The sequence below is a fragment of the Octopus sinensis genome, linkage group LG2 (assembly GCF_006345805.1).
Source record: "Octopus sinensis linkage group LG2, ASM634580v1, whole genome shotgun sequence".
Lineage (NCBI taxonomy): Eukaryota > Metazoa > Mollusca > Cephalopoda > Octopoda > Octopodidae > Octopus > Octopus sinensis.
In genome coordinates this window covers 178,201,386-178,265,457 of record NC_042998.1, presented here as the reverse complement: position 1 = coordinate 178,265,457, position 64,072 = coordinate 178,201,386, and the positions used below count along the sequence as shown (strand labels likewise).

Below are 64,072 nucleotides of genomic sequence, written 5' to 3'. Positions count from 1 at the left end.
TTGACTATCTGTTCGAATATATTTCTTCTGGCTTTACCTGATGGTTCCCTGCTATTTTGCCTGAATTACGAAGAGCTGTAGCCCCACCGAATCTCTAACTCGTACACCTATTACAACAGCAATGAAAAAGAGACCTACTACATTCTTATAGTAAAAATTAGGAAATTCAATAATTCAATGCTTCACAGTGACAAATTCCAGGTCATCAGCGTCACTCGGGCTTATCACAGATTTCGCACAAGACGCATGCCTGCTCGAAGAATTTCACATATTCCCGCCTTATTTTTAGCCCTAAATGGCTTTTTTTTTTTTTACATCTAGCACTATGTCTTTGACCATTTCTAACTTGAGGGTTACAATAAAGCAATCCTGCAAAACACTACTGATCTTTGCACACAGACTCACAAAGTAAGAGCAATCAAATAACAAAAGCTTTGTGCACAACAAACATCAGCAATCTGACTGTCACCTGTACTCTTGGCAAGAGATGCCAGTTAGTGTTTCTTACACCTACTAGGCTCGTCCGTATTAGCCCGAGTTGCTGGATAAATTTTCGTTTCTTTAAGAATATTGTAGAACGGAAAGTTTTTATAGATTGGATTTTAGATATTAATCTCTATAGAAATTTATTCCTTGAAGAAAACATTGAATTTGACTTGCTTTTAACTTATACGATTAGAGATAACAACTCGGGTGGTGACTTCTGAGCCAGAGTCAGAAGCATGTGAACGATGCTACGAATAATATTTTTTTACACGGCGCACCTCTAAGACACCGCTAGACGCTGAACAAAAATAAATGAACTGCGATCAGGTTCAATAAAATGAGCCCGAGTTATTGGCTGCAATTACATACTTGAAGTCAGTGTTAGTAGAAATTAAATCAGCTTGCAAATACACGCTCACTTTATTAAATTTATACTCGGGCTAATCCCGAACAGCCCGAGTGCCGGAGTTATATGTATATATGTATATATATATATATATATATATATTATATATATATATATATATATATATATATATAGGTACAGGATGTCACCAACTATGTAAACAACACAAAGTACGAAAACAAACGAGTTAAATACGCAAACAACAAAAGAAAAAAATGGAAAATAGGACAAGAACGACCCTTCATCAGTTTTCGGCTGTCTATCTACTCCTCATTTCGAGCATTTAACGACAATATGTCTTCGAAGACAGTTGTTCCCATAAATTCCAAAATAAAATTTTGGATTTCTCGAGGATGAAAGTTGGGAACAAAAATAGGACAGTGGAGACATACAAGGAAACCGAGCAAAAACAAACATGGAGGGTCGTTAGACCAGAACGAGAGGAAAATAGTGAACTCTGAGAGAAATATCTTCTTTGAAAAGAGAAAAGATAGAAGTGAAAGATAGAAGACATCCAGTCCTTAGAACGTCGTGCAGGAAAAGAAAGATGATCATATGAGGAAAAGAGAGATGTTCACGTGAGGAAAAGAAAGATGGACGATGGTCACGTGTGAGCAACGAGAGAGAGAAAACGAGAAAGTGGGGAGAGAGAGACAGATAGAAAACGGTGAAGGGGAGTGTTCCCAACTTTGACCCTCGATAAATCCAAAATTATATTTTGGAATTTATGGGAGCAACTGTCTTCGAAGACTCATATTGTCGTTGAATGTTCGAAATGAGGAGTAGATAGACAGTCGACAACTGAGGAAGGCTGTTCTTTGTGTTACTTGTCCTGTTTACAATTTTCTTCAAGCAAGATCAGAAAAAATAAAATAAAATGTTTACTTACAAACCTGGTCATAAAATTCCTAAAAGAATTCCTTAGAAAGACGAAAACATATGACGCCGAACAAAAGCAACAGCAGTAACAACCATAATAACGACAAGAACAACAGTGTGTGAGTTTGTACGAGTGAGTATATGTGTATATATACACACGTATTCTTATAATACATACGTGCGTGCGTATGTGTGTGTGTACGTATGCATATATGAGAATGCTCTTGTTCTTGTTTAAATGATGTACTAGACAGCACTCTCCAGTGAATAGGGATCCCTAGGGATCTATTCTGTGTACCATTTACCAGTTACCAGCTTCCTTGATACCAATGCCCAGATTTTTTTGCGGTGGTGGTGGTAATGGTGGTGATGGTGGTTGTGGTAGTGATGGTGTTTATGTGTGTGTGTGTGTGTGGTGTGTGTGTGTGTGTGTGTGTGTGTGTTTGCGTGCGTGTGTGTATGTGTGTGTGTGTGTGTGATGGGGAGGTGTTAGGATTGTGGCCTGGGTGCCAAGAGGGCGGCAGTCCCAAAATGTTTGGGAACCACTGATTACTTGTTCGAAATTTAAATTATCTATATATTAGATTTTGTCACTCTTCATAATATCCAGCGTGTAAAATATCAAAAAAATCCCGTAATATAAATAACAAGAAAAAAAAAACAACTGTCTCTCATAAACTGATGTATCTCATTGAAGAAAGACCAGTTAACAGATTAATTACATTCTTAAAATAGATTGTTCCTCATCTTTCAAATGTAGTTCGCAAGACATCTGAAGCCTGTACAGAAAGTAAGTAGACATAATCTAAAGTCAACATTGTAATAAACAATCCGGTTTATTCTTCACAAGACTATTAAAACGATGTTAACAACTCATTGTGAGAGAACATTGAGATAAATAGAAAATCAAATCAAAGGAATCGCTTGATTGTATACTCTTTTACTCTTTTACTCTTTTACTTGTTTCAGTCATTTGACTGCGGCCATGCTGGAGCACCGCCTTTAGTCGAGCAACTCGACCCCGGCACTTATTCTTTGAAAGCCCAGTACTTATTCTATTGGTCTGTTTTGCCGAACCGCTAAGTGACGGGGACATAAACACACCAGCATCGGTTGTCAAGCAATGCTAGGGGGACAAACACGGACACACAAACACACGCACATATATATATATATATACATATATACGACGGGCTTCTTTCAGTTTCCGTCTACCAAATCCACTCACAAGGCTTTGGTCGGCCCAAGGCTATAGTAGAAGACACTTGCCCAAGGTGCCATGCAGTGGGACTGAACCCGGAACCATGTGGTTGGTAAACAAGCTACTTACCACACAGCCACTCCTGCGCCTATATATATGCATAAAAAGTTGATAAAATATAACCTGTATTGGACAGCGAGTATATAAGAGATTTCGAACTAATGGGGTAGCCTCAACGCAGTCTCTTGACCCACTAAATATAGTAGCCAAAATCCCCCTCTTGCCACGCCTTACCGTCTTAAGTAAAAACAAGTAAACTGGAAAGTGTAGTCTTTGATTTGCAAAAAGATAGATTGGTCAAAGTTGGAATACCTTTAATTACAGGTCTTCATGATACAGTAATAGGCAGTGACTCTCATGACTTCTCATCTTAACGGATTGGAAGTGTTATCATGTACATTGTTTTGTCTTGGTGTAAAAGATGGGCTACAGCAAATATTCTGCTCAATACCACTGATTTGCTTGTCAGTTGTTTGATCCTATCCAGTTGAATATTTCCCTTAGTGGCTAACGATAGCAACATTTTTCTTTCATAGCTAATTCAATAAAATTATGAAGGTTACTTTGATTGCTATGCGTAAAATGCAAAATGTTTTATTTTTTTGTAGATTAGGTAGGCATAATTCACCCCTGCTTTCCAATCTCAGTATTTAAGCTACGCATAGTACTGGTAGAGTACACGTGCTGCGTACATTTCTACAACAATTTCCTTACGTACTATAAAGGCAGAAATAGATCTGCCTTCATCTCAGTCGCGCGTTTGTGTTTCGCTTAATTGTTGTGTATTTTACTACATAAATTTCGCAAACTACCTACTCTGAATAATTACTGACGGCACGTGCCTGATACACACACAAAGTTATGCATTACATTTATAATATCACAATAAAATAACAAATAAATGTATAACTAGAAAACGAACCTTTAACCATATTTTTTAGAAAGAAATATTGTGTTGCATATTTAAATCCACCAGTAACTATTCAACGTGTGCAATATTTAAATTAACTCATTTTCTTATTTGTAGAAGTTTAATAAAAAGTTTTTACTGAACTGGTGGATAACGAAAAATTGAAAGTGAAGGTAAGTGGTATAAATCTATATTCTTTAAAACCGTTGCACGTTATTTTTTGTCGGATTCAATCTAAAATAGAAATCTTCACGTATAATAATTTGCCATTTTGTAATTGTAGGTCGTTCTGTATGTAATGTTGTCAATATTGTATTTTATTCTTTTCTACTCTAGGCATAAGGCCCCAAATTTTTTGGGAGGAGGGGGGGGGGCAGTCGATTACATCGACCCAGTACGCAACTGGTACTTAATTAATCGACCCCGATAGGATGAAAGGCAAAGTCGACCTCGGCGGAATTTGAACTCGGAACGTAAAGACAGACTAAATACTGCTAAACATTTCGCCCGGCCTGCCAAAGTTTCCGCTAGCTCGCCGCCTTAGTATTGTATTTTGTTAAGGAAAATAATCGGAAAATTCTTGTAATAATTATATCCTGGGGCTGTATATGTTGACAGATTTTTTTTTTAATATATGTTCATAAATTAATGGTGACCTAGTTCAACGACAATTTTTTTTTCTCTCTGCTAAAACGGCTTTGTTATCAAATTTTTATTTCCAAAGCGTCAGTATCACGGATAAAGCTGACCTAGAATTTGTATTGATTTTGACAAATATTCGTATTCATATGATTGGTTTAAAGGCCCATCTTATGCCTATATATCTAAACCTTCAATACTATCAGCGTATATATAGAGGAAAATAGTTTTGTAAAATGAATCGTGTTTCACAGTTTTGCCGACTACATAATTATTGTTGCTACACTGGTCCATCTTAACATAAATGCGTATTAAATATAGTTAGTCCAATTCGATTTGGGGATTAAAATTTTATTCGTTAGCAGAATTTAATGTCATTTTCTTATTCGAATAAATATTTGGGCATCGTTTTTTAATTTATTTTTTGTTTTCAGCCTCAGACTTACCATCATTGTTCGACAATTTCCGTAAAGTTTTAATTTAATTTTATTTTCATGTTTTGTTGAACGTGAATATGGAAGATAACTTGCGTGTGTGCGAGACGAAATACGTAAAAAAATGAAACCCACGACACCACGCCCGCACATCTTCATTCACACACAGAGAAAGACTAATCACACGCATATCCATTATTTTTCATATACACGTACATGCATAAATACATGCATACAAAGAAAAAATGTGCCATGTTTCGTTTTCCGCCCACTTGAAAGCGAATGTAAGGTTCAACAGGACATGAAAGTAAATACTTTACGGAAATTGCCGAAGAATGATGGCAAGTCTGGATTACCAATATTTGAAATTGTAAACTTATTCAGTTGCTGTCACAGATTTTGAAATTATGCGAAAATTTGGTGTATGTAATTTTTGACGCTGAATCCAATTTTGTAATTCATTAATTTCAGAAAATTTTTTAGAAAAATGGTACGAATATTTAAAGTTGGTTTCTACCCGAATCAGAAAACAGGATTTGGAAGCTAGCTTTTTTTAGGTGCTAGCAGTCTATCACAGAATAAAAACAAATATGAATCTTTATTAAACAATATGAAAGCAAAATATTACGGCAAATGTTGTAATAAGCTTTAATGAATAGTCATGTGAGACGGTCGGATCGACATGTAAATGATTTAAAAAGGAAAAAATTCCCTAACAAAATTTTTTGTGAAACAAATAAATGTACGTTGGGGCTAGTGTTTGACTCGTAAAGAAATTACATCGGCTAAAAGAACATACTCTTGATGGTGTTTCGGGCACTAGACTACAGCTTAACTTCTTACTATGTAAAAATATGTCTGGCTTTCGATGGGCCAAAATAACTTAACTTTTTAGTTATCAATATATGGCAAAACTGAATTTCATTTTCATAAAATAGCTTACAAAACTTAATCCGTACACCAAATTTGAAAACTGGAACAAAATATTTAATATAGAAAACTGTGAGCAACAGAAAAGATCAGAAATTGCTCGTATTAAGTTATCACAAAATATTCTATACGCCAATAACTGCAAAGAACCTCCTAACAGCTAGTGTAAACAATGTGCTGTGCGTGTCCCACTTTTTTGTTTTTTAAATAAATGTTCGCTCGTGCATAAAACATTCCGATTTAAGTCTTTAGGTTAGGTTTCTGTTACTGTATAGGAAATGGTCTTTTCTAGTTCTGACATTCGTAAGATGAGACGATGTTAATATAGAAATTTATCTTTAGTATACTTTTTGTTGTATTGGAAAATATTTCCTCTTTAGAGTTATTAAAGCTACTGTTAAACTCAATTTTTGGTTCATGCATGTGCTTTTAGCTCGATATCAAATTTCTCTGAACCATCATGGAAATGGCTTTCTTAAAATGTCACCTCCTTCCACAGTAGTATGAGAATCGGGGTTTGAAATGTTTATAAACAAATTTCAGTCTCATTTCTATTTCATTCACAAATAATTTTAAATGTACAAATTAACATTATTCTTATAGGTCTCTAATTGCTATTTTGTATTTTAGAACTACATTGAACGATTAGTTTCTGCGTCTGTAAAGTTTTCGCTCATTATTTAATCTATAATTTTTGATGTCTATATGGATGTTTGTCAAAATCTGTGGAGTAACGTGTTCAATTTTGATCAGTTTTTTGACGTACCCCAAATCAATACCTTCCTGTTCGAATAATGTAAAAAATGTTTAATAACTCGTTCCTTTGATCTGTATAATACAAATATATTCATTTAAACGCCAACAATTTCTCATTTTAGCTCTGATTTTCTTTTAATGACATTGTTCTTTTTTTTGACAGGTTTATTTTAAATATGCATTGTGCCGAAATCGCCACAGGTTCTACGATTAAAAGATACTATAAAGACTCGGAATATGGTCGACCATTTGATGCGTATCTAAGTACCTTATACATTGATGGCTTCCTCTGTGATGTCGAACTGAAGGTTGGTTTTACTGTTGTCCCGGCTCACCGCATTATTTTGGCGTCTGCAAGCGATTATTTCAAAAGCCAATTTGAAAAGGAAACCATTGACTCTTTGGATTTAACACCACTTATTGAAGATTCGAACATATTGTGCCTGATTCTCAGGTATATATACAAGGGCGAGGTAACTTTGTCATATAAGATTGTTTACCAGCTGCTAAAAGTTCTTGATCAGATCGATCTAAATCCTTTGAAAGTTCATTGTGCTCAATTTCTGATGGCGGGGCTCCGACCAGTTAATGGATTTCAAATCTGGGAACTGGCTTGGCGTCACAACTTACATCAACTTGCGACTGTATGCTTAATTTTTTGTTGTGAAACGCTCTGTAATATGGTTTTACAGAATGGCAGCATAAAAGAATTATCTGCAGAATTTTTAAAGTTTGTTCTCGAAAAGGAAGAGATAACGATTAATCTTATCACGGTACATGTAGTAAAACTTATCATTCTATGGCTTTCTTACAACCCATTTGAACGCCTTTTAGAAGCAAAACATTTACTAGAAACATTTTTACAAGAAACCCCACTTCTTCGACGAGAATATGAGAACGTTATTTTATTTGTGAATTCGTATGAAAATTTAGAAATTATTACAGCAGACATCATCCCATTATTGCAGCAACATATATTCATAACCTCTGACAATGGCCAAAAACAAATTGTAGATACCGATTATAGTTTTACTCAGTCTGATAACATAGACAATGCTGCATGTTGTGAGGGAAATTTGCTTCAGGTTTCTGCTTGTGTTCAGAGAATATTTAGAAATTGTAATCCTCAACATCGAGCCAGACTCGAGTCGAAGATACACTTGATCAAATCAAATAGTACAAGTAGGTGTCAATGTCCCCAAACTCCTCTGTATACAACTATAGATGGAAATCGCCTTAAAGTTAAATCTGAAATTATTCTACGCCAATTAGCAGATTCTTATGAAAATTTCGCTCCAAACTGGAGTTTTCTTGTACAAGAATCTAATCACCATACAATTTCACTATACTGTTCTTATAGCCATACATGGCACAATACATATTTTCCTTTATCTATTCATGATCCCATTGGTTTCGTTGGTAATTTCCTTGCATGTAAACGCGAAGGCAATGTAATAATATTATATAATCTAGAAATGTTTAGCTGGATGGTTTTACCTGCACCTTGTCCGTTGACTGATCGCAACACTGACGATATTCCATGTTTGGGTAATGTCCAACCTGCTTTTTTCACGTATTCAGGGATACTATATTCGGTGTGTGCTGTAACTAGTCGAAACCATGACAAATTAAGTTTTATTTTGAAAAAATGGGACACTACCGAAAGTGTTTGGATATATATAACTTCCGTGTATCCAAACGAACCTGTTGGTGATATCATATCAGTATCACTAAGTGTCAAAACCTCACCAGACTTGAATGTTTTTCTTATGGCGACGGTGACAGCACTGTACAATAGAACGAAAAGATCTGATACGCCTAAGAGTGAAAGTGCTGCGGCTAAGAATTCGTTTGGTTTCTCTACGAAACTTGACTTTGTAACTTGTGGTCGCAATGAAACTGAAACAAAAGTTATTATGAAACCAAATGAAATATTTTATGTATTTAAAATTAATATGGAAACTTTGGTACATGAAGAGGTTGGAGTGCGTTTTAGTGAGCCAACGTATCTCGATCAGGTTCCGATATTAATTCTAGGAGATCGTATTCTTTTTATTTTAGATTCTATTGCAAAGCTTCACGAGAACTTTCAATATTCTTACTACTTTCGTAAACCGTACTACATAAATGGATTGGTGCTGGACTTAAAAGACAAAAATGCTTGGAGTGGAGTGGCACTCGGCATACCACTACCTCCGTTCTGTGATTTACCAATAAAGAAACTAGGCAAAGTGTGTTTTTCTACGACTATTTCATTTTCCAAGAATTTCGTGTTGATAGGCATGCATAGGGCTCCCCACATCTTTCAGATTGCTGTCTATGATGTCTTCCATTTACAAGTAAATATTCTCAGTCCTATACCACTTCCAGCAATCAGAAAATTGTTACTATTTTCTATCGATATCCATCAGCCCTTAAATATGACACAAAATAATCTTGCCAAAGAAGTTGATCTGTTGTCATATCACTTTAAAGACTGGCAATTGAAAGACTGGTGTGGATTTGTAGAATGATATAAAAACGTCGCAGTTTACAACTGTTCTGACGATTAGCAAAGATCTTTTTTTTTTATATCAATACATAATAAAAATTTTTAAATTTACATCGATTTAGTGTCTATTTTCAACTAGATATTTTATGAATAATTTATCGAAGCTTGTCAACAAATTTCTTATTCAAACTTCAGTAATACTATGATCATTAAATTTTACATATGTAAGTCATTCTTGTTATATATATATATATATATATATATCCCAAATATTGACTAATTTTTATTTAGACTATCCAAAATAGGCTGCTATCATATGGAGAGCTATATTCTAATGGCGACTATCTATGATTAACTTTCGCCCTTAACACTTTAAACTGTTACTTTCCAACACAAGATCCCCAATCATTACTTAGTAGCTTCCACATATATAGTTGCCAAAACGGGATGATGTGTGACGTGAGTTGGGTTGTGAACTTATGGCTGGTGTTAGATACGAGAGAGAAAGCAATACTGCGTAGCATCCTACTCATTTTAAATTACTCAGTGGATGTAATATTTTCCTTCTTCATCCAGTATATTGACTCTTTGCATATTTAGTTTTAGTGACTTCTTTGAACAATTCAGAAGCTCTTGTTGCTTATTGCAGAGTAATTTTGAAGAGAACTTGTCCATTTCATTTTCGAATGTCCACCTTTATTTTTATTGCTTCTAAATATTTGGATAATTTTCTCAGGATGACCGTCTGAAGGTGGATCATAGGAAGATTCTTATTTCCAATGGAGTTAATACTAAATCTCTTTATTGATGAAATTTGAAGTTTTTATTTAATATCACATGCAGTTCATGTATAACAGATTCGTTCAGCTGTGATAGAAGCAGTTGACAAATTCATTAGATACACTACAGTTCATGTTTTTAATTACCCGTCAACAATAATTAAGAACATATCCCCTGTGAATGGGTCAGCAACAATTGTATGTACTCTAATTCATGAACTGGATATTCTCAGAACTATTTTAACTCTAAATGCATAGTTCGCAAATCTTGCATATCAGTTTCTGGGTTCAACAGCTATATAAAGCTTCAAGTGTTTTTTTTTGTAAAGCTTAGTATTTGATCTAACGAAGTCCTTAAACTCTAACACACTATCAATTTTGGAGGGACAGCAACCTGACTTTTCTTCAGCGTCGCGCGCCAATTTGACAATTCAATTATTCTCGCTTATTAAAGTACAAACTTTAATTCTGGAATAGCATTAATTTTTTTTCTCTCGACTATCTATAGTCAATTTCTATATTCTACTCGTAATAGGATATTTTCAGGTTTCTAAATTTGGACCATAGTTATAGTGACATTAACTAAATAAATTAGAGTACACGCGCGCGCGCACACACTCTTTTGAACTTGAAAACCCCTCCGCCCGTGCCTTTAGATAACTAACTAACTAACACAGCATTAAAGCCGGCTTACCTAATATAGTATTCTAGTTTGTAAGTATAGAGAGCTAGAAATAACGTTTAAAGTGCTGCTCTGGCAGCAGCAAAAGAAGGAAGCGACTGTTGCAAACAGTACCAAGGGGTGATTGGTAGAATCGTTAACACGCCGGGCGAAATGAGTAGCCGTATTCCGTTACGTTCTGAGTTCAAATTCCACCGAGGTCGACTTTGCCTTTCAACCTTTCGGGGTAGATAAATTAAGTACCAGTTACGCAGTGGGGTCGATATAATCGACTTGACTTAATCCGTTTGTCTGTCCTTGTTCGTCCTCTTGTGGGTAGTAAAGAAATAGGTATGCAATAAAAGCAAATAACCATACCATCGTTTTTTTTTCTCACTTTTTTTTCTGCAAAAACATGTTCAGTTCCTTTTTTTTTTGAGATGGGAGTAATTATTCTTAAAGCGGCAAGCTGGCAGAATCGTTGGCACGCTGGGCAAAATGTTTAGCAGCATTTCTTCGTTCTTATGTTCTGAGTTCAAATTCCGCTAAGGTCGACTTTGCCTTTCGTCCTTTCGAGGTCGATGAAATAAGTACCAGTTGAGCACAGGGGTCGATATAATCGACTAGCTTCCTCTTCCAATCCCTATATACTATAGGCACAAGGCTTGAAATTTAGGAGAGGGACTAATCGATTACATCGACCCAGTGCTCAACTGGTACTTATTTCATCGACCCCAAAAGGATGAAAGACAAAGTCGACCTCGGCGGAATTTGAACACAGAACGTAGCGACGGGTGAATTACCGTTAAGTATTTCGTCTGGCGTGCCAGTTCGCCGCCTTCAAAACATTTCTACTTAAATATACAATGCCTGAAATTTTGTGGGAGGAGACTATTCAATTACATCGACTCCAGTGTTTTACTGGTGCTTAATTTGACCTCTAAAGGATGAATGGTATTGTCGACCTCGGCTGAATTTGAACTCTGGACGGAAGTAATTAAAGTTTATCTCGCTGGTATTCATAAGCACTTATTGAAGCCAATTATAAAGAAATTTGTTCTTAGTCTGAAGCAGGCAACCGTTATTGTACCCACCCTCTTTTTATATTCCCATAATCGAAAGTCATATTACAGGAAAGGTTAAGATTAGCTTTTAGAGTAACTTCGATGTAAAACACAGCTAATTATAACTATGCGTTAATATATAAGGCAGCGAACAGTCTGAATCGTTAGCACGCCGGGCAAAATGCTTACCAGCATTTCATGTCTTTACTTTCTGAGTTCAAATTCCACCGCAGTCGTCTTTACCTTTCATCCTTCTGGGGTTCAATAAAATAAATACCAGTCTTCACCTAGAGTCGATACAATCGACTTACCTCTATTCTGAAAATGCTGTTCTTGGGCCAATATTTGAAACCAATATGAATATATGTAGCCGGAAAATCTTCCCTTCGATCACTCTCATAGGGATCGAAGGGGGTAGGGTCTTTTTCGGTCAAATTTTCTAGAAATTTTGATTCGTAATAATGTCAGACACGAGAATCTCAGCATGTTAAAACCTAAAATTGAACAAGGAATCTATTCGATCTCCCGTCTAAGGCACCTTTAACAGAAGCATTTCGGCCATCTGTTAATGACCTCATAACATGTAGAAATATATACATTCATTAAAACGAGAATATATGTATATAATTTATAGAGAAAGAAGATAAACGTTGGTCTATTGATTTCCTTTAGCGATACACTATACAACGCCCCCGAGAAATGAGAATCGAAAAGATTTTAATGCTTTGGTACTTGTTTCAATAACACAACCTAACAATTATTTTGTTCTCAGAACGATTTTTCTTTTTAAAGGATTTGAATTTTTTGTTTTTGTTTTGAGATGCTGAATCCGAAAATGGAATCCATTCTGTACCATCCCGTCAAGAGTTCAAGATACCGCCCAGTTTTCCTCATTTTCAGAAAAATGCTTGTTTACCTGTGAAATACGAATGTTTGATTTATATAGTATCTTATTAAGAGTCAAGGAAAATATTGGGAGATCAAAGAATGGCGACTGCAAACATATCCAAAGTTTTTTTCAAATGTGTTTAAGAGCCTTTAGTTCAACCAGGAAAAAAATCTACCTCCATTCCATATCAAATTTGACATTATGAAGCAGTTTGTTAAATGTCAAGATAGATGAACCATGTTTTCACTATATCTGCGGCACATTTCCCTAAGTATGGAAGGTAAAAATTCTTTAAAATGTTTCAGCCCGAAGGCTGTGGCCATGCTGGGGCACCACCGTTGAATGAACTACACTAGTATGTGAAACGACCTCTGATATGTGGCACTTGGTCAACAAGGGAGTTCGATGCCGCCGCCTGCGCCTGTGTCTCCTGCCCAGAGGTAGGTTCATCTGGGACCCCCGACAAGAAGAGATCCAGTTTAGGTTTAAAGAAACCCATATCCACACCATGCAAGTCTCTCAGGCATTTAGGGAGGCTGTTGCAGTATCTGGTCCTGTATTTTGATGGTGATGTTGGAATCTTTGGCACCATGCAGTGGGGCCCGTTCTGCGGTTGGGTAAACTTTGAATGCCAAATCCTCTAGGATTTTCCAGATGTATATCACTGCATATCTCTCCCGCCTCCGCTCCAGGGAGAAGAGTTTTAATACTTTCACTCTTTCCCAGTAGCTGATATGTTGCATTGAGACGATCTTCTTAGTATTGCTCAGAGTTCTGCTGTTAGCTTTACATTGTGTGGTGACCATAGTTGGGAGCAGTATCCTACAGATCCACTATGATTTTTTTTATTGTCTCAATGAATTAAGATTTTAAGGAAGATCTTTATGAAGGACTTGGATAAATTAAAATTTATTTCTAAAAGCTCAAAACTACCTTTCTTGGTACCGCTCTTATACCAACTGCTTCATATGTTCAATATATTCGACTGAGGAATAACTCTACATTTATCTTTAACCTTAAGGCTGTGAGGATGATATAAATGTTGGAGCTATCTCTGCTTACTGTTTCTTAATATTAAGATTTTATAGGAAGCTTTTTCTACATATTCCTTGGATACTATGTCGATCAAATTTTTATAACTCACTTTGCAGCGTATGTGGAACCCTGCTGTTTATTATATTTTAATACCAGTTAAGCCATCTAAGACCTGTTCTGTAGTCAAAGATGCCAAGATGTAACTCAAGTCAACACAAGCTAAGAAAGTAAAGTCATTGACCTGCAATCAGAATTCCACGAGTTGTCAGTAATAATCCAATTAGAGACTAAACAAGTCAAGAGTAGTGAACAGTTTAGGGTATGTATATTCATAAATGCGTCTTAACATTTCCACAGGTTTCTCTACCTTCGAAACGAAAGACGGCTGGGCGCAGCTACTTGGACGCAGATTTAGCGCAGCTGACTGGACATTCAACCTGTTTAGTGACATATTTTGGTGCGCAAAAATATTCGCATACACATAAAGATAGGTGGTAGAGAGAACAAGACTAAATTTATTCATTACGCGTGAATAAATACTAACGTAAAAGCGGTGTTATTGTATGGGGCTGAGGCATGGCGAACAACAGTTAAGTCAAATGAGCAAATACAATCATTCATCAACAGTTGCTTGCGTAGTATACTTAAAATTAGATGGCCTGAACACATAAGCAATATAGAGCTATGGCAAAGAACAAATCAAGTTTCGATTAGGGAGCAAATATTTAAGAAAAAGTGGAAGTGGATTGGTAGCACAATTAGAAAAGACACACCAAATGTAGCGAAAAGTGCTTTACAGTGGGATCCGGGTGAATATAGAAAGATAGGTAGGTCTAAGAACTCGTGGTGTAGATCAACACAAAAGGAACTAGAAGCGGGGGGGGGGGCATTCATGGCACAATATAAGTACAGAAGCAAAAACTTATGCGACATGGAATTCAATTATAAGTGGCCTATACTCCGAGTTGGAGGGTTGAAGGCAGAAAAAAAAAACACGCGTTACTGGCACAAACATCTCCCTCTCTCCTCATACCGAGGAATATATTCACGTATGTGTGGGTATATATTTCATTCAAACGTCATATGTTAAGTGTCTCTTAGCTCACAAGCCTGATCACAACTATTAGCTCTATAATAGCTTCCGTAATTAATTTAAACCACTGAATTCCTAAAAGTAAATGACCTTTTTCTTTTAAACTGAAAATATGCAGTAATATCTAAAGGTTTCTAAACTGAGTTTCAACAATTTAATATAACGCGACCAAGTGAAAATTTAGCGCTAACATTGTTCACTATATTATCTCCACCTGCAGTACAGAAATTCACGTTTAGCTTATTCTACATCCAGTCTCGTTCCAAGAAACCATGTCGGGTATCATTGGCCACATACAACTACAGGTTACCAGTCCAGCCTCAAAACCGCACCAACACCATTTGTTCTCTATATTGCCTTGTAACAATGTTAAAGAATTTCAGTGGCACATTTTAAAATATACTAAGTCATGTATAAATAGTAACTGAACATCCAGTTTTCACTCCCATGAGTTAATTGATATGGTTCACCTTAAGAATTATAATTCTAAGAGTGTTCTTGCTACTGTTTCTACAATATTAAGTTGTTTTTTTTTTTGCCCCTTTAAGGGTAATTAACATAACCTGGTGAGGTCTAGTTAGTTACTGTAACGTTAAGGATTGAACGTGGCGAAAGGTTCTCGTAAGAACTACCGAGACCAGCTTATTTTTTAAGGATGATAAAGTATCAGGCCTGTGGGAGGGGGGGGGGGGGGCGATACCTTTTTATCTCTTTTCGAAAGAAATCTACTTCAAATCTGGAAAGCGATAGACTTCACTAGGTCTTAAAAAGACACTATATAACGTCACACAAACGACTTCAAGTAATTTATTTACTATGGCATTAATATCATTTGTAAAACTGAATAGTTAAAATTTTATGTAGTCTTTTACCGGTTATAGGACTACGGCTAGTGCATCTCCATGGGTTTATTCGAACATAACGACCCCCAATAATTAGTTTTATACTTATTTTATTAGTACGTATTTGTCTCGCTATCATATGGTTTCTGTTCAAATTCCAGTCAATGAAATAACTCAAAACTAGGGAAGAAATCTGCGAAGGGTTCTACGCAATGGAACCGAAAATGGTTACGAAGCGATAGAACAGGTACTATACTTGTCATTGGGACTGTGGGTTCAAGTCTAGCCATGTGAACTTTTCTGATATGGTAAAAAAAAAAAAAAGGAAAAATGTAATACAGTGTATTAAGCTTTCATAAAAATTTAAGTCATACAGCAGCAGAAGAATACAGATCTTCGATTTCGTTCCATGCGATTTACTTTTTGACAAAGTGAAAAATAGATGTAACTCAGGAAGTGTTGATAAATGTATAAAGAATATAGCTTTCAGTGATGTTGTCTAAGATTGCATCCAATACTCCGTATATAGATGTTTACTGAATTTGAAGAGTTTCTTTAGAAACAAAAGAAATACATGTCACTGCTCTCTATAACAATAATTTTTAAAAAATTACTGGAATCTCCTTAGCTTCTAGTTCATAATAACTATGCCATCTTTTCCAGAGAAGTATGTTACTCTTATTCCGAGAGTGGTAGGCTTTTCAAGGAGGTATTGAGAAGAAATCAAGCACAACATTAAGATAACACGTATAATGCTCTCTGATTGAACCATAATCTACTGTATTCGTCTTGTAAAGAAATTCAATCTGGTAAGCTGTAACAGGTGACTAAAAGTCTTTTAGAAATTCAAACTGTCCGTTCTTCAAAACATTGAATAGTCATGGCTCCTCTATCAAATGATTAGAAGATAAATAATACCATGATTAAATTCATTTTATGTATAGCATAGTCTTGGAAGTAGCTTCCAAGGCAGCGTATGCGTGCGCAAGTAAAAATATTTAGTGTTCGCTTATGAATTGATACTAAAATAAAACCAACTTAACTACCGTAGGCTGTGGCTTTCTCAGTTCGGTCAATAATTCCATACCAGTTTCTCAATTGCCAGTGAGAGAAGTGATAAGGTATCAGGTCGACGTCTTTAGCATATTCATTTGTTATCTTGTTTATAGGCTGATGATTATCAACTGCAGTCATCATCATAGTCCCGACTGCTGGAAGTGGCGCAGGGCTGAGAACAGTAATTTGTAAGCGTGCTATATCATAAATAGCAATTTGATATACGTGTGGAGTTCGATGTAGTCCTAGTAACATGAATTTTTTAAAAAATGAAATATGTGCGGTAGAATAAATTTTTCTGTCAATTCTCCTAACTGGCATGTCATAGAAGGGGGGTAGAGGCAATAACAACTTAACTCTCCTCCAAAGATTCATTTCATGATACAGTACCAGGGTATCTATGGGGAACTGCGAACGTGTCTTAAAAGACATTTCAAAGTTTTCTTGAACTGTTTCATACACATCAAGGATAAAGATTATACGATCTTCTAGGATGATTGATGGGACATTCTCAAGATGTGCTGGTTCACTGAAACGATATCCAAGCTCTTCGCATATCAAAGACTTCATATTAATTTTGTATACATAAAATATTTCATTCGGTTCCATGCTAACTTTTATATTGGACTCATTTAAAGCAAATTTTTTCAACTCTCCGGATAATTTCATCCTACGTATTGTAGCTGATGCCATAAGATAGACGTACGTACCTGTTGATGTTTTGACTCCAAGTGATACCGACATAACAGAACCTTCATGCCTATTTGGACGCAAAGATATTTTACAATTCCACGTATCTTCCTCAAGGTTCCATTCATTAACAATTATTCTAAAACCTTTCTTTTTTCGATGTCGGAGAGCACAAACTGAATATAACGACCCAGAGCAAGTGAAGACAATTGCTTGCGAATTAGTTAAACATGAAATGTATTCCTCCTCAGCAGCTATCGCTAGAGGAGGTGGCTGTAAAATTCTCCAATTCATCAATTTTAGATTATATATCAATATTCCAGAACGCTCGTGCCTACAGACAAGCTCGCCATTTAGAAAACCGACTGTATTTTTTATAGATTTAGGCATATTAGAACTATACCAATTTTCACTATTTGAACAATATAATGCCATTACTTGGTTATCTGACTCTTGAATAATAATACTCCAGTTTGGATCAGAAGTTTTTCGGATATCTAACGGCTGTTGTTGCAACGCTTCAGATAGCAGATTTTCTTCGAGTAAAGAATCTTGAGTGCATCGGTATTCTATTGTAAACTTTGATTTAATCATAGACTGCGTCGCCCCAATGTTTAAGGAGCATGTCAACGGATTTACATAATTTATACAACAAGCGCTTTCTCCAAAATACACATCTTGAATCGAAAATGTGCGTTTATTACTTGCAGCCTGATCTTCGCAAAAAACCTCATCTGCTTCTTGGCTTTGTGATTCAGCAAACTTTTCAGCAACAATTTCTTCACTCGGTTCAAGATCTTTTGAAATGCTGTATAAGTTTTCTTGCATTACGGAACTAATAGAATCATTAACTAGCTTTTTTAAATCTTCGTCATAAGGGAACAAAAATGTTTCAATATCAAGTACTTGTTCTTCATAAAGTGGTCTATTCCAAAGAATTTTTTTTACTATACTTTTCACATTTGGGTAGCGATCAGAGGACTCATGAGATAACCAGTTAATCAGAAGTTTCATAAAAACAGCCGAGTTAAAATCGATGGTGAGGTCGCAGTCGATAATAAATTCTATAAATTCTATAGACAAATATTTTATATATTTACTCCGCAGAACTTGATTACAGAGCGTTTCACGACAAAGAACAAAGCATACAGCCGCAAGTTCATGCAAACTGTGACGCCAAGCTAATTCCCAGGTTGGAAATACGAAAATAGGTCGCAGTCGATCGAACAGAAACTGTTCACAATGCTTTCTTAAATATCTGATATCAATATGACTGAGGGCATTAAGTAACATAAAAGCAGAACTGTGAGTTAATGTTACCTCTCCATCGTAGATATACTTAACCATAATCTTTAGAATATCAGCATCTTCAATTTGCGAAGTCAGATCTAGAGTGTTATCCATTAGTGCTTTATTTTCAAACAGTTTCTTGAAGTATTTACTAATAGATGCCAAGATAATGCGATGTACTGGAATAACAGTTTCCTCAACCTTCAAGTAAACATCACAGAGGAAGCCCGCTTTCAATAGCGTAGATAGATACGTAGTATATGGGCTGCTGGTTCTCAAATTCCTATACCATCTTCTTAACGATGCATTCTCGGGATTATCAGGACAGTCCATATTTTTAACTGAAGATGTCTGAAAATAAATGCTAAGATAGTTTAATATGCTTTGCTACAGATGAGGTAAAACACAAAGTTTAGTTTCAGTAAACACAGTATTTTAACATTAAAGAGAAGTTTTTGGAAGCATTCACATTTGATTAGTTTCAGTTTGAAAAAAAAGTGTGTGTACAGAGGGTTATATGCTAGTTATCTACGGAAAAATTTATTAAAGAATGATCACAATCTCCACAGTATTAGGAAACAAGAATATACTTTATCGTCCACAAGGTAAAGGAAAAAAAAGTAATTGAAGTGATTTCTATAACAGACAGATATATCAGGATATACATCGACGGGTTAAAAAATGACGTTCATGGTTACATTGTTATATTGATTTAGAAAATTCCCTCGAAGTTCAGAAATTTTTTCCATGTTGATTTAATGTCAGAAAAAGAAATATTACACACAAAAATCATTTTCTGTAAGCATAAAAATAGATATAAACTCACCCTTGATTGAATTAGTGTTACCGCAGCTACAATATTAAAACGAATTCTGATTTCGTGTCCTCTAAGTCGTAATATACTTTCGTAACGTAACGCCGCTGAATAGAACCAATTTAAATAAATAAGTATATTGTGATTGGTTACTTTTTTAATGGTTCATCTTAATATATTGCGATTTATTAATATGCTAAGATCAAAAGTTCGTTTTCTACATATTCCTTCGCTTACTTTATGATTTTTTTTTGATCAGATACAAATCCAATTTCTAAAAGAGAGAGAAAACAGTCGACTAAGTCTCTATAATAAACTGATTTCATTTATTACTACATATTTATAGGCATTTCCTATAAGGTGCATTGTCTCAGTGGTTAGGACAGCGGACTCGCGGTCATAGGATCGCAGTTTCGGTTCTCAGACCGGGCGTTGTGAGTGTTTATTGAGCGAAAACACCTAAAGCTCCACGAGGCTCCAGCAGAGGGTGACAGCGAACCCCGCTGTACTCTTTCACCACAACCTTCACTGTTTCTTCCTGTTTCTGTTGCACCTGTATTTCAAAGGACCAGCCTTGTCACACTCTGTGTCACGCTGAATCTCCCCGAGAACTACGTTAAAGGTACACGTGTCTGCGGAGTGCTCAGTCACTTACACGTTAATTTCACGAGCAGGCTGTTACGTTGATCGGATCAACTGGAACCCTCGTCGTCGTAACCGACGGAGTGCCACGACATATTTATAACGAAAGGGTATAAGTCGATTAAATCGATTGTTAATACATTACTATTATTTATTTTGTTTATCCAATCCAGAGAGGTTTACACGTATCGGAACATAACTAAATACTATAAGGTCCAGTTTCAGTGATTTTGGCAACTACCATCTTTAACCCAATTTTTATGAAACAAGTATTTTGTTAATCGACTTTTTGAGGGATTAACGACAAACTAAATCCGTTATTTGAGTCCAGAGTCGGATGTGAATGAATATTGTAAGAAGTTCTGAAATGTCTTTAACTCATTGCCTCAGACTTTTTACTTTGTTTCTATAATGGAATTTCTCCAGGCCTTTTAACTGAAAATATAGTGAACAAGCTTCAAACCGTATTGTATATTGATTTCTCTTGACTTGACACAAATCCAATTTTGTATAAGCGTTGTGTAGAGTGGCCTCAATCTATTTAGTATATATCTGCTGCTTAGTTTATCTATTTCAAATTGATGAAAAGCAAATTTTATTCTGAAGTAATTTATTCATTTACTATAAAGTGTTTCCTTCGACGCTATTTGAAATACATCAAACCACCTGCTCTTTATATTACGAAACTATATGTGTGCAAAAGACAGATGGACTGCTAAATGTCATGAAAGAATTTGGATAATTATTGTTGTATTTCCAGTGGAAAATGGATGTAAAGTGATATGATCATTGGATATATATAAATTAATGTGTGTGTGTGTGTGTGTGGGAACGTATACAAACATATATGGGTAGATTTCCGTAGGTTTCGACAATGAAAATTTAGTTATGTTTTCTGATCAACTAATTACCTGTTTATCCAATTAGAGAGTAAGGAGATGTATTGGGTTGTCCGGAAAGTTCGTGCCGATTTATAGTAGCTTACATTTCAACTTATTTTAGAATATGGTTGAGTCCATAAAATAGGATTTGACAACAGCTCCATTTAGAGCACAGTTTAAGCTATCTTTTCGTGGAAGAAGGCTTATGTTCCTATAACCTGTGTTAATTCTGTAATCCTTTAAAATGGAAAATAAGAATGTTCATTTTTGGCACTTGATGCTTTTTTTTTCCGTAAAGGGAAAAATGCTTCACAAGCAACCAAAGAAATATGCGCAGTTTATGGTGATGTTTCGTTATCCGAAAGAACTCTACAGAAGTGGTTCGCAAGGTTCCGACCTGGAGATTGTAGCCTTATTGATAAAGAGCGATCAGGAAGACCATCCACTTCAGATGATGAACAAATCAAGTCATTAACTGAGAATAACCCACATTGCACAACCCGAGAATTGGCAGAAAGCCTCAACCTATCAAAATCCGTCGTTCATGAGCACCTGGTAAAGCTTGAGTACACAATTCGCTTAGATGTTTGGGTACCTCATGAGTTGAGTGAGAAGAACCTTTTGGATCACATTTCCATCTGTGATTCGCTTTATAAACGGAATGAAAACGCGCTTTTTTTTAAAGCAAATTGTGACAAGGGATGAGAAATGGATTATCTCTCGAAATGTTCAGAGAAAGCGATCCTGGAGTAAGCGACATGAGCCACCCCAAAAGCGGGTCTTCACCCTAAAAAAGTCTTGCTTTGTGTCTGGTGGGATTGGAAAGGAATTCTGTACTATGAGCTTCTTCCAAGTAACCAGACAATTAATTCTGAGAAATACTGCACACAACTGGACGAGTTAAAAGCAGCAATTCAAGAGAAACGTCCAGAATTGGCCAACAGGAAGGGTGTTGTTTTCCAACATGATAATGCAAAACCGCACGTTTCTTTGGGAACCAGACAAAAATTGCTGCAGATCGGCTGGGATGTGTTTCCCCACCCTCCATATTCACCAGGCATTGCTCCTTCGGATTTCCACTTATTCAGGTCTCTGCAGAATAGTCTTAATGGTAAAAAATTTCAATTCCTTGGATGATGTAAAAAGATACCTTGATGAATTCTTTGCCATGAAACCACCTCAATTCTGGGAGAGGGTATTTTCAAGTTAAAGGAATGATGGAGATGCATTGTGCAACAAAGTGGTTCATATTTGGTTGATTAAAAATGTAATGGCAAGTATTTATTGACCTTTTTCTTTCCTTTAAAAATCGGCACGAACTCTCCGGACAACCCAATATATTCAAGATAGACGTGCACTCTTAACACACTTCTAAGCTAGGATCAGCGCGATACATTGTGTAACAATGATATACTTTTGAATTACTTGTTCAATCTCTCCGACGTGTTTTTGTATAGTTTCTGCCTACCAAAATACACTCGTAAGATATGGACCGATCTAAAGCCATAGAAAATAGCATTTGAATCAAAATATGACGCAGTGGGATCAAACCCGGTACCACATTGCCGCAAAACAAACTTCGTAACCATTTAGTCATACATTTATTGAGACAAGTATTGTTGTTATTGCGATATTTACGTTGCTGTTTGTGCGTTCTCTTATTGGCTTGTTGTTTGGTGTAATTTTATGCGCTCCGGCATTTCAGTGTTATCTCCGACTGCAGTTCTATTAGGCCGAGTAAAAAGTAAGCAACCTTTTCAAACATGAAATTCATCACGATGTATTTCATCAATGCAGAAATTTTATTCATCAATGTAAGTACCATTACAATCAACACACTTTTGCTAACGTATTACATGTTTGTTTATTCGATAACAGAAAAGTCTGGAGCTCTTGAGCTGATGAACTCTTTGAACACACTTTCAGCATCGGTTTGATTTTTGAACCCTTTCTCTCACAAGAAACCGCAAAGGTGCTTGATAAAGTGGTAGTCAGTACGAGAGAGTTCTGGGGAATAAGCGGGTGAGGAAGAACTTCGTAGCCAAGTTCCCTCAACTTCTGGAACGTCATTAGTGAAACATGTGGTCGAGCATTGTCATGAAGAATGATTGGTCCTCTTCTGTTCCCCAGCCTGGGACGAAGGAGTACCAATTTTTAGTTCATTTTGGCAATTTCATAGCAATATGCTTTTGCAATAATGTTTTTTCCGGGTTTTTAATAAGTTATAGTGGATGAGTCCAGCAGTACACCACCAAACAGTCACCATAATCTTCGTTTTGAAGAGCTCGGGTTTAGAGAAGGTTTTCGATACTTCATTTTGGTTCAACCACTGCGAAGAAACGCTTTTTATTATTGCACAGAATCCACTTTTCATCGCAAGTTACAATACGGTGGAGAAATGGATCGGTCTGGTTACGAAGAAGCGACGAGCAAATTTCATATCTGCGCATTTTCCGATTTTCATATAAATTGTGTGGTACCCATTTGTCGAGCTTTTTTGATTTTCCGATCGTATGCAAATGGTTGCTGGCGGTTTTCTGGCTAACACGAAGCTCTTTTGCCAGTTCTCGAGTGGTTTTACGCGGATCTTTCTCAACGACGGTCTTTAATTGACCGTCATCGATGGCAGATGGGCGCCCACTACGCTCACGATCTTCAAGGCTCAGCTCTACACTGCGAAATTGTTTAAATCATTTTCGAGCTGACTACTCACTGATCGTTTCCTCACCAAACGTTTGATTGCTTTTTTTATTACCTATTACAGGCGCACATAGAGGGGACAATACAATATGATCTGGGCGTCATATACAACAGATGGTATAAAAATTTATAATGACAAAATGAAAAAAAAAATCGAATGGGACACAAAAGACAATAACATACAATGAAAGACAATACGGAGTTTAAAAGACAGGTATGCTCCGACCCCACGAGCCCTGTCTTCTCAACCGACACCTTTGGTAACCTCTATGACGTGCTCACGCAGGGCCTTTCACTCCCACCATACGTGTTACACGCTTCCATCTTTTTTTGAACATGCACCTCCTTTCTTGCCCCACCTTCTTTTTCAAGTGAAAAGTGAAAACATTCACCAAAGTAAGGCCGGACACAAAGCTGTCTGTCACAGTACCTTTCATTCTCGACTTGCATATCACCTCTCTCGCAATTGCTACTACAACGAGAAAACAATTCTTACCTTCTTCCGTAAGGAAATCCGGTGGGTTAATTTTTAGAATTGACTCAGACGACAGCTGTACTCTTCTCCCATCTGACAACAGGTGTTCTGCATAAGTCCACACTTTTGATATACCCGGACACTAAACAATAGCGTGCGGAACCGTTTCCACATCCCGCCAGTACCATGGACAGGCCGACAGCCCAGGGTGGGCATGTCTGGTGAGCTTATCCCGAATGGGTAGGATTCCTCGGTAATACTGCCAGGCCAAAGACTTTTGGAAGTTTTCCAATGTTTTCGGCCCGAATGTTCTTCGGAACAATCTGTCTAACTGATTGTCATCGAGACCCAGGGTCCTTTCCAGGGCATCATCATTTCCTGCCTCTACCAACCTACTATAGTAAGCCGCGGTGGTACCGAAACCGCAGGCTTTACTCGAGTTGCGGAACTCTGTGTACCAGGTACCCAACCTCAATCTTCGACGAAACCAGTTTTATCTACCACCAAAACTAGTAAAGCTAGGGAAGAACCATTTAGCGAGCGGAGACCACACCCGTTCACCATCCAGGTAGAGCCAGAGATGCCTCAACCTCAGCACATGCTTGCACATCAACAGCCAAGGCATCCCTACCCACCCTTTAACGGCTTTTGACAGCAAATAGAACGTCTAACAAGTGGAGTGGATAGTAAATGGAGGCTAGGGTTGCTAACAAAATACAGTAAGACTTTATACTTTTTCTTTTATTCCCTTGCCAAAGATACAGTAAAGTGGTCTCAGGTTTGCGAAGAAGGCTTACAGTGATAAAAATCAGCTGAAACGAAAAAAAAAAGTTTGCCATGCGTGTTTCTGTTAATCCGAACGACTCTCAGGAAGAGTTGCAGTCAGCTCAGTCAATAGAACAACATCGGTTTATTAAACAGCTGCACTGAGGATGAGGGTTTTCGGTTAATTTATTTTATAGTTAATGCGGTTAAGTTTGCTTTGCAACTACGTGGTTTCGGGTTTTGTGCGTTTGTGCGTTCTTATTTTTCTAAACTTTATCAATACTTTTAGATGCTATCAATGCTAAATTTTTCCCCATCTTAACAAATCGCAATCATGGCTGTATGGTTAAGCAACCACGTTCCTTCGAGTTCAGTCCAGCTGCATGACACAATGGGCAATGTCTTTCACTAGTACGATTGTCCTTATAGACATAAGAAACAACAGCATTTTGTTAGGACAACTTGTATTTCTATTAACATGCTTACTATTACGACAGTACTACAGATTACATTGATGAACATGGTACCAAACAATATATCCATGCTATGGATCTATCTCTTTTCGGTGGACAAGAGTAGGCAATTACAAATTTATAGCTTTACAATTCCATTGTATAGTAGAACTACTTTCCAGCCTCTTCGCAATGAATCAATGAAGAAGCACAAGTCAGATACTACACGAATCTGAGACAAGTTTCTCCAAGAGTTCATTAATGCCATTGCAAATAATGCAATAACAATAGCCTAATGATTTAAAGCATGTTACCAAATTAAAATTTAACATTTTGGTCATGTAAATTGCTTTTCTTTAGTTCCAAGAAGCACTATGTTCCCTTTAGACAGCGATAAATATCTAACATGATTATTCAAACATTCTTGGTTAAATAATCTTAGCTCCAAATTTTCTTCAAATATGTATTCAAGATCTACAGAAAGCCCAACATTTCAACCAATTGAATCTCATCACTCTCTGTTCCCTCATATATCGAAGCTAGTCTATCATTTGGAGGAAAGGAAATAAACATTATTTCATCACGTTTGACTGATTCACTGGCTGAATGCAAGTTTGGATAGCTAGTCTTGTGTTTGTTCTTAACAGAAAATCCATTTATGTTAACATTACAAAGTTATTTTGTTGTGTCTGGAGAGAGTCATTCTGTTTTTATGCCTTATTAATTAACACACTCACCGGTTCAGTTTTAACAGATAGATTTACAAGTCTTACATCAAACTTTTATTGAAAATTTTCAGCATGTCTCTATCTCTGCATACTTCAAATCTCTCCTTAGCGTTGCGAAACACATTTTGAAGCATAACTCCTGCATTGCTAACCGAATGTGTTCTTTAAGCTCAGCTAAACTATTGCTCCATCTTGGGGAAGATTGCTGCTAAATTGAAAAAAGCTGTCATGGACAAATAAAAGGGATCCAACAAGAATGAAAATAAAATTATAAACAAAATTCAAAATTTATACACTTTTAACATATTAAACATGATAAACATAAATAAAAGCGAGTTTTAAAAAATGCACCCAATTTCACTCAAATCATTAGTATTTCTGGGACACCTATTTACTCGTCCGACTAAACGCGATGGGGAACACAGGTGTGTGGGGGGGTTGACTAATTCCAGGTGGCGAGCGTAGCTTCCGGAAGTGGTCACGCGGTTAAACTCAAATGGCTGTGAGTCACAACAGAAGTTCGTTATTTTATTTTTTGTATGAACATTTTACATTATATAGTTCAGATATGGATGGCAGAAAGCAGACATGCTGCCGGGCCATGCTGCATTGCGCAGGACTTGGAACGTGAAAAATCAACAGCGCACTTCTGGAGAATGGATGAATGGGTTTGTTGTGCCTTTACCCAGCTGCACAGACACGCACATGGCCCGGTGGTGCGCAGGGTGGTAACATGAAGCATCGACAGGGCACCAACAAAAATGTTCTTCTCATTTCCTCTGCCAAACTGGACAAAAACGTTTTCATGAAATATACGCTACTTATAATGCATAAGTGGAGGCGCAATGGCCCAGTGGTTAAGGCAGCGGACTCTCGGTCGTAGGATCGCGGTTTCGATTCCCAGACCGTGTGTTGTGAGTGTTTATTGAACGAAAACACCTAAAGCTCCACGAGGCTCCGGCAGGGAGTGGTGGCGATCCCTGCTGTACTCTTTCGCCACAACTTTCTCTCTCTCTTTCTTCTGTTGGCCTGCTCGCTTAACCAACAGAGTGGCGTCATATGAAGGCTAAAACAATGCGAAGCGCATTGTGATCAGCGATGTGTAGCAACATCTGATAGCCCGGTCGGTCACAGTGATCACGGTAATAATGCATAAGTAGTGTCAATATTTTATCGTCGGAAAATGGTCTAAAATAAAGGTAACACCCACTGCAATATATTCAAATCTGATTAATCTGCATTTCTTTGGTGGTGGAGGCATAGTCGGTGTCGGAAATTCTTTTAGTCAACAGTAATTCGATGTTTGTTGCAAATTTGTAAATTGATTCCATCGACTGATGATACAAGCCTCCGTTTTTAGGGAGCAAATCTTACATTTCAGGTGATTATGTATGTATGTATGTATGTATGTATGTATGTATGTATGTATGTATGTATGTATGTATGTATGTACGTATGTATGTATGCATGCGTGCATGTATAGAGCTAAATCAGTCATAAATTATGATAATATATATACTGGCAAATGGTTTTAGCCAAACCGCCGGCCGTTTAAGTAGTCACTACCAATGATGCCTACGAAATAAGCCAAAATAGTATAGACTGGTGATTTTAGAGACGGTCATGGGATGGTTACCTCCCCTATCAGTATATATATATTGCACTCTTCTGACAGTGTTAAGAGTTTTTAACTCGTACTAGCGATGTAGCTGCTTCGACACCCTCAGTTACATTTAGCAACGAAAAGTTTTTCCTTTATGATATTACATTGCGCCTAGCTATTTATATTAATTTACACACACACACACACACACACACCACACACACACACACACACACACACACACACCACACACACACACACACACACACATGTATATGTCATACTTAACGTGGATATACTGTAAAAAAAGCTACAACACTGTAGTATTTGTCACGAGAAAGCTTTTCGTATAGACTTGTAGTGCTAAAAAGAGCAAAAGTGAATCAGCAGCACTCGGAAAGTGTCCAGCAGGTGTGGTGAAATTGTTAAATATGGGATTTCTGCGTATTTACACGTTATCGCTGGCCTCTTGTTTAAATTTCGTTTCTACTGAATTAGAAAACAGTGAAGTGCTGAGATCGTCTATTAATACCGAGTTATGTCAGCTGTTCTCGCCAATTCACTTGACGACCAAAACCTGTCCCATATAACATTTTCTACATTTTCTGATATAACAAATAATGGATCTTATTGGAGTAATCTCCTTTTTCTGTCCGTTTAAATTTAAAGACCTCTATAGGAAGTTTTAGTTTACTACTTTTATCAAGAATTTCAGTTAATCAAAGTTTTTGAACTCATTATATCCTCACTATATTACATATGGAGAACCTTACACATATAATATACCTTATAGCATTAAGTCTACTGTCTCATCCATATCCACTGCTGTAAGTAATAATGAATAATGAATACGTAAATAGATCCACAGGCTATTTTCCTCGAGGTATGCTGAAAATGAAATGAAGAAAATAAAAACTAAAACTTTCCCCTTCAAGCAATGTCCTTTCTACCGAACAGTTTAAACGTGTATTTAAATATTTCCAATGCAATGCACGTAGCAAGGCGAATTACCATCGTAATCTTTTCTGGAAATCATAACTGAAGATTACTTCAATTTGCATTGGTTGAATGTGAAGAGAGATGCATCCGTTTACAAATTAAGCTGGAACATTCACCGTAAGCAAGTTAGCAGGACGAAAGTACGTATTCACGACTGATATTGTTCTTATATGGCACTTCTAACAATCTTTCAATCTTTCTTGTTACAATGGATTATATGACTCAACCAAATGCTGTTCAAGCAATCTAGCTGCATATTATATTAGAGTGGCTTAGAGAAGCTTGATAAAATCTTTGATAATGGATATTTTCTGCTGTAACTAAAATCATTTCACAAATTCTAGTCAATCAAACCATATTTTGATTCACTGTTTTAGACATTTTGCTTTAGGTGTGTTACAAGTGTCATTGGGGGAGATATTGAAGTAACACTTCCTATATGTCATTGATTTAACATCAATAGATCTAAGTCCTTATTGAACCCCAGATTATGAATAATGAAGCATTTGATGTTTGACTATATTACTTGCTTTTGAAGTAATTAAATATTTTACTAACTTACATTAAACAAATAACTTGCCGCTTAAAACACTATAACATCTTTAACATTTTTTGTTGTGTCTTGACCTTGGAACGAGAGGGGAAAAGTTACTGAAAAGGTCTCGAACAGTGACGAAAGGACTTTGACTTGCAAACAATGAATTGATTGTTTAATCAGCACGTGATGCAAACTATCGATTAATTAGTTGTATAGATATTTAACCATTTGACCAACAACAAAGAAGTGGAATTGAACAAGTGCGTGCGTAATGATTCTCCCAAAACACAACAAGATTTGTTCTAACAAACGAATTCACATCATGAATCTTGCAAACCAAATACAAAGCTCTTTAACATCTTAACATCTTTAATATTACATCTTAAAACTTACACATTGAGTGTTTAATGATTTAAGAACTAAAAATATGAAAAACCACTTCCTAAGATATTTGCGACAGTAATAATGAAAAAGACTGCTTACTCATATGGTTTCCCTGTCTGGTGGGTTATATATACATTACTTTTAGTGCAACTTTCGTTGTCGATATATCGACGCTTTTCAACCAGTAAAGAGATGATTTTGTGAAGTAAATTGACGACTTTGATAACTCCAGCAAATATTTTTGCGCATTTCTCATTCTTTATAGGAGAGTCGAAAAAAATCAGTTAAAATTTTTTCAAGTACAAGTATGTTATATTTTGATATATTTTGATATTTACAATTAATTCATCAAATCAATATAGCAATCACTGACCAAATGTTCTCAGAGAATATAGATATTTTATTAAAAATAAGAAACAAAGAATCAGATTATTTAGTTTGGCAATATTGTATTAACCGAAAGCCTAAACTCATTCAAAAGATTATAGAAGCGAATTATTAAAATCTCTTTTATAGGGAATTTTTCAGGGATTCTGAAATTAGTATGGAAAATGGGAGAGTGAGACTACAGTTCAAAGTTTGATATTCATCCTGATTGATTGCAACATAGTGGATCCCGCTAAAGGCAACCAGCTGTCAGGCGGTGATATTAAATAGGATCTATCCAATCACTAACGTAGACTAGGAAGTTGGTTTCCGCATAGTTTCCGTCTATCAAATTTCACTCACAAGGCTTGACTCAATCTGAAGCTATGGTAAAAGATACTTGACCAAGGAACAACGCAGCAGGACTGAGCCTAGCCTCACATGTTTATGAAACGAACTTCTTAATCTCACGATCGTGCTGCACGCAAAAGGTTGAAAAGATAAACCTGTGGGAGAAACTAGCATCACTTGAGACGTAAACCTTTATTATCTCTTGCCCATATTTTACAACTTAACGACAAAGCTAAACACTCTCTATTTCCTATGATTTTCTGTCCTTTCTCTTTTATGTTTCTTGTATTTTACTCAATTCTTTGTTTCATTTTTTTCGCATTATTTCGAATAATAATGACCCCCGCCTATATTATGTCCCTAAAATAACTATAACCAACAAAAGCACTTGCATCTTTAGAGCCTTTACAGAACACATATTTGAATGTCTCTCAACCGCATTTGTTTAAGCTAAAACCAACTTCTCTCCCTAAATTCTATATTTGGACAATTATCTATGATACGACACATACACATCCACACACGCATATATAACGTTTATTTCAATGTAGTTTTAACGACAAACTTTATATCAGTTTTATTGTTCCCTTTTATGAAGCAAAGATTAGATATTCTATTACTTTTACTTGAAAAAATAAATGCGCCCTTTTAAAGCCTAGCCAGGCTCATGGGCCCGTTTTCCCGGTTTCTATGGTCTATGTGTTCCCCAGCTGGACGGGACGTCAGTCCATCGCAGCGTTACTCATTTTTGCCAGCTGAGTGGACTGGAGCAACGAGAAATGGAAGTGTTTTGCTCAAGAACACAATGCGTCGCCCGGTCCAGGAATCGAAACCACAATCTTACGATCATGACACCCTAACCACAAAGCCACGCGCCTCCACTTTACTTTTACTTAGCTATTTCGAAATTTCTTCTTCCTTTGTCAACTTCCTCCTCATATACTACCATCTTTGCTTTAGTTATTACTTGTGTATTTGTTTTGTTTTTACTAAGCTTCAACTCAACACCCACCAAAGACACCCATGAACAAAAGATGAGCATCCGTGTTTTCTTCAAACGTAATGCATCTAAGGCTAGAATCTCAAATGTATTCTTTTTATTAGGCGACAACGTATAATGTAAGGGAGATTTTGATGTTGTTTCTAGAAGTTAGTGCGAATACTTCAAGGATCTCTGGTTCGAGTTTGTTAATCTTCTTGTGGCGTTGCTGCCATTAATGTAGATGTCAATGTTACTATGCTGTGGTCACTACAGCTACTGTCGTTATCGCTTTTGTTGAGATGATTACTTTTGTAATAGGATACATAAAAGATTGTTGTCTGTTTGTCAGATTGTTATTATTTTCTAAAACCGTAGTGAATTGTAAAGCAGATGTGTAAAGAGAGAGGAAGGAGGAGTGATAGAAAGAAGTAGATAAGAAGAGATAGAGATGTATACATATATATGTATGTATATTTGTATGCATGAGTATATGTGTGTGCATATATATAATGTGTGTGTGTGTGTAAGTATTTATGTATTTATACGCATAGGCCAAATGTGTTACTCTGTCACGTGATGGTTAGTTGAAGGGAGAGACGAAGAGCAAGAGGAGAAGTGGGAGAGGGAAGTTTATTAATGACTTTTAGGGACGCGGTATTTCGTAATAGAACCATAATATACTGTAAAATATATTAAATGATTTTATAAGTCAATACCGTGTTCTATTGCACTAGCAGCATACTTTACATTACTTGTTACGGTTATCTCTACGGATATTCTATAGAAATTAGAGCCAGCACTTTTTTTTGTTACGACGTTTCGTCTCCGTGACGCCAGATGTAAACAAAAATGAGCTTGAAAATGAAAAAGAGTAATGGGCATATATGCCATATATCGGGAGATTTTGCTTCTTCATCATGTGCTAACGATTCTGCTAGCTCGCGGCCTTAATAATAATGATGTTAATACTGATGATACTCTATACATGACGATGTTAAACCACTTATAAGCAAATTAAAGTGTATACTTTAAAAATGTGAATTATTCAAACCCTCAACGAATCCCTCTCAACGCATGGCCATGATGTTCCCCCACTACTTCTGCTCGTGATCAGAGATGCACATATCGTCAGCCACTAAGGGACATGCTCAACTGGTTAAAGTCAGACAATTGACAAGCAAATCTGTAAACGGCTGCATCTTTCTTTACATTCAACCAATGCAAATTGAAGTAATCTTCAGTTATGATTTCCAGAAAAGATTACGATGGTAATTCGCCTTGCTACGTGCATTGCATTGGAAATATATAAATACACGTTTAAATTATTATTATTATTATTATTATTATTATTATTATTAAAAATGTGTTTTTAACAAAAATATCTATGGACGAACTCCTTTTCTACCCCAGGGTACATGTTCAAATCTTTCGAAGTCCTTTATAAGTAAAATGGTCCTCACTCAATTGTTTCCATTCAGTGATCTCGGAAAAAAGTATCTTCACAGTGGTGTTATATGAAAGCACTTGTGTTCAGGACAAATAATAATAATAATAATAATAATAATAATAATAATAATAATAATAATAATGATAATAATAATAATAATAATAATAATAATAATAACAATAATAATAATAATAATAATAATAATAATAATAATAATAATAATAATAATAATAATGATAGATGGGCTACAGCAAATATTCTGCTCAATACCACAGATTTGCTTGTCAATTGTCTGACCTTAACCAGTTGACCATGTCTCTTAGTGGCTGACGATATGTGCATCTCTGATCATGAGCAGAAGTAGTGGGGGAAAATCATGGCCATGTGTTGAGAGGGATTCGTTGAGGGTTTGAATAATTTACCTCTGGAAACATGGGTATTTCGTTCAACATCCTTAAACAACCCTTATTCAGGGACCTTTTGAGTGAGATGGGTTACTCGACCAGAAGAAAATTCTAACTGGGCCCTACCTGCAAGGTCATGTGCTGTTTATCTTGATATGAGATCACCACGTCGCGCACATATGGTTGTGATGCATGTGCCTAGTGTACCCTTATCAAACGGGTAGACATGATGAGTATACTGGGCTTCGTATATTTTACCCCAGTGTCACTTTGATGGCATGCACTGCTCTCTCACTCAATAATAATAATAATAATAATAATAATAATAATAATAATAATAATATAATAATAATAATAATAATAACAATAAAAATTCTTTATTTCTCATTTATAGTACAAAATAGAAGATGAAATTAAAAATATATCCAAAGATGCACATAATGTATTAAACAGAATGAAGAAAAGAGACAATACAATAGTAATACCGGCATACATTGAAATACAACTTTTAAAATACGCCTTATTAACATAGCTGCACCCTTGGTGTCACAGAAGACAGACTTTAAATAATTGATCTTTGATTACTTTAATATAATTTCATCTCTTTAACTCGCGCATTGCTGGTCTTCTTAAATAAAAATAAATACTATCAAAAACACAATATTTTGACTCCCAATTTTAATTTTTGAAAGCGACTTTGCTCTAAACAAACTTATGTTGGAGTCTTCTGTATCCCACATCGGACGGTTATATCTGACTAAAGTAGTGTACTTTAACATCTATATGGTTACGAAAGGGAAGTACAACGAAAACTGTAACTAGTTCACACAAACTCTTTTCTTCATCACCTTTATATAGAAAATAGTTATAGTGTCTTAATAATTAAGATAGCAAGCAGAAAAGGCAGGGAGTACATTTAATCGACAATCTTATCGTTATTGTTATTTAATTGTCAGCAGAAAAGCATTCTGTTCAAAAGATGATATAATACATCCACATCCCAAGTTTTCCTCTTTCAGAGTTTATATTAAATCCATTTGTACTCGTGTACAAATTTCGCACTGCTCACGCTTATCTTCTCACTTGATTACTATCATTCTTGAATTTAATTATAGTCAATGCTCATTATCAGAAATTTTCAAAATAACAAAAGCAAATGAATGAGTGCAATAACTTTAATGACATGCTTTAATGACAACAGAGAGTGAAACGGTTACAAAACAGGTTTTAAATAAAGCATCAAGATTCCACAAAGACCAACAATGGTGTCTGAGTAATACATTTCCTTCTCTTTATAGTCGAGATTTTGTAAAGGAAGAGAAATGGTAATGGTCCATTACTGAGGTAAATAATAAATAAAACGTCATTACGACACTCCCCTGGTTCTGTAATTTCTGTTGCTGACGTAAGTAAATGACTGAGGCATATAAGAATTGTAAAAGAGTTGATGTAGATTTTGTGCTTATTCGAATAATATGCAGTTATGTAAATCTTAATGTTCATGAATTCCCGAAAGGTATTAGTTGATAACATGAAGCAAAATCAATAAAGAATTCAACTAAACATACTGATCTGAGTTTAATGAGAGGGTGCTTCTTGAAATTTAGTACTCGTTTTAATAAAAGCAGGAACTCAGGTTCAAAGTACATATATACATATATAAAATATGATGGCAAATTCAAAAGAAAAATATTAGAATATAATTTTAAGTGGAAGGTTGTTTAATTGTTGTTATATACAAATATAATATATAAGACACAAAAAGATACCACTTACAAATTTCGATTTGGAAATACATTCGGGACCTCGAATTTACTGGGTTAAATGTAATAAATTGCACGCACTTCAACATATTTACATTTGGCACACATTTGGATGTACATGCATATGCATACAAACAGCTGAAGAGTATAAAATAAGTACATGTATATACACGTATTAAAACATATGCATATGTACACTTACGCCGAAGCATATAAATCCACACTTGAAATGATAACCATGCACGCACACATTAATACATTTGCAGACATATAGACATACGTACATGCATACACGCACACATACATATATACATACATACATACATACATACATACATACATACATACATACATACATACATACATGCATACATACATACAAATATATGATATATGTATATATATATATGGATATGTGTATACACGTATGTATATATACATATATATATGCGTATATAAACATGAACATATATATATATATACACACATAAACACATACACATACACATATGTAGATATATATATATATATAAATATATCTACACACATATATACATAAATATATATATATATATATATATTATATATATATATATATTATATATATATATATATAATATATATATATATATTATATATATATATATACGCACACATGGCTGTGTGGTAAGAAGTTTGGCCCCGGATTCAGTTCCACTGCATGACACATTGGGCAAGTGTCTTCCACTATAACCTTGGGCCGACCAAAGCCTTGTGACTGAATTTTGTAAACGGAAACTGAAAAAGCACGTGATATCTATCTATCTATCTATCTATCTATCTATCTATCTATCTATCTATCTATCTATCTATCTATCTATCTATCTATCTATCTGTCTGTCTATCTGTCTGTCTGTCTGTCTATCTATCTATCTATCTATGTATCTATCTATCTATCTATGTATCTATCTATCTATCTATCTATCTATCTATCTATCTATCTATCTATCTATCTATCTATCTATCTATCTATCTATGTGTGTGTGTCTGTTAGTGTGTTTGTTATCTCCACCACTTAACAACCGGTGTTGGTTTATTTACGTACCTGCAATTTGGCGTTCGGCAAAAGAGACCGAGGGAATATATATTAACCTTAAAAAAATAAATAATGGGGTCGATGTATTCTATTAAGCCTTTCATAGCGGAGAAGCAGTCCAATGATCCAATGACTGAAACTAGTAAAAGATAAAAGATATATAAATATCATTGGGCTGATACAAACCTACAAGCTCATTAGGTCAGAGTTTATTCCATAGTTTGCATGGCAACCAGGGGGTACATTACTCCCCCACTGTACAGAACTCCAATCAATCATGGGGCTATCTTCTAGCTGTTATAGGGAAATAATTTCACTTGAGAGGGGTGAAGTAACGTGAAATGATTTGCTCAGAAACATAACATACCACCCAGTCTGGAAACTGAAATCACGACCCTACACTCAGGAATTTAATGTCCTAACTAGTAGGCCACGTACCCTCACCAAATATACATATAAAAGTTTACATACACACACACACACACACACACACCACACACACACACACACATAAATATTCATACCTATCTACCATGACTCTCGACTCGTTAATCGAGTATGGTTTTTCCAACTATCGATACTGTCAGAACACATACAATGGACACTAAGCTAGTTAAAAGTAGCAACACATAACCACTCAAGTATTATGCGAAAATACATTAATGTTAAATCAGTTAGTTATGTTTGCAGTAAAATTATTGTTATATACAAACAATAAAATGTTTAATTAAAATTAAATAAAAAATTATTTACCTGTAAAAATTAATAAGTAACAGTTATATACAAATTTGATTCAAATCCATTGATAAGAAAATGTTAAGTAAAATATTTACAGTTAGAGAATTACAAGTTGGTCAGGTATTGTCTATATGTTATGCGACCAGAAATAACTCCTAGGTTTATTAAGAAATTTATAATTTTTTCCACACAGACGACATGAAAACGCTTGATTTAGTTGTGAAAATCGATGCAAATTGCTATTGTGATATTTCATGTGCCTAGTCAACCCAAATTTACTTCTGCAGATCTTATTAGTTCAATAGATTGTAACTGTGAATAATCAGCAGAGAAGACCTAAATACATGATTACGCTTATCACTAACTAGTCCATCATGGCATAAACAAATAAAGTTGCGGGTATCATAAGGAAGAAGAAAAGGACCATTGGCCACAAGCAATCCCTTCCCTGTCTTACTTTTGTCACAGCATGCTTCCACTTGTTATCTTCAAACAATGCAGTATCTTAACGGATTTTACTTCTCCTTTTTCGCCGATCCATTTCATCACTCTCCCAGCTTACATACATCATTTCAAAGTTCTTCAGTGAAATATTTATTGAATCTTTGAAACACATTTTTTTTTGCATTGAGGTATCTTTGCTTCTTTTATCTGACCACATAATAGTTATTTAGGCATGCATTGATCAAATTCCTTCATAAGATGGCCAGAACGCTCGACTACTTCAGTATCCGGTATCTTGCACACCCATTTCGTCTCACGTGAGCAGATGGGTTGAAAGCACACACACCCTATACACTGTAACCTTTGTGTTCCCAGTAATATCTCTATTAGACTAAGCATATCCTTCCTTTCAAAATTCTTGAAAGCGTGAAACGGTTCGCTATTTCATAGTCTAACGAAGTCAACTCACTTCCAAGATAGACATATTCGTCCATAACATTCAATTTTGGCTGGAAGCTGTTTGAAACAGCAACAGTTTTATGTAAATTTATTGTAAACCCAAATAAATTTAGATAAAGTTTACAGGATTTATCAATTTAAGCATTAGGTGCTGTGTGTCACTGATTGAGCAGGTTACCAAGTCACAGCCATCTGCATGCAATAAATCTCTTATTAAAGAGGTAAACGTTTTTGTTTTCCCTGAAAACCTTTCCAAATTAAATAATCTACTGATTACCTTTCCAAATTAACTAACCTACCGGTGCTTCTGTAATGAATATATACACCCTCCCTGCAACCTTTGAATGTACTTTCAAGTGCAAAGGAAAAATTTGGAGAAAATAAAGACACACTGATTTTATTTTCTCTAAACTTTCTCCAGACCTCATGTTTATGAAACGTACAGAGCAGCAAGCTTACGTAAAACTTCCAATTATATGTGCCTATACAGTGTCAAAGGCCACTGTCAAATCATTAAAGCTCTGGACTAAATATAGATTCTGATTACGAGATTTTTCTTGCGCCTGACATGTAGAAAACATCACACACATGGCCCCGTATTTGATCTAAAATCACATTAAGATTGTGAAAGAACATTCAGTGAAATCTTATCGTTTTATCGTGCAAAGAGAAGCCCAATAAATATTTTTCCCGCAGGAGATAAGGATATGATTCCTCTTGAATATTTATACTCATCACCCGCTCTTATTCCCTTATAAATGGGAATTATAACACAATCACACCAAGCGTTTGGTACTGCTCCTATCTGGTGATTCCATCTATTCCTGGCTCTTTAAACCTATACAATTAAAGGAATATTATTCAGTTTATAGATGATTAACATATGCTGAAAATTGGAGTCGATATCACCATTGACATTAGAATTTCGGATTAATAAATTAGAAAAGTTTCCTTCTATCGTTTTACAATAGCTTCCATTGATATAAAGAATAAAAAAGAAATGTAAGGGAGGTGAGTAGTTCTGGATTTGGTGCAATTAGGGTAGATATAAATCTGTAATGTGAATGATGTATGGGATGTATGGGGGTTAGTGGTATTAATTGAAATATTAGTAGTGTTCTGTATTATGTTATGTGTTGATATTGAGTTGGGGAAGATATTTACTGATGAAAGTTGCCTTTTTTTTCATACTTTGTTGTGCTGAGGTGTTCGGTGAACATTGATAGAAGGGGAAAATTAGGAAATTAGGATTAAGATCCCTAGCACACCTTTCTATGTGTTCACTAACCTGTATTTGTCTGTATTGTGGGTGGCGGATTTGTTCTTTGTAGAGAGTGGTTCTTCAACGGAGTGATATTCCTGTTTGGCCAATATAATTAATACCACACCCTAAGCATGTAATGGCATAGATTAGAGTTTCCGAGGCACAGGTGAAATTTGATTTGATCTTAAATATTTCACCTTGTTTAAAGTGGAATTCTGAACCCTCCAAAAGGTGGGGGCATGTACCACAGTTGGGTCGATCACATTTTTTCACTTTTGATTCTGTTGTTAATGGATATAGTCTTGCGCTGGTTAATATTTTTTTCAGTGATTTAGATTGCATTTTGCTTTTGATAATTTTGTATGAGCTTAAAATTTTGTTCATTGTTTTATCTCCTGTGAGGATGGGAAGATATTGGGTGATAATGTTGAAGGTTTCGTTGTTACTAGGGTTATGTGTGAAGATGTACGGGAGTATTTTAAGTCTGGTTCAGTATTTCGGTTGACTTCCCTTAATGTTCGTATATCTATTTTCATAGCACGTTTAATGCTATCATTTATTAATGATATTGGGTAATGTCTTTTGATTAGTATTGATCTGAGTTCAAGGAGTCTTCGTTCACGAGTATAATTGTCCAAAACTATGGTATAGATTCTTTTCGCTAGATTATAAGGTATATTAATTTTTATGTGCTTGGGGTGGCATGAGTTGAATGATATGTACTGTTTAGAATCTGTGGGTTTATAAAAGATATCTGTTTCGATGTGGTTATTGACTATTTTAAGTTATATATATATATATATATATATATGTGTGTGTGTGTGTGTGTGTGTGTGTGTGTGTGTGTGTGTGTGTGTGTGTGTGTGTGTGTGTGTGTGTGTGTGTGTGTATCTATGTATATATATATATATATATATATATATATAACTCGAGGATACAACAGTCGGAGAAAGAGAGTAGGATGTATCAGGTCTACCACGGTTCTAATTTTCAACTGAGAAAGTGAAGCAACGTGAAATTGTGTGCCTCGCTGAAAGACAAAATGCACTCACACTTCCAAGAATCGAACTCACAACCTTTACGATCGTAATTCCAATACTCTAATCACTAGGCTATGTGTCTTTACATACATACTTTCATATGTAATGATGCACACACACTTGTTCCCTGAAATGACGCGTACACTGACTGCATGAGTGTCACTTTATCTGCGCGCACACAATTATGCACACGTGCACACACGCAACGTGCACACACGCAACGTGCACACACGCAACGTGCACACACGCAACGTGCACACACGCAACGTGCACACACGCAACGTGCACACACGCAACGTGCACACACGCACACGTGCACACACGCACACACATACATATGTACACACTAACCAATACAGAAAACCTCAAGATCCATGACCTTTTTTAATTACAACAAAAAAGCCTTGTCACTTTGTTATTGAGCGCCTACAAAGGAAAAGCTTAAATATATCCCAAAGATAAAGTACATGCATACATACATACATACATACATACATACATACATACATACATACATACATACATACATTTGAACATTGGCATCTCTTCAAAGAACATCGGTAGTCTTGTATAACATGGCAGGTAAACATGATAAAAATTAAACCACTTCACTGCAAAAGATGTGCACTGACAAACTAACTAGAGACCATGCTGATAATAACTTAAAGCGTACCGTAGAGAACAGGCAAATATTTAACAGTTCACTTTGAAGAATATCTCAAAACAATTCAAGAGTAGGGAGGCCTCTTCAAATGTATTTTACTTCAAATACAAATAATAAATAAATAAATAAATAAACAACAACAGCAGCAACAACAACAACAACACAACAACAACAACAACAAAAACAACAACAACAACAACAATTATAAATAACCCTGCTCACAACAAATATAGATTCTGCAGAAATCAAAATCTGAAGAATTTATCCACGTAATTTGTTTTATAGTTTCGACAGAGGTAGAAGATTGGTGTCCATAAACTTGACAGGATCTCTGTGACTATAGAAGGTAAAAAGAAAGGCTTATTTCACTACTGTAGGAAGTAGTGTATCAAGATATTGAGTTATTTATCCTCTGATCTGGTCCGGATGTTTGCAACAGAGTTGACGCTGCTACATCTATGCAAGAGCCGAGTTGCGTTAAACTGAACGACAGATTAGGTAAATGTAATTGCCGGCTTTGTGAACATTTTCTCAAGATTGTATTTCCCGATATGATTTTATGTGGTCATGAGAGAACAATCTGAAACAAAACCAGAAAGAAACAAATGACAATAAACCAGTGGAAAATAAAACAAGGGATTAGTAGATCAAGAGGATTGTGGAGACATAGAAGGACTTGAAAACAATATGGTTAATAAATAAAATCGGAACAGGTTTCGTATTCAATAATAAATCTCTGAACGAGGTATAAACAGTAACTGTACGACAATGTAAGCTATACTTGCCATCTCAATATGGCTAAACAACTAAGGGTGGGTATTACTGTAGCTGGTAGCCCCAGGAGAACATCGTCTCCAGAAAGTGTGCCTAAAGCCAGCTGGAGACGATGTTCTCCTGGGGCTACCAGCTACAGTAATACCCACCCTTAGTTGTTTAGCCATATTGAGATGGCAAGTATACTTCACAGGTTTCGTATTGTTATCGAAAAATCATAAAATAAATTACTGCCTAGTTGATCAATGTGGTGCAACATAAAAAACAAAAAAAAAAAAACCAAGAAAAAAACCTGGCAAATAATTACCCTGCGCATGTAAGCGAAAGCAGGATATTGTAGTCGATCGTCTTTGTGTGCTTGCAAAATTACTGGAGAACGGCTGAATGGATTTTCACCAAATCTGTCAGAAATACTCATTTGGGTGAGTGACTCGAGAGCATTAAATTTTGGTTTGGTGAATCAAAATGATTTTTTTTGTTGTTACATATGCATAAACGATAAACAGGGGAAATAACTATTGATGTCATTTTGTTGAAATATGAATTTGTCTGAGATAATTAAATTAAATTTTATCTTAACCTTGTGTGCGTGTAGGGTATGCATCGCTCCTCCGATGCCTTCCCCCCACTTCTTTTCGTTTACAACTGCATTCCCCAAAACATACTTTTGCCTCTCTGCCATTATTATTAATACAAGATATTTACAAACATGTTTTTTTTATTTACTTGTTTCGGTTATTAGACTGCATCCATCCTGGGGAACCGTCTTGAAGGATTTTTAGTCCAATGAATCGGCTCTAGTATTTATATTTTGTTAAGCTTGGTACTTATTCTATCGGTCTCTTTATTGCTGAACCACTATGTTGCGGAGATGTAAACACACCAGCACTAAGTTGTCAAGTGGTGGTGGGAGACAAACACACACACACACACACACACACACACACACACACATACACACACGCACACACACACACACACACATTTACGACGGGCTTCTTTCAGTTTCCGCCTACCAAATTTACTCAAAAGACTTTGGTCGGCCTGAGGCTTTAGTAGAAGACACTTTCCCAATGTGCCACTTTCCCAATGTGGTTGGGAAGCAAGCTTCTTCCCACACAACCACGCCTGCACCTGAGCGCGGAGAAAGCGCGCAGATCCACAGCTTCCGTACCTTACACATGATTCTCCCATCTAGGATTATAAAAATCTGAAAGAACATAGAAGTTTAGCAGGTAAAGATTTTGGAAAGGATGTTGGAAAGCACAATATGCTATGTTATAATATTTTTTTTTACTTGTACAACTTTCACAGTAGGGAAGTGGCCAGTCAGAATCAAACATTAAACTATCAAACAAGAAGGAGCAGATATACTAACATTATTGCACGAAAAGAATATTAATGGCAGTTTCACAAGATTACATACAATTGGTGACCTCTTAGTAACGTTTTAAATAAAATAAGTAGAATGAAGTGAGTTAAGTTGATAATAAATTATGATTTGAGCTTATTATTCACTGAAATAACACAATACATTAATTGCTTAATATAACGAATAGGAGGATATTGGTTTTAAAAGAAGAAAACACACACACACACACACACACACACACACACACACACACACACACACACACACACACACACACATACATACACTTTATAATTCAGTTTTGCTATAATAGGACAAATAACCATTCATTAGAATTCAATATAATTGCTATCACTTGTCCACAAACTCTGTTTGTGTAGTAGTTCTCCTTTCATCTGGACTCCCATATAAACAACGACAAAGTAGAGAACAAACGAAATATCAAATAATGACAAGAACAAGAACAGCATTATCTGTCAGTCTGTCTGTCCGTCCGTTCATCCATCCATCCATCCATCCATCCATCCTTCCAAACAAGTTTATATTTGTAACTGGATTTATTCAATTAAACACAAAGGTTTTGATATGCAAATAATTACGAAGGCTTTCACATAAAGTTTTCAAATATTTCAAAAGAAATATTTTATTTGAAGCGAAATTATATTTTAGTTAATTAGTTTATTTAAAAATATTTTATTTCAAATAAAATATATTATTTGAAATCACAGGAGCATCCTTCAGAACAATGGATTTGATTTGCTCAGAGCTATCAGTAGGAAATGTAAAACGACATTCACTCTAGCTATCTCCTTGTAGGAAATTCAAATATTGAGTCTATATTTAGATATCCAATTTAATTCTCACAGCATTTCATTGATATTAATATATCCTTTGATGAATGTGATAAGCAAACTTCCCTTCAAAATTTTGCTTCAATATATAGAAGAAACACTTCTGCCGAGGTTAACTTCGCCTTTCATCCTTTCGGGGTCAATAAAATAAGTACCAGTTGAACACTGATAATCGACTTACCCACTTCCAACAAAATTGCTGGCCTTGTGTCGTTATTTGAGACCAATATATAGAGGGAATTAACCGCATATATTCGAATCTGGTCAGAGAGGTACTATTTTACTTCTTCATCGCTGTAAAGGCAGTTACTTGTCGCCTCTTCATTGCACATATCGGTAGATAATTCACATGGACAAACCCAGTATATCAATGTAAACTACTGCTGCTCTGCATAACAACGACTATCGTATTAACTTGCACAACTAGGATTAACTTATTTCATGGAAAGCTTTTGAATACCACCAGTAACCACAACGATAATGGTACCCCGAAGGATTTTCATGGTCTTTGACGCTATTCAATGGTTACACATTCTTCTGAAACTGAAAACACTTCAGTAGTTACACTGGCATTCGAATTTCTTGAATATTGTTTTCTTCCGTGTGTAAATCCAAACGTACTTCGTACACACAACACATTCATACATATACTCATACAAACATATACATATTTACATACATACCCACAGACACAAACTTACTCAAACACGCATACACACGCACACACACATATTTGAAGTTACACAGTTTTGACTCTTTAAAAGATCATGCTATTTTACTTTGAATAGTTTTTAGAAGAAAGTTGTCTACTTACTAAAATGAAAGTTATGTTAATATTTATATTGACATAACATTTGCATAGCTCTGCCAATAATAAGAACATTACTATTCACAGTACAAGCTGAAAGTTTTGAAAGTCTGTCTTGTGATGAAATTGATTTGATTTCTAAAGTCTGTTTTAACTCTAGTTGAACGACGTTACAAAATTACACAAGACAGGAGACTTAAACTAATTAGAGGAATTCTCTGAGTATTTCTTTTTCTATTCCACTAACAATTGAACTAAAACAATATAAATACAAACTTGATATATTTAGTTAAAACTTCGCACGTCATGAGTATACATTAGCCAACGCAGTACAAGTAATCTTCCGACAAGCCGAACCCGAGACGTGGTTTTGTTTTCAAGTGAGGTTAATTGTATTTACGCTTATTAACGAAGTAAATGTTATGTAGCCAAACCCCTCTCAAATTCCCCATTTCTTCCTCAGTAATCTTACAACTACATGCACTCAGTCATCAAACTCTAAAACTATTCCAGTTACTCTAGTCCAGGTGTTTCTCTCATAATTTCCAACAAGTGCTCACATGAGACAGCTTCCATTCCTGCGAAATTTATTTAAATCAATGGATACATACAATAGCGCAATACATTCCTAAAAAAAATCACCCATTTTAATTCTGTAAAGTACAGACTGTCATAGATTTCAACTAAAGGAAACAATTATAAATAATTGCCTCTTTTATTATATTCTTCCTTCATTAGCATTTGTCAGCGTGATTCCTACAGACACAGTTGTGCAGAAGGTATGCTTTCAACTCCCTCCATTAAGGATTTCAGCGAAATTAACGTAATTGTTCTCGGCTCAAGAATCTCCTAGCTAAGATGCGCACCGACAGCTTCCATGTCTCTCGCTTTTGGATCAGACGTTTTCCGTCAGAACGTTCCGTGGCATTTTGAATACACGGAGATCACTCTGTATCACGTTTTATAGGTATACTTCGGGATTAAATTACATCTTTAATGGCCTTCTTTCTCTACATTACTTGATGCTATTTCTAATAACACATCCTCCTGTCCAGATGTTCCGCAAATCAATCATCTTTGACTATCCACACATAGGTGTCATCTACTCTGAATCTTGTGCCTGACTGACATCGCTTCCATGAGTAGTGACTTTGAAATGATCCCCAATGAAATTATTTAGCCTTATTCAACGGCTCCAAAATATCATTACTTCTCATATAAAGGAAATAATCACAAAACTACAACACCTTCAAATTCATTAGAAATATTACGTCTTATAATCCGATGTTATTTAACGGTAACTATGTCTTTATAATCTACTAAAACTCTTATTTAAATGCTATACTTCCTCTTTAGGTCCAAAAACCCTTTCATTCCTGACTAATTGTTGATTATACAAAACCCAGAGCACTCAGTTTTCTTGGATGATGTGTGCAACAACTACACATAAAAAAATTCTAATATGCAATCATAAAAGCAATCGGTCTAACCGGTAAAGATCAATTACAATCATTGGCACATTGTTTCCTATCACCTCTCCTACTGTCACTGTCACATTTTTGCTTCTGGAAGCTGTGTACTATTTATGTCAAAGGCTACTCGGTGCAACCGTCTCTCATCATCACTTCGTCTTTAAAGTTTTTGCTCAGTTTTTTACCCAGAGTTGCAGTCCCAGAATTTCCTCACTTTATCCTCGAAATGAAAACTGAACATGACCGAACCATCCTTTGAATTTGTGAGTTCTGCCAAAATCACATATGCAACCTTTCCACATGGAGCTAAATAAGGGAAAATGCATAACCATTAAACGTTCTTCGTTAAATGTGAGACATTTTGCCTATGTATGAAGCAACTATATTTCGAGGGCTCTAATAAGTATATTATAGAATAACTCAATGAATTTATTACATTTTCCCTACAAGTGAAGTTAAATTTCTTGGTCTTTTGTTTTGCTCCATTCCAATAATTGCGACATTATTCCTAATCATGAATAAAAATAATTCACTGAAACTTATGATCCATCGCGTTAAGATATTTTAGTGGAATGTTACGTTAATATGAGGGTTTTTATATAGTTAGTCGATTGCATGATACAGCAGCCAAGTCTCTTTCAAATCAACCAAGATTACACGTTATAAAAATGAAAACAGAATCTTGACTAGGACGTTGTTTGTAGAGAAGTCATTTAAGTAAAAGCAAATGAAATAGAATATTGTTTTTAAATAAACTTTTTTCGATAAACAATATTAAAAAAATATTTATAAACTTTCGCTGAGAAAGTTGCTCTCAATTTTAATAATCTTAATAAGCGCTTAACTATAACATATTTTTCTGAAAATGAAAACAGAGTTAAAGTTAATAACTTTTCAAAAAATTCTGTATTTAAACTGAAAATATTTTATACTAAAATTAGTATTTTAAGCAGACATACATTTTAAATTAGTAAGTAAAGCGCCACTTCGAAGTAGTATTATTTGAAATGGAGCAAAGAGAGTGAGAGGCACCAGAGAGTAAGAGGCGAAGTTTTCAAAGCTATGATTGCAACACAGTTTTCATTCAAAATATTTAAATTCCATAATGGGCCAGATATAACAACTTAGGAGGGTCAAAAGAAAAGCAATTTCATCTCACCGGGTTCTGAGATCGATTCCTGCCATTGTTAACGTTTGTCTTTGTCTCTCCGGGGTTGGAAAAATATTCACTTGCAATGTGATCGTTTCTTACATCATGGTAAGGCCATAGATTTTATAAAGAAAGGTTGTAGCCAGTTCGATCAAGTTTTAATATATTATTAACCTACTTCGTCGACCTCAAATGATATTTGTAAGCCAACGAAGCACATGCCTATTTTACAATGCTGTTACACCATTAAATATAGTAGGCTGTAGTAATTACAGTGCATCGTTGACAGAATGTGATCCACTATCGTAGTACCTAACAACTATGAAGAAAAAGAAGAAATAACGAAAGCTATAAAACAACTGAAATCCAAACTAAAAGTGGAACAGCAACGTATCACGATAAAACGATGATAAAAAGAACCTTCACAGCAAATACTGGGCTAAACTAAACAGAAAAGAAATAGACAAAAGCAAAGTCCCAATAATGGCCGAGAAACTCAGGACTCAAAGCAGAAACTGAAGGATTTTTAATTGCAGCACAAGATCAAAGGCTTTCTATCAGAAATCTCCCAAAACACGTAATGAAGAGAAATACAAGTAACTGCAGAACATGTGGTGATGGAGAAAAAGTAATGAATCGTATTGTCTCTGATAATGAAAAGAAACATAACATGTAACAACATGTAACCGCAGAATACGTGGAGATGGACAAGAAGCAATAAATAATATAGTCTCTGGCTGCCCAGTCCTGGCTAAGAAGGAATGTATTCACAGATACGACAGAGTTGGGACCTATATATACCGGAAGCTATGCCGACACTATGGAATAACAACAGAGAAAAAGATGGTATAAGCACACACCAGAAATGGTCGCAGAAAATGAGAATGTAACGATACTCTGGTATATGCCAATACACACAGATAGAGAAATTAAGGCTAAAAAGCCGGATATAGTTGTCAGAGATTTAAAAAATACTTTCTAATTGATGTATCAATACCAACAGAAACGAAGAAACTTTTAAAATACAAAGAGCTGGAAATAGAGGTAATTCGAATGTGGAGTCTAAAAGCACAACCAATTCCTATCATAGTAGGTGTATTAGGTATGATAAAAAATATCCAGGCAAATACATAACCAAAACGCCAGGACTAACAAATATATATATAACATACAGAAAATAACACTTCTTCGGCACTGCACACATCCTACGTAAAACACTTTCAATACAGTAAAAATAACAGCATCATAACAAATCACAGCACACACCGAAGGCACACAGAGCTGCGCTCGGTTGTGCAGTGAAAAAACATGATAAAAATAATACTACTGAATTATGATGGTGATAATGATAATAATACTAGTAATAATGAAAACTTGTGGACACCTAAAGTTACGGGTAATAACCAGCTACCCACATAATTCCTACCTGGAATAAGACAGAATCTGAGTCAAACCATAATAATAATAATAATAATAATAATAATAATAATAATAATAATAATAATAATAATAATAATAATAATAATAATAAAGCCTTAATACCGCTCTCAAAATTGCTCAATGATGCACAGTACGGTTATAAAACGTTTGATAAAAATATAATTCATCTCATTTACATGGATGATTTAAAGATCTTTGCAAAAAATGACCAACAACTCAAGGGCTTACTAGCGATTGTTAAACAATTTAGTGATGACACCAGAATGTAATTTGGCCTCGATAAATGTGCAAAAGCTACCTTTATCAAGGGAAAAAGGACAGAAACATCTAACGTTAACTTTGACCAGCAGAATGTCATAAAAGAGTTAGACCCAGAAGAGAGCTACAAATACCTAGGGGTAATTGAAGGGGGCGGAATAAGGCAATCAGTGATGAAGGAAAGGATCAGGAGAGAATGTTATCGCAGAGTAAGAGCAATACTCAAGACAGAGCTGAATGCGAGAAACAGGATCGAAGCGATCAATGCTTTAGCCATACCAGTCGTGACTTACAGTTAACTTACAGTCGTGACTTATCGTTAACTGGTCAATTACTGAAATATGTAATCTTGACAGAAAAATACGAAACCTGTTGACAATGCATAGAATGCACCACCCTAAGGCAGATATAGAACGACTTTATCTGCCAAGAAAAGAGAGAGGCCGTGGACTTTTACAACTGGCAATAACAATGAAGATTGCTACAATTGGCCTAGACACCTACATGAAAAACTCTGAGGAATGGATGTTAAAACTTGTCTCAAAACATGAAAACAAGAAAGCATCATACTCAGTAACAAAACAGGCAAAAGAATATCTAAGTGAATTCCAAATACAACAAATTTCGGAATTAGACATATGAGAAACAAGCGAAGAAAAAGCTAAGCGCATGAAAACCCGTGCAAAAACTGCTGCCTCAGATATTCTGACTGATAAATGGCAAGAAAAACCTCTCAATGACAAATACCCAAAGAGAGCGAATAATGCCGATGTTGACAAAGCCCTGACCCATCAATGGTTAATGGCCTCTGGCTTAAAATCTGAAACAGAAGGGTTTATCATAGCAGCTCAAAATAAATGCCTACCAACAAGAAACTACCAGGCCAACATATTAAAGAACGGCAGTAGCGCAACATGTGTATATCAACAACAAAATGAAACCATTTATCATGTTGTCTCCAAGTGCAGTCTTCTTGCGCCTGCAGAGTATCTCAACAGGCATGACAGAGCTGCACAATATATTCACTGTGTAATCTGCAAAAACCTGGACTTGCCCCATGATAAAAACTGGTCGGAACATAAACCACCTCCAGTGCTTGAAAATGATCACATCTCACTCCTCTGGAACTTCCCCATTCAAACTGACAGAAAGATAGATACGAATAAGCCAGACATCATATTGAAAGACTCCAGATAAAAATCATGCCTCCTCATTGATATGACTGTCCCAATCGATATAAACGTATCTGTCAAGACCTACCAGAAGTTGAGCAAATATAAAGATTTTGAAATAGAAATTAGCAAAATGTTGAACCTGAATATTAAAGCAATACCTGTTGTCATAGGTGCCATGGGAATGATAGCAAAAGGGGCTGATTGCTACCTAGCTCTGATACCAGGAAACCCCAAAATGTCAGAAATTCAAAACTGCTCATATTCTACGCAAAATACTTTCTATGTAATTTCAAGTTTTAAAACAAACTTAATTTTTGTATGGTTTTTTAGACATTCACTAGTACAACACTAAGTACAAAACCAAATATATGGCACCCTAGGCATAACACCAACATGAAGTTCCAACTTGTTGTCTCTTGAGGTCTCTGGGTAAGACTTGGAGCCAACTTGTACAAATGTAAAGCAAAAGTCAAACATAAAATAAAAATAACTACAGATTTGCTTTTCAGATGTTTGGCTTAGAAGGAATATATTTACTGACACGACAGAGTTGGGATCTACATACACTGGAAGCTATGCCAACACTGTGGAATAACAAAAAATAAAAGATGGCATAAGAACACACCAGAAAAGGTCATATAAAATGAGAAAGTAACCATATTATGGGATATGCAACACATACAGAGAAATTAAGGCCAATAGGCCAGATATAGTTGTCAGAGATCACGAAGAAAAAATGTTTCCTAATTGATGTATCAATACCAGCAGATGACAACGTTTCTTTTAAAGAAATGGAGAAACTTTCAAAATATAAAGACCTGGAAATAGAGGTAACTAGAATGTGGAATCTAAAAACAGAAACAATTCCTATCATAGTCGGTGCATTAGGTATGCTATAAAAATATTCAGACAAATACATAACAAAACACCAGGACTAACAAATATATATAACATACAGAAAATAGCACTACTAGGCACTGCACACATCCTACGTAAAACACTTTCAATATAGAAACCATCAGAGCATCACGGCAAACCACAGCACATACTCAAGGCATACAGAGCTGCGCTCGGTAGTACAGTTAAAGCACGTTATAAAAAATAAGACTACTGAATAATAATAATAATAATAATAATAATAATAATAATATAATAATAATAAGAAGAAGAAGAAGAAGAAGAAGAAGAAGAAGAAGAATAATGATGATGATGATGATGATGATGATGATGACGACGACGATGTTGATGATGATAATAATAATGATAATAATATAATAATAATAATAATAATAATAATAATAATAATAATAATAATAATAATAAAAAATGCTTTCTAATTGATGTATCAATACCGGCAGATGACAACGTGTCTCTAAAAGAAATGGAGAAACTCTCAAAATACAAAGACCTGGAAATAGAGGTAAGTAGAATGTGGAATCTGAAAACAGAAACAATTCCTATCATAGTAGGTGCATTAGGCATGATAAAAAAATATTCAGACAAATACATCCTACGCAGAACACTTTCCATACATCAGAGCATCACAACAAATCACAGCACATACCCAAGGCACACAGAGCTGCGCTCGGTAGTGAAGTGAAAGCACGCTATAAAAATAAAACTACTGAATAATAATAATAATAATAATAATAATAATAATAATAATAATAATAATAATAATAATAATAATAATAATAATAATAATAATAATAATAATTATTATTATTATTATTATTATAATTATAATAATAATAGTAATAATAAGCAGTACCAGGCAGTGGCTCTCATGGCTTCTGATCTTAAGTGATTGGAAGTGTTATCATGTACATTGTTTTGTCTTGGTATAAAAGATGGGCTACAGCAAATATTCTGCTCAATACCACAGATTTGCTTGTCAGTTGTTTGACCTTAACCAGTTGACCATGTCCCTTAGTGGCTGACGATATGTGCATCTCTGATCACAAGAAGAATTAGTGGGGGAGCATCATAGCCTGTGTTGAAAGGAATTCTTAGAGGTTTGGATAATTCACCTCTGGAAACATAGGTGGTTCGTTCAACATCCTTAAACCATCCTTATTCAGGGACCTTTTGAGCGGGATGGGTTACTCGACTAGAAGAAAATTCTAACTGGGCTCCACCTGCAAATTTATGCGCTGTTTATCTTGATATGAGATCACTATGTCGCGCATATATGGTTGTGATGCATGTGCCTGGTATACCCTTATCAGACAGGTAGTCATTATGGGTATAATGGGTATAATGGGCCCAGTTTCATTTTGATGACATGCACTGCTCTCTCACTCAATAATAATAGTAATAAAAATATTAATGATAATAATAATAATAATAATAATAATAATAATAATAATAAGGAAGGAAGGAAGGAAAACTGATCCAGATAGCAGCAAAACACGAGCAAAACAAAAAACTGTTCTCAGTATTTAAGGAAGCTGACAAATACAAACAAGAAATCATACCACCTAATAAACACAAAGAAGAAGAAGAAGATGATGAAGAAACAACAAAAGCTATAAAACAAATGAAATCCAAACTAAAAGTAGAACAGCAACGAGCCATGATAAAACGATGGCAAGAAAAGCCCCTTCATGGTAAATACTGCACTAAACTAAACGCAAAAGAAATAGACAAAGAAAAATCCCAGCAATGGTTGAGAAGCTCAGGACTCAAAGCAGAAACAGAGGGATTTTTAATTGCAGCACAAGACCAAAGCCTCCCCACCAGAAATTACCAAAAACATGTAATGAAAAGAAATATTACAAGTAACTGCAGAATATGTGGAGATGGACCAGAAACAATAAATCATATTATCTCTAGCTGCCCAGTCCTGGCTAAGAAGGAATATATTCACAGACATGACAGAGTTGGAACCTACATACATTGGAAGCTATGCCAACATTATGGAATAACAACAGAAAAAAGATGGTATAGGCACACACCAGAAAAGGTCACAGAAAACGAGAAAGCAACCATACTCTGGGATATGCCGATACACACAGATAGAGAAATTAAGGCCAACAGACCAGATATAGTTGTCAGAGATCATGAAGAAAAGAAATGCTTTCTAATTGATGTATCAATACCGGCAGATGACAACGTGTCTCTAAAAGAAATGGAGAAACTCTCAAAATACAAAGACCTGGAAATAGAGGTAACTAGAATGTGGAACCTGAAAACAGAAACAATTCCTATCATAGTAGGTGCATTAGGCATGATAAAAAAATATTCAGACAAATACATAACAAAAACACCAGGACTTACAAACACATATAACATACAGAAAATTGCACTACTAGGCACTGCACACATCCTACGCAGAACACTTTCCATACAATAACCATCAGAGCATCACAACAAATCACAGCACATACCCAAGGCACACAGAGCTGCGCTCGGTAGTGAAGTGAAAGCACGCTATAAAAATAAAACTACTGAATAATAATAATAATAATAATAAGACCTATAACCTGTCTCCCTACAAGACCTATAACCTGTCTCCCTACAATACCTATAACCTGTCTCCCTAAAGACCTATAACCTATCTCCCTACAAGACCTATAACCTGTCTTCCTACAAGACCTATCTCCCATAAAGACCTATAACCTGTCTCCCTAATATCGCAAAGATTGAACAAGCACCTGGACGAAAACAACCTGTTTCCAGAAGAGCAGAAAGGATGCCGCAAAGGCTCATATGGCTGTAAAGATCAACTAATGATCAATAAAGCCATAACTGAAGACAGCCACAGAAAGAAGAAAGGCCTCAGTATGGCCTGGATCGACTACAAAAAGGCGTTTGATAGCATCCCCCACACATGGATCCTCGAAACACTAGCCATGAACAAAGTTGCACCAACAATTATAAAATACATAGGACACTCTATGAATAAATGGCAAACAGTGCTACAGCTCCAAACAAAAGAGGGACTTGTGAAAACCAAAGCCATCCCCATTAGAAGATGAATATTCTAGGGAGATACGCTCTCTCCACTCTTTTTCTGCTTGGCACTGTCACCTCTATCGGATATGCTAAACAGAACTGGATGCGGATATAAATGTTACGGCAAAACGATCAGCCACCTTTTATATATGGATGACCTAAAACTATACGCTACAAATGACAAACAGCTGGAAACACTACTAAAGACAGTTCATAGTTTTACCAAAGAAATAGATATGAAATTTGGATTAGAGAAATGCGCCAAAGTAACCCTGAAAAGAGGAAAACTAGTTAAGAGTAGCAACATCACACTAGATAAAACCAATGAAATAAAAGAATTAGACCAAAGCCAAACTTACAAATACTTAGGAATCTATGAACTAGATAAGACACAACACACACAAATTAAAGAGAAAATAAAAAAAGAATATTATAGACGAGTTAGATCAATACTGAAAACAGAGCTCAATGCTAAAAATAAGATAATAGGTATCAACACTTTAGCCGTCCCAGTTATAAGTTACAGCTACAATATCCTTAACTGGAAACTAAATGACCAAAATAGATAGGAAAACAAGAAAAATGATGACAGGATCTAGGATGCATCACCCCAAATCTGACATAGAAAGGCTATATACACAACGTATAGATGGTGGTAAAGGCCTTTTACAGCTGGAAAACTACTATAAAATAACCACCATAGGACTGCAAAAATATCTACTTCAGAAGGAAAGAAAACTGATACAAATAGCAGCAAAACACGAGCAAAACAAAAAACTGTTCTCAGTATTTAAGGAAGCTGACAAATACAACAAGAAATCATACCACCTAACAACTATGAAGAAGAAGAAGATGAAGAAACAACAAAAGCTATAAAACAAATGAAATCCAAACTAAAAATAGAACAGCAACGAACCATTATAAAACGATGGCAAGAAAAGCCCCTTCATGGCAAATACTGGACTAAACTAAAAGCAAAAGAAATAGACAAAGAAAAATCCCAACAATGGTTGAGAAGCTCAGGACTCAAAGCAGAGACAGAAGGATTTTTAATTGCAGCATAAGACCAAAGTCTCCTCACCAGAAATTACCAAAAACATGTAACGAAAAGAAATATAACAAGTAACTGCAGAATATGTGGAGATGGACAAGAAACAATAAATAATATTATCTCTGGCTGCCCAGTCCTGGCTAAGAAGGAATATATTCACAGACACGACATAGTTGGGAACTATATACACTGGAAACTATGCCAATATTATGGAATAACAACAGAAAAGGTCATAGAAAACGAGAAAGCAACCATACTCTGGGATATGCCAATACATACAGATAGAGAAATTAAGGCCAACAGACCAGATATAGTTGTCAGAGATCATGAAGAAAAAAATGTTTTCTAATTGATGAAACAATACCAGCGGATGACAACTTTCAAAATACAAAGACCTGGAAATAGAGGTAACCAGAATGTGGAATCTAAAAACAAGCAATTCCTATCATAATAGGTGCATTAGGCATGATAAAAAAATATTCAGACAAATACATAACAAAAACACCAGGACTTACAAACACATATAACATACAGAAAATTGCACTACTAGGCACTGCACACACCCTACGCAGAACACTTTCCATACAATAACCATCAGAGCATCACAACAAATCACAGCACATACCCAAGGCACACAGAGCTGCGCTCGGTAGTGAAGTGAAAGCACGCTATAAAAAATATACTACTGAATAATAATAATAATAATAATAATAATAATGATAATAATAATAATAATAATAATAATAATAATAATAATAATAATAATAATAATAATAATAATTATAATAATAGTAATAATAATAATAATAATCATACAGCTGCAAAAGATCAAGCATTAAGGACTAATTGGATAAAAGCCAAGATAGACAAAAAACTAAGTAGATTCCCAATGTAGGTTATGCAAATCAAAAGAGGAAAGCCTTACTCAAATAGATAATTGACTTTACGGTCCCAAATGATGAAAAAAATCAATATGAGAGGTATAGAATAAATAGCAAAGCACCAGGACCTAGCCATTACAGAGACTATGGAAAGTGCGGGTAAAATGCATAGCAGTAGATATAGGTGCATTAGGGACTATCGCTAAAGATTTGAACAGATGGACAGAGAAAATAGGCACAAAAGCCAGTTTAGTACAGCTCCAGAAAATAGTGTTATTAGGGACAGCTAGGATACTTAGGAGGGTTCTTGGTATCTAAGGTTATTTATTGTAGCTCGATGTTAGGATTTTTTTCTTTTCCAACAGTCATATATGTTACGTGTATACGAAAATAATAATAAATAACTCACAACACAAGTATAAAAACTTAATCATGCGGAACAGGAATGTGATTCATATACTCATCATCATCATTTAACGTCTGTTTTCCATGCTAGCATGGATTGGACGGTTCGACCGAGGTCTGGGAAGCTAGGAGGCTGCACCAGGCTCCAGTCTGATCTGGCAGTGTTTCTACAGCTGGATGTCCTTCTTAACGCCAACCACTCTGTGAGTGTAGTGGGTGCTTTTGTACGTGCCACCGGCATATGAGCCAGGGGAGGCTGGCAACGGCCAGGATCGGATGGTGCTATTTACGTGCCACCGACACGGAAGCCAGTCAAGGCGGCGCTGGCACGGATATTACAACTACAATTTCCATTTGATGATTTTTATTTTGATGTTGTTGATATACTTGACTCAATAGGTCTCCTCACGCACAGCAGGTCGCCTTACGATCCAAGGCAAGCACAGCAGGCCATCCTGCGATCCAAGGTACTTTGGATGGACTGGGGCTTCTATGTGAAGCTGGTGCAGGAAACAGTCATGAACTCACGTATTTTTCCGGTCTTAACAATTCATTTCTACAGTAATCACTTCAAAGGAAAATGTAAAAGGAATAATTTAATGGTTTCAGAGGAATGTGTATTAAATCAAAGTTTGAGAATATACATAACCAGAGTAACTGGTTTGACAATGAGATCCTTTGTTACTCATCGTGAGATGAGATAATATGAAAACACTTTACCATTACCTTATCTCAACCTGCATTAGGGTAATGGACATTTTATGTAAATATGCTACACTTCACTAATAACTAGGGCTTTATATATAGATATAGTCTTTATGCTACTCTTCACTTATAATATAGTTTTGTTTACTTAAAATTCAGAAAAAAACATTCAGTAAACGAAGTAACCATAAACTAATGCTAACCTATTATTCAACATTAGATATTTAAAACTTGCAATTCACATCAAACAAAGAATATGTCTACAGCTTAAAAATGAAGCCAACTCTTTCGAAGGTTTTTTTTTTTTTAGGTTTTCTTTCTGTATTTTAATGAATAAATTTACTGCATTAGACTAAAGATTTTGATTACGTCTTCAATTTCGTCCCTTAATCAATGTTTACAGCTTCATATTCAATCAGAATGTAACAAACTTAATGATATTGTAGAAATTAATTTCACACAACTCACTGACGCAGCAAATCTACTTTAAAACTTATTTTCAGCCTGGATCGACAAAGTAATTGGCTTTAACACCGGCATCTTTAATTTTTTTTCTTCGTTTCAAGACTGTGAAAAGTATAACTAACAAATTACTTCATGTAATGCAATGATAAACTCTAATGGAGAATTTGAACTGGTCTTTAGGAAAAAACAAGATTCAAAAAGAAAAAAAAAGCATAAAAGTCGCATTTAATATTAATGAAAAACAAAATTTAATATTATTCAATCAAACATCATCATCAATAATGAAAATATGTAAACATGCCAAAATGATCTTTTACATTTGCTTCCACAATAATTCACTACCCGTTTTTTTTATATATATATTTGACAAAATGAACATTTTGCGTACATTGTACGAAAGCGCAGATTGAGGTGAGGAATTCTTGCCTTCCTCAAGAAAAGAGAAATATATACAATGAGGAATCTGAATTGGCTTGAAAAGTTTTTCCCAAGAATATTACTTTCAAAGTAGTTTACGACATTGTAATGATACTCAAGAAATATATAAATTACTGAAGTTTTGCGAGGGTTATAAAACAATTATGGAATCAAAAGCAAAAGAGGAATAATGGACGCATTGAATATTGTCCTTTTCCCTTCATTCATAAAAAATTTAATAACCGATTTATAAAGGTTCCAGTTGACTACGCACAAAGTTTTGAACCTTAAAGGAAACCGGGGGTGGATGTTGATGATGCTCATGCCTTTCCGAATTCCATTAACGACTCATTGCAATAGAAACTGAATTTGATTTGAAAAATAAATGGGAACAATTACCTTATTGCTAAGGGCATAATCAATATCATTGAAGTGAAACACTTACAATCAGAGGTTGACACTGTCTTACAGATGCGTTCTGTCGAGAGTATACTCTTTGCTTAAGAGCACTCACGTTGCAGCTGAATAATATTCATTCAACATTTTTGAAATGTCTGATGTACTGTATAATATATATTTCTTTACTACCCACAAGGGGCTAAACATAGAGGGGACAAACAAGGACAGACAAAGGGATTAAGTCGATTACATCGACCCAGTGCGAAACTGGTAGTTTATTTATCGACCCCGAGAGGATGAAAGGCAAAGTCGACCTCGGCGGAATTTGAACTCAGAACGTAACGACAGACGAAATACCGCTAAGCATTTCGCCCGGGCGCTAACGTTTCTTATTTCTTTATTGCCCACAAGGGGCTAAACATAGAGGGGACAAACAAGGACAGACAACGGATTAAGTCGATTATATCGACCCCAGTGCGTAACTGGTACTTAATTTATCGACCCCGGAGGGATGAAAAGCAAAGTCGACCTCGGCGGAATTTGAACTCAGAACGTAACGGCAGACGAAATACGGCTACGCATTTCGCCCGGCGTGCTAACGTTTCTGCCAGCTCGCCGCCTTTGTCTGATGTACTGTATGATATATTTAAGAGTTCTGTTTGTCAAAACACTTAATGCGCAATTTCCAGCCCTCTTAGTGACAAGTATGTACCACAAAATAGTAAAAATCTTATTATCATGTTAATTAGTATAACGTCGGATTAGTCCAAATGAACTCGTAAGAGAAAAAAGATCGACTATGGATAAGGTATTGGGCTAGTATTCCTTTCCTGAAAAACCTGCAGAACTACAAGAAGTTAGGTTAAGGGTGTATGTTGCTAGACGTTTAGCGAATCGGATTTGATATAAAACTTAATAAATTAAAAAAATATGCTTTCAGCGAGCAGATTCTGCTACTTATTTTTGATTCCCAGTCGTAGCAACTTCAACTTATTTCACTCACAACATTAACCCCCTTTGGAAAAGCATGAACACAACGCTTCTTTGTTTCCCATCGTCTAATATTTCAGAAAATTTGGAGAAACTAAAAATAATTTACACTAGTGCAGCTTACTTGGAATACTATGAAAATATGCCATAAAATTACATTAAAATTGTTGTATTATATAGGGAGAGATATAGATAGATAGATAGATAGATAGATAGATAGATAGATAGATAGATAGATAGATAGATAGATAGAGAGAGAGAGAGAGAGAAAGAGAGAGATAGAAAATATAAATCAGGAACAGTAGCATATTTTCCTAAATGTCAAATCTGCCCATAGGTTGTTCCACTTCATTAAAAACAACACTTTATATATATATATATATATATATAAAGTGTTGTTTTTAATGAAGTGGAACAACCTATGGGCAGATTTGACATTTAGGAAAATATGCTACTGTTCCTGATTTATATTTTCTATCTCTCTCTTTCTCTCTCTCTCTCTCTATCTATCTATCTATCATCTATCTATCTATCTATCTATCTATCTATATCTCTCCCTATATAATACAACAATTTTAGGAAAATATGCTATATATATATATATATATATATATACATAGAGAAAACCGGTTATAGTAGCGACTTCCTAGGAGTATCTGAAGAAGGAATTTTATATTCCGAAATATATCAGATTATGGATGATTAAATTACAACAGTTATTATAATGTATTGTGCCATTCAAAACACTATACAAACAATACACAACTTTTTCAAGCGAACTACAATACTCTCCTATATATATAATTGTTATGTTTACATGTGTTTCTTTACAATTGTGCGTATACTTGGCGAAAAATGAATCATCAGTAAATAAATATTTGAGGAATTTGTCATTAGCATTTACCAATAGATATCCTTAATTATTAAATGTATCTATTAATAATTCTTAAAATCATATTTCATTCACAAAATCTAATTTTAAATAAACAAATATTTACTTATTTTTCCTTCCTTTTTTTATCCATGTTATTAGTAGTTTATATTAGAACAAATGAAGTTTCACACATGTTTCTCTACACCTGTTATTATTTAGATCCTGAGTCAACCAAAGTTTATATATTGCTGCTGACCGTTCGACATATCGGTTGGAATTCATTAGCAGCGGCATTTTGTGAAGCATCCATTTTACTGTTGGAGCAAGTCACTTTAGGAAAAGATGTGTTAGAGCCACAAGAAAATTTCTGCATTGCTTCACGAACAGAGCTTATATCTGTATAGAAGGTAGACGTCCGCTGAGTTTGTCGTTTTGACATACAGTACTTCATTCTACCCATACCAACTCCATTTCTAATCCGTTTCATTTTCCTGTTGTATAAAATAAAAAGAATAGATATATAATACACCGATTTTGATTTTATAGAAATGAAATAAAATTGTAGTTTTTTGAGAAAGAAACATGGCAAAGACTTGATTTTGTAGATTAAGTTATTGATAGTGTTTTAGCCGGTGTAACTAGATCAATAGTAACGAAGACATAAACCAAAAAAGACTAAAAAGCAACAACAATACAATTTCAAATTCTAGTATCAAAGAAGCCTATAGCTAAGGTAGAATAATAGTAAAGATATATTATTCGAGAATTGTTGCGTATTTAACCAGAGATAATTGTGAATAGCAAAATCCACAAGTCAAGCAGTGCTCTGAAGGAACAATGATGCTGACTGGTAGATTTTAGTAGCTTAGTCGATCTAGTTCTGTGAACTGCCGAGTTGAATGGTTCACTACATCAAATGAGTACATGAGTGCTATAAAGCAACGAAACAACATATATTTTCTGAATGTTTGTGATTTGCACTGTAGAGTTCAACTCTTCCTGCAAGTGAATCATTAATCTCTCTCTATATAAACGGCAGTTTGTCTGTGCGTGTTTCTGTGTGTCTGTTTGCTTGTACCCTCACCCTGACCACGGCTTTCAACCGATTCTGATGAAACTTGACACACACACATAGCCCAATGTCATAATTCAAAACTAACGCAGCGAAAATTTTGAAAAGTTCCCCCAGTTCTGAAAAAAATCGATAAATTCGACATGGGGTCGAGAATCAGGAACACAAACCACAAACTGTGTAGGGGACGCAACTCCACATTTTTTAACTATCAAAAAAAAAATTTACCATCATTTTTTTCCATGTTTTTGCTATTTTTTGGCTATAACTCTCTAAAAATGCTTTATAGTTATTTCCCTTACAAACCTGAGCAACGCCGGGCGATACTGCTAGTAATGTTATAAATTAGATAATGTAAAATTAACATTTTTCTTTGATTTGGTACAATTCTAAGCCTATATTTGCAGGACAATGGTTGTGAGGTTAAGAAATTCATTTCGTAACTCCGTAGTTTCTGGATCGATCCAACCACACGGCATCTTAGGCAAGTATCTTATTCCATAGCTTCAGATCGTGCAAAACTTTGGGGAGAAATTTGCGGAAAGAGTCTTGCACCCCTATCAGAGGTACAGTTCCTTTTCTTCGTTCATGCACTACCAGCTACTTAGTCCTCGAGGATCTTTAATGGACTCTGTTCTGTAGGAAATGCAATCGGGTCAGAAACCTGGTCCTAGGACAAACTTTGTCTCTTCCTTCTGCTAGTTTAGATGGCTCTGAAAAGGATCATTACTGGTATTCTTCCTCCTATATCTAAGTCATTAAATAAACTGAGAAACTGATCCGTTCGAATTAGTCGCTAAGTGAGGGGGACAAACTTCAAGTATGTATAAATAGACCACTGACTCACCAGCATCTTGCGTTTTAATGTACGCACTTAACGCCAAATATTAAATGGAAAGAAGATCAACGTTGTAAGGAGAATTATATAGTCGTTTGAATAGCTCTTACGTCATTTATAGGTATTTATCGACAACTAAAGAAGTAGAAAAGTCGAACACTACAGAACATTCACTCCTACCATACTTAATTCTTAAACGGATTAAAGTCCGATACTTTATCATTCGTGCCGAATTCAAATATACAACTGGTAGCACTTAAGATATATTTTTAGATAATAACATAGCAGAATTTACCTCAGGCTCTTACAAATTCGTGTTGTAAAAATCCCATATATAATAGGATTTGCTGCACTGTTTAGCGGCGCTAAACTTTGTACGAATGTAGCAACAGCGACATTTTCTTCCAGGAGGTCGTATACTTGCAATAAGTCGTAGATCATGTAGGGGCTCCAACACAGAATGAAAACTAAAAAGAAAAACAAGAAAAAATAGATCACATAAGCAACATGTATTTTTCGATACATTCTGATTTGTTTTTGTGCAATGGATAATAGTGATATATAAGTTGGTTAATCGTTCCTCAGTTTCTACTAGGATTTAATTTATCATATGGAAACAAATGGACAAAATTAAATCACAGTTATTAAGCAGCGAACTAGATAGCGGAAAAACAATTCTTTACCTCCATATATATATATATATATATATATATATATATATATATATATATATATATATATATATATATGCTATCAGTAATTAATCAGGGTAGGCAGTTGCTGACTTTCATGTAATAAAACACATAAGAAATAAGCGAAACACACACGCGACTGAGTTGAAAACAGATTTACTTCTACCTTTATAACACATAAAAAAAAAACGATGTTATAGGAGTGTACACAGCACGGGTACTAGGACAGTACTATGCGTAGCTTAAATACTGAGATTGAAAAACGGACGAATTATACCTACCTAATCTACAAAAAAAAAAAAATTTTGTATTTTATGCATAGAAATTAGAGTAACCTCATAATTTTTTTGAATTAGGCACATATTTTGCCATAAAAGGAAAATGTTGCTACCGATCTATTTTATTCAAGGTAGGCACTGGCTACTTTGCCAACCTAGGCGCATGCCCCTGATATATATATATATATAATATATATATATATATGCTTATATAGGATCAAGGAACCTTCCTGAACCATAGGCCCATAAGCCCGGTTCCTCGGATTCTATAGCGAGTGTAATCTCTCACCTCCTGGAAGGAACACCGGTCAGTCGTAGGATTACTCTTTTTTGCCAGCTGAGTTGACTGGAACATCGCGAAATGGGGTGTTTTGTTCAAGAAGACAAGGGGCCGTCGGTTCAGAAAGCGAAACCAAAATCCTATGATAAGTGAAACACTCTAATCATTAATCCATAAGCCGCTAGACTCACACGCGCACACACATACACACCCATTGAAGCAACTGTGCGGATGAACAAATTAGACATATCAAATATATTAAATATGATAAATACATCAAATGCAAAATATGTATACATGTATACATGCAAAACGAGGTGGTAACATTTAGATGATGGATTTTTTTGTATAAATATATAGGAATTTATATTAATGGGTTCAACTTACACAGAGTACAAACGACAGGGAGAAATCAAAGGGGTGGGAGGAATGTGTTATAAGTTCGACAGCTGTTTCTGGGGGTTCAGTGATCGATAATAATGGATTATCCAATGTTAATTGCATCCATACAGCCTAATATCGTGATGAACTAAATCTACCAACATTATTATGGATCACCGAGCCCCCAGAAACAACTATTGGACTTATAATACCTTTCACCCACCCCTTTAATTTTCTCTGTCGTTTGTATGCTATGTAAGTTGGACCTATTAATATAAATATCGATATATTTACACATGAAAATTTATCATCTGAAAGTTTCCATCATTCGCTTTCTCTAGTTTTGTTTGTATACATGTATCCATATTTTGCATTTGATGCATTCAATATATTTAATATATTTAATGTGTCTAATTTGTTTATCTGCATAATTGCCTCTATACCCGCTCAACATGATCCCTCTTATAGCATTTCTTTACCTTGCAGAATGATCTCCTCTAAAGGCATCCGAGACTAAG

The 64,072-nt window shown here is 35.4% G+C and overlaps 3 protein-coding genes across 4 annotated transcripts in view; 1 reads left to right on the top strand and 2 right to left on the bottom strand.

The window, feature by feature from the left end:
* The first annotated feature begins 4,060 nt into the window (after positions 1-4,060).
* Positions 4,061-9,265, top strand: LOC118762358. The gene is made up of 2 exons (XM_036500808.1): positions 4,061-4,115; positions 6,865-9,265. Exon 2 carries the CDS (start codon positions 6,878-6,880, stop codon positions 9,212-9,214), a length of 2,337 nt encoding a protein of 778 aa, XP_036356701.1. The 5' UTR covers positions 4,061-4,115; positions 6,865-6,877; the 3' UTR covers positions 9,215-9,265.
* Positions 9,266-16,163: 6,898 nt separating this feature from the next.
* LOC115232398 lies at positions 16,164-19,437 on the bottom strand. Its single transcript, XM_029802255.2, has 2 exons — positions 19,418-19,437; positions 16,164-18,942 (listed from the first exon to the last, which is right to left on the bottom strand). Exon 2 carries the CDS (start codon positions 18,922-18,924, stop codon positions 16,594-16,596), a length of 2,331 nt encoding a protein of 776 aa, XP_029658115.1. The 5' UTR covers positions 18,925-18,942; positions 19,418-19,437; the 3' UTR covers positions 16,164-16,593.
* A 40,448-nt stretch (positions 19,438-59,885) lies between these two features.
* Positions 59,886-64,072, bottom strand: part of LOC115226896 (cardioacceleratory peptide receptor-like) — a 161,799-nt gene continuing 157,612 nt past the window's right edge. The window contains exons 9-10 of one of the 2 annotated variants that reach the window (XM_036500477.1): positions 62,219-62,390; positions 59,886-60,504 (exon numbers count right to left, since the gene is read on the bottom strand). In XM_036500477.1, coding sequence (XP_036356370.1) covers positions 60,252-60,504; positions 62,219-62,390 — 425 coding nt within the window. In that variant the 3' untranslated portion in view covers positions 59,886-60,251. The remainder of the gene's footprint in view (positions 60,505-62,218; positions 62,391-64,072) is intronic. The other variant, XM_036500476.1, reaches the window with a different exon arrangement.

What these genes read in the sequence shown, in the direction of transcription:
- LOC118762358 (XM_036500808.1), top strand. Translation starts at nt 6,878, where the DNA reads ATGCATTGTGCCGAAATCGCCACAGGTTCTACGATTAAAAGATACTAT.
- LOC115232398 (XM_029802255.2), bottom strand. Translation starts at nt 18,924, where the DNA reads ATGGACTGTCCTGATAATCCCGAGAATGCATCGTTAAGAAGATGGTAT.